We start from the raw sequence: 72,089 nt of genomic DNA on the forward strand, positions 1-72,089 counted from the left end.
TGATTTTGCCACAAAATTTGTGCAGTACCTATTTCTGTAGAACTTGAAGCGAAGGATGAAGAATCAACTTCTGAAAATTACTAGATCTGCTTGAGACATCCAAATCAAATCTCCACCAATCAACATCAAGATCAGGATGTTTTCAAACTTATATCAAAATTTCATATCAATCCAACGGCTAGATATGGAGTTATGATTTTTTCCACAAAGGTTGCACAGTACCTATTTCTGCAGAACATGAAGCAAATGATGAAGAATCAAATTCAAAAAGTAACTGGAAATGATTGAGATATCAAAATCAAATCTCCACCTATTCAATTCAAATCTAGGATGTTTTACAACCTCTCTCCAAATTTCAGATCAATCCAACGGATGGATTGGGAGATACAAATTTTTAAAATTTGTTGCACAGAACAAGTTTGAAAACATGATGAAGCGACTTCCGAAAACTACTGGGCATGATTGATTCGGTCAAATCAAATCTCTACCGTTCAGAATGAAGATCTAGATGTTTTAAAGCTATGGTTTAAATTTCAGATCAAGCCAACGGTTAGATTTTGAGATATTATTTTTCCACAAAATCCGCTCAGTGCTGGGAAAAAGTAGGCAGCGGCGCCGAACACTTTTTTTCACTCCTTGACTTCTCAACACATGCTCCATGAACTCAAATCAGATTCAAATCTTTGCCAACTATAAATAGAGGTCATCCAAGGTCATTTAGAGACATCCCAACTCATCTCTTCTCTCCTTTTCAAGCAATTTCTCACTATCAAAGTGTTTGTGTGATATATTTGAGAGTGTTTGAAAAAAAAATTAGTTTTTGAGTTGGTTGTGCTATTGTTGTAAACACTTGAGTGTGAAGCCAAGTGTGTTGTGCTATCGTTGTAAGCATTTGAGTGTGAAGCCAAGTGTTTGTGTTGAGGCTATCCTTGGAGCCCTTAAGGCCGAAAGTATCGAGTAGTATCGGCGCGGAGATCGTGTCAAGTTTTACGGCTATCCTTGGAGCCATCATGGCCAAGACCTTGAAGTGCTAGTGGATCCTTGGTTAATTGATCTTAACCAAGAAGGGGAGACGTAGACGATTTATCGTCGAACTTCCATAAACATATCCTATCTCATTTATCGCTTTATTTCTTTTACGCATTTATTTATCGTATTTATTTTTGATTGCTTTAAGTCTTCCGCTTGCGTATTTGCATAATCGCTTTAAATTGCTAAAGTTGCCAATAGAACCTAAATCCCCCCCCCCCCCCCCCATTAGGTTCTAACAGAAAGTAGCAGTACAGAAAGCTCAAGCAAAAAGGCCTTACCAATTGATCCTCCAAAACCAAAGCCACAGCCTGCTGCTCCTTCAATGTTTAGAAGGAAACGAAAGTACATTTGTCACTACTGTCGTAGACCTGGTCACATCAAAACATATTGTTTTAAGCTGCAGGAAGACTACAGATATAGATCTGCATCGAAGGTGTTGCCTAAGGTGTTTCCAACACCTCCCCAAAACATCTCCAGAAGCAGATCTTATGTAAGAAAGGTTTGGGTACCAAAAGCTGATATTCAATGTCATATGATTTATACTGCTTTGAGAACTAATATTTAAGGTGCATGGTACTTCGATAGCGGTAGCTCACGACATATGATAGGATCCAAAAATTTTCTCACTGATTATGTTGAACAGAAAAGTGGAAAAGTAACCTATGGTGGAGGTTCTAAGGGAAACATTGTTGGTAAGGAAACTCTGAATGTTGCTGGTTTGCCTAAGCTTTGCAATGTGCTTAATGTTGAAGGATTAACCGCAAATCTAATAAGCATAAGCCAACTTTGTGATGATAATTTGCATGTGCAATTTGATAAGAAATTATGTAAAGTTTTTGATGATTCAAATCTCTGTGTCATGACAGGTACTAGGTCATCCGACAACTGCTATCAACTCGGAGAAGAGATGACTTGTAGACACACAAAAGTTAATGAGTTTGATCTATGGCATCAAAAATTGGGTCATGCAAATTTCAAGACATTAAAGAACTTAAGTAAGTTAGATGCTGTGAGAGGTATGCCTAACTTAAAATCTGGTATTCCATTTTTTTGTGAAGCATGTCAGAAAGGGAAACAGACTAGGGTGTCACACGAGGTGTTGCCAACATCTATGACAACACTCTGCCTTGAGCTTTTACATATGGACTTGATCTGCTGGATGAAGTTAATGATCTGAAGTTAAGGATGAAGTTAATGATCTGCTGGATAATTCTGGAAATTTAGATGCTGTCAAAGGAGTGTTGCCAACACCCCCGACAACACCTCCTACAGAAAATCCAGAATCAAATGTGAAAGAGTGGGTGCCCGGTGAGCCAACTTGTGGCTAAGGGCTTTGATGACTCTATGTATAAACAATCTTTTGTTTAATATAATTTACACTTTTATAATGACGTTTACTTTATCTTTTATCATATTATTATGTTGTGACATACTATAAGATGTTTAGATGAAGACCTTGAATATACTATAGTGTATGTAAGATGTGGTGGCACATGGGGATGGCTATCATGAAACACATCTTATAGTCACTGTATATTCTAAACAGTTCCTAGTCGATTGAGCCGTCCGTTAATAAGGATAAGGATCGCTCGAGATTGAGACTAGCATTTGCGATGCCGAGTATCACGTTTCATTGGTATGGAACATAGAGATGTTCAAAGCATGCAAATGGATATTCATACGATGAATGATCGAACTACCCTATCCGGACTTTCCAAGTGGTTATCACTTATCGAGTGGATAAAGTCCGCGGTTTTGGTTGTACACCATTAGTCCTTACTACTTGAAACATCATTGAGACTCTATATGCTAGTACTGTACTTTGACTCGTTTACCGACTCTATTGGGGTCATCAGGTGTCGGGATTGGGTACAGTTACGACACATATAGGAGTCGATGCTTTGTTGTCAAGGATTCACCACATACTTGCTAGTGTGGATATCCTATGCAATCTGAGGAGATATTAGTGTGACGAATCTCTGGCCAGAGTACATGATGTGTTTTAAGAAATGGTTTCTTAGTAGCACATGCGATGTCACTATTTGATCTTCAAGATGCATTGCATAGTTATCGAATCTCGAACGACTCTCGATTTACCAATGGTTGTTGATTCGATCGGGATATATGGATGAACGGACCGTACTGTACGCTAACCAAAATCTATTGGTTCTTGCAGGCACTATCAGTGATACCTAGGGAATCATGAGGCGATGTTGCTATGCGCTCTTACCATGATTCGATGGGCAAGTCGGAAATTGTTGTTCCGAGTCACAAGGAGTTGTGAGCCCACGGCTAGCTGTATCCCTGAACCATTGAGGGTCACACAAGTAATGGATTTTTAATCCCCGTTGAGATAGTTAAATTTAAAGAGTTAAATTTAATGAACAAAGAAGTAGGACTTCTTATATCAGAGTAGAGGAGTAAGATTTCCTAAAATGACATAGGGATGGACATTTTTGGAAATCACTGAATTCGGATTCAGAAAATTTATCTTGACTTTAAAAAGTGCAGAAATGGTTTCTGTGCACATTGGTGAAATCGGTTTATCAATCTAAGTCACGATGAATTTTATATTAATTTCTGAACATGCGGGCTTTGCTTGTCAGACTTGAACTTATGACTAATGGGCCCTAAGCTGTTAGCAGCCCACATTATAAATAAGTTATTATAGTACAGAAATTACACAACAGAGGTCACAAAATATTTTTTGAAAACCCTAGTTTTTCCCTACTGTGGCCGCCGCCCCTCTCCCTCTCTGCTCGAAAATTCCAGCCTGTGAATTTTGAATTTGCAGTTTGGTTTAACGGATCAAATTCGTTAATTCTCTTCGTAGAAACTTCTGATAGATTTTTTAGTGCAATCTATCAGAGGGATTAAACTTCTGTTCGTGGACCTGATTGAAGAATTGTTCGTCCATCAGTTCCTGGGATATACAACAAGAGCAGAGTAATCTGTTGGTGTCCATAATCTCGATTCGAGATTGGAGGTAAAAATTTAAATTGTTATTTAATTTTTACACACACAATTTAGTCGTAAAGTTTTGATACCCATGATATGGAATCGTTCCATATAAAATTTTTTAAACTTCCGCTGCACCGGGTATCAATTCTGATTGATCTGATCATCGTTCTCCAACAGTGGTATCAGAGCCAGGTTGCTCAGATCAAGCGATTAAATTAATCGGTTGTACAAAAATTTTTAAGCCTCGGTTTTTGAAACAAAATAAATTTTTTTAAAGTAAAATTAAATTTTTCGACGGGCAAAACACGGGCAGCGATTGGATCGCTGCCCGGGGGGCAGCGATGGTCGCTGCGCAGGGCAGCGATCGTCGCTGCCCAAGGGGCAGCGACGGGCTGCCCGGCCCGAGCCCCTTTTGGGGCGCGGGCTGCACGGGATCGTCCCGGACGGCCCGGGAAAATTTATTTTTAATTTTTTAATTAAAATTTTAATATGTTAAAATTCTATTTTTGGTCCGATCGAAAATTGTTTTTGATTGGTCCACGAGGCGTCGGATCGAATTGTTCGAGTCCGAAAATTTTAAAATTGATTTTTGGATAAATTTGAATTTTTGGAAAATTTATAAATTTTATCCGTTAAATCAGATTTTATGAAATTAATTATTTTTGGTACAATTGATGATAAGATATGATCTTATGGAAATATTGAGTAAAATATGATTTTATGTATAAAATTGGATTTTATATGTAAAATATGATTTTATTTGATAAAAAGATAAAATATGATTTTGTATGTAAAATAACATTTTATATATGGAATATGATTTTATCCTTTTAATTTAAATTGCCATTGCATGTTATCCAATAAATTAATTTTGAATTAAATATTATTGGATAAGGATGATCGATTGCCATGACCAATTTTGTAGGTGTATGTTAGGAATTTACATTTGTTTTTATTGTTGTTGGATTTATTAATGGGCCTGGTTTATGGCCCAATATGAATTGTCATATGTAATAAAAGTGGGCCTGGTTTATGGCCCGTTCCCACCCCTTAAAATGTATCCCCTACTTGTCATAGTTATTTATTGTAAATACATTAGACTTAGTGGGAGATGAAGATTTGAAGATGGAGGTGGACCCAGCAGACAATAAAGACAGAAGAAATGTAAATTGGAAGCTCAATGTAATAGGATTGCATTGCATACCTGCATATTACCTAGGATTGGACTTAGACTCGTGATTGGCAACCACGGGTCGATTAGAAATGGAATCGATCATCCTATATAATATATGATATTATCGTTGTATGCATGTTTTAGACTAAATTGTATGAATCCCGCAAGCATACAAATTTTAAATGATGAGACAAATTTTCAAAATTAAAATCCCTCATTTTAAATATGATTTAAAATTGATATCAAGATAAATAAAGGAAATTTAAATATTGTTTAAATGTTCCTACCTTCCATCAACGATCAATGTATGAGATGCTACCCGCGGATACGGTCCGGCTCATATTATTGGGGGGCCCGTTCGTCGGAAAGCTGTACATTGGATCGACACATGTTGTAAGTTGGGTGGAACTCCCATGGGATCGGCTCATATTATTGGGGGATCCACATGACGACCGTCCATCACAACTTAATATTGATGGGTCATCTTGACATGTCACAATAAACGGCGTCATATTATTGGGCCCTTATTGGACATGAGGTAAAAACATGGAGGTTGCTTTGGAAGCAATTGGGCTCTACCTTTTGAAAATTATGGTTGGCTGATATTATTCGGGACCATAGTTTGTCAATTGGACTCCATGTTCCCACTAAGGAAAACAGTTTCCCGTTTTTCACTAGAGGGTAGTGAAATCGTTAAAATAGTGGGAGTGAGATTCATAAAATAAATTTCGCATATTTTATGTCTTAGTAAATTAATTAAACAATCACTGATAATTGTCTGTTTCTTTTCAGTATTTCATAAAGATGAATTCGCGCAATCCACTATTCTCTATTCTCGAACAAAATAAACTGACTGGCGCAAACTATACGGAATGGTTCCGTAAGTTGAAGATTGTCTTGACCTCGGATAAGATGCTCTACGTGTTAGAAAAATCTCATCCGAAGGAAGCACCAGCTGACATAAGTCCGGAAGAGTTGGCCAAACTTGATACATGGTGGGACCATGATATCAAGGCCAAATGCTATATGCAAGCCTCGATGTATGATGAACTCCAGAGGCGATTTGAGGACACCGTGAATGCTACTGACATTCACGTACAACTCAAGGAACTTTTTGGGGCTCAATCGAGAGCTGAAAGGTTCGCTACTGTAAAAGAGCTAATGACGTGTCGCATGCGTGAAGGGACTTCGGTCCGTGATCATGGGGTACGAGTGATTTGGCTCATACAGAAGTTGGTAACGCTTGATTTGGTGTTGGAGCATGAACTCAATGTGGACTTATTACTTCTCTCTCTTCCTTCTTCGTTTGACGGATTTGTGGTGAATTTCAATATGAACAAGATAGAGGCCTCCCTTGAAGAGATGGTCAATATGCTTGTAACATATGAAGCCATTTTAAAGAAGGATAAATCAGTTCTCTTGGTGGGCTCCTCTTCTTCAGCTAAGAAGGGGCCAAGTACAAAGGGTAAGAAACGTTCTGCCCCACCCAAGAAAACCGGACCCGAGAAGAAGAACAAGACAAAGGCTTCAAACATGGAAAAGTCCAAGGATGTTTGCCATCACTGCAAGAAACCCGGTCATTGGAAACGTAACTGCAAGGAATATCTAGAGCAGTTGCGAACTGCGAAGGGTATGTTCTATATTGAAATAAATGTTTCACTTAATGCTACTTCTTGGGTATTGGATACCAGATGTGGATCTCACATTTGCAATGATTTGCAGGTGATGACAAGAAGTCGCAAGCTTAGAATGGGTGAGACCCAGCCGAGGCTCGAAAATGGTTCTAGAGTTGAAGCCAAAGCTGTGGGAGACGTTTATTTAATTTTGCAGAACGATTTTAAGTTACTTTTGAGAGATGTTTTATTTGTTCCAGATTTGATTAAAAACATTATTTCTGTTTCTATGCTTGATAGAGATGGTTTTTCTTGCAATTTTGTGAATGGGATTTGCAATATTTACAAGAATGAATGTTTGATTGGAAATGGACAACTTGAAAACGATCTATATAACTTAAAATTAAAAGACGTTCCAATAAATTATGTAGATAAACCGGTAACAACGAACAAAAGGAAAATCGATAGTCAAAACCCGGCAAACCTTTGGCATGCTAGGCTAGGTCATATTTCCTCAAGGAGGATGAACAAGCTAGTGGGAGAGGGCATGTTTGATATGTCTGATATTAACTCTCTATCTACTTGTGAGTCCTGCCTGAAAGGAAAAATGACTAAATCTCCTTTCAAGAGGAAATCTGAGCGTAGTCAAAATCTGTTGGATTTGATCCATACAGATGTTTGTGGTCCATTTAGAATTGGTACTCAATTTGGCCACACCTACTTCATTACCTTTACTGATGATTATTCTAGGTATGAGTATTTATATTTAATGAAATATAAGTCTGAAGCGTTTGAAAAGTTCAAAGAATTCAAGGCTGAAGTAGAAAACAAGCTAGGTAAAAGTATTAAAGCACTTCGATCGGATCGAGGTGGAGAATACTTAAGTACCGAGTTTTTGGACTATCTGAAAGAGAATGGGATTCTCTCTCAGTGGACTCCTCCTATGACACCTCAGCTGAATGGTGTATCGGAGCGTCGTAATCGAACTTTGTTGGACATGGTTCGATCCATGATGAGCTTCACTGAGCTTCCACCTTCTTTTTGGGGCTACGCGCTTGAAACGGTGGTGTTGTTGTTGAACAACGTCCACACCAAAGCAGTGGACAAAACACCATACGAGTTATGGAATGGCAAAGCTCCTAAGTATTCGTACTTGAGGATTTGGGGATGTCCTGCTTACGTGAAGCAGACAGTGGGAGATAAGTTGGATAGTCGATCCAGCTTATGTTATTTTGTAGGGTATCCGAAGAATTCAATCGGATATTATTTCTATTATCCTGCTGAAACAAAGGTGTTTGTTTCTAGGAATGCCACCTTCTTGGAGAAGGAGTTCTTATTGGATAAGAAAGGCGAGATGATGGAACTCGAAGAAGTTCGAGAAGAACCCGAAATACAAAATAATGATCCTACACCTCAGGAACCATTGATGGACACGCCTATACCTAGAAGATCCGAGAGGACTTCTAGACCTCATATTCGATATGGTCTTCTTCTTGAAGGGGATCAAGATGAACCCGACGTTGGATGTGATCCAAGAAACTTCAAGGAAGCAATTTCTGATGCGGATTCAAATTTATGGCTTGAATCTATGCAGTCGGAAATAGATTCGATGCATACAAACCAAGTTTGGTCTTTAGTAGATCCTCCCGATGGAATTGTTCCAATAGGGTGTAAATGGATCTACAAGAGAAAGCTTGGGCCTGATGGTAAGGTATTGACCTACAAGGCACGATTGGTGGCGAAAGGTTATACTCAAAGACAAGGAGTTGACTATGATGAAACCTTTTCACCAGTTGCAATGTTCAAGTCCATAAGAATCCTTATTGCCATAGCTTCTTGGTATGACTATGAGATATGGCAAATGGATGTGAAGACTGCATTTCTTAATGGAAACATTAAGGAAGAGATCTATATGACGTAGCCTGAGGGATACACATCCATGGGAAGCGAGCATAAGGTATGCAAGCTTCAGAGATCGATCTATGGTCTCAAACAAGCATCAAGAAGTTGGAACCAGAAATTTGATGAAACAATAAAGGATTTTGGTTTCATCAAGAACCCGGAGGAACCGTGCGTGTACAAGAAAGTAGTTAAGAATGCTGTGACATTCTTAGTACTTTATGTTGATGACATCCTACTCATTGGGAATGATGTAGGGATGTTGCAGTCAACAAAGATATGGTTATCAGGTAGATTCTCGATGAAGGATTTGGGTGAGGCATCCTATATTCTAGGGATACAGATCTATAGAGATAGATCTAAGAGAATGATAGGACTTACTCAAGCTACTTACATCGAAACCATATTGAAAAGGTTTTCAATGGATGGGTCCAAGAAAGGACATCTACCTATGTATCATGGAGTTTCTCTATCCAAGTCCATGTGTCCCAAGACTGATGAAGAGATAGAGAAAATGACACATGTATCATATGCGTCAGCCATAGGTAGTATCATGTATGGGATGATATCTACCAGACCGGATGTAGCATTTCCTCTGAGTGTCACGAGCAGATATCAAGACAATCCCGGTCAAATGCATTGGAAAGCCGTGAAGGACATTCTTAAGTACTTACGAAGAACTAAGAATATGTTCATGGTATATGGAGGAAGAGAACTGAAATTGGAAGGCTATACCGACTCTAGCTTCCAAAGTGGCGTGGATGACTCGAAGTCAACCTCTGGATTTGTGTTCATGCTCAATGGCGGTGCTGTCTCTTGGAAGAGTTCCAAGCAGGACACCACAGCGGATTCCACCACTGAGGCAGAATACATTGCGGCATCAGCTGCTGCTAAAGAGGCCGTTTGGATGAGGAATTTCGTCCAAGAGTTGGGCGTTATTCCTGAAGTTGTTGGTCCAGTCCCGGTGTACTGTGACAACACGGGTGCCGTTGCTCAGGCAAAGGAACCAAGGTCTCATCAAAGATCCAAACACGTACTGAGGAAATACCACATCATCCGGGAGATCGTGGAAAGAGGAGACATCACTGTCGAGAGAGTGGCCTCTGTAGACAATATCGCTGATCCACTTACTAAGCCCTTGCCAGGACCATTATTTGACAAACATCGCGAAGCAATGGGACTGCGTAGTATGACTAGTTGGCTTTAGGGCAAGTGGGAGATTGAAAGAGTGGGTGCCCGGTGAGCCAACTTGTGGCTAAGGGATTTGATGACTCTATGTATAAACAATCTTTTGTTTAATATAATTTACACTTTTATAATGGCGTTTACTTTATCTTTTATCATATTATTATGTTGTGACATACTATAAGATGTTTAGATGAAGACCTTGAATATACTATAGTGTATGTAAGATGTGGTGGCACATGGGGATGGCTATCATGAAACACATCTTATAGTCACTGTATATTCTAAACAGTTCCTAGTCGATTGAGCCGTCCGTTAATAAGGATAAGGATCGCTCGAGATTGAGACTAGCATTTGCGATGCCGAGTACCACGTTTCATTGGTATGGAACATAGAGATGTTCAAAGCATGCAAATGGATATTCATACGATGAATGATCGAACTACCCTATCCGGACTTTCCAAGTGGTTATCACTTATCGAGTGGATAAAGTCCGCGGTTTTGGTTGTACACCATTAGTCCTTACTACTTGAAACATCATTGAGACTCTATATGCTAGTACTGTACTTTGACTCGTTTACCGACTCTATTGGGGTCATCAGGTGTCGGGATTGGGTACAGTTACGACACATATATCAGTCGATGCTTTGTTGTCAAGGATTCACCACATACTTGCTAGTGTGGATATCCTATGCAATCTGAGGAGATATTAGTGTGACGAATCTCTGGCCAGAGTACATGATGTGTTTTAAGAAATGGTTTCTTAGTAGCACATGCGATGTCACTATTTGATCTTCAAGATGCATTGCATAGTTATCGAATCTCGAATGACTCTCGATTTACCAATGGTTGTTGATTCGATCAGGATATATGGATGAAGGGACCGTACTGTACGCTAACCAAAATCTATTGGTTCTTGCAGGCACTATCAGTGATACCTAGGGAATCATGGGGCGATGTTGCTAGGCGCTCTTACCATGATTCGATGGGCAAGTCGGAAATTGTTGTTCCGAGTCACAAGGAGTTGTGAGCCCACGGCTAGCTGTATCCCTGAACCATTGAGGGTCACACAAGTAATGGATTTTTAATCCCCGTTGAGATAGTTAAATTTAAAGAGTTAAATTTAATGAACAAAGAATTAGGACTTCTTATATCAGAGTAGAGGAGTAAGATTTCCTAAAATGACATAGGGATGGACATTTTTGGAAATCACTGAATTCGGATTCAGAAAATTTATCTTGACTTTAAAAGGTGCAGAAATGGTTTCTGTGCACATTGGTGAAATCGTTTTATCAATCTGAGTCACGATGAATTTTATATTAATTTCTGAACATGCGGGCTTTGCTTGTCAGGCTTGAACTTATGACTAATGGGCCCTAAGCTGTTAGCAGCCCACATTATAAATAATTTATTGCAGTACAGAAATTATGTAAGAGTGGGTGCCCAGTGAGCCAACTGTGTGGCTATGGGCTTTGATGACTCTTTGTATAAACAATCTTTTGTTTAATATTATTTACACTTTTATGGCAATGACTTTATATTACTTCATATTGTTATATTGTGATATACTATTGTTGTTTTGATAAAGACCTTGAATATACTATAGTGTATGTAAGATGTGGTAGAACATGGAGATGTCTATCATGAAATACATCTTATAGTCACTGTATATTCTAAAAACCGTTCCTAGTCGATTGAGCCGTCCGATAATAAGGATAAGGATCGCTCGAGTTTGAGACTAGCATTTGCGATGCGGAGTACCACGTTTCATTGGTAGGGAACATGGAGATGTTCGAAGCATGCAAATGGATATTCATAGGATGAATAATCGAACTACCCTATCCGGACTTTCCAAGTGGTTATCACTTATCGAGTGGATAAAGTCCGCGGTTTTGGTTGTACACCATTAGTCCTTACGACTTGAAACATCATGGAGACTCTATATGCTAGTGCTGTGCTTTGACTCGTTTACCGACTCTATGGGGGTCATCAGGTGTCGAGATTGGGTACAGTTACGACACATATAGGAGTCAATGCATTGTTGTCAAGGATTCACCACATACTTGCGAGTGTGGATATCCTATGCGATCTGAGGAGATATTAGTGTGACAAATCTCTGGCCAGAGTACTTGATGTGATTTAAGAAATGGTTTCTTAGTAGCACATGCGATGTCACTAATTTGATCTTCAAGATGTATTGCATAGTTATCGAATCTTGAGCGACTCTCGATATACCAATGGTTGTTGATTCGATCGGGATATATGGATGAAGGGACCGTACTGTACGTTAACCAAAATCTACTGGTTCTTGTAGGCACTATCAGTGATACCTAGGGAATCATGGGGCGATGTTGCTAGGCGCTTTACCATGATTCGTTGGGCAAGTCGGAAAGTGTTGTTCCGAGTCACAAGGAGTTGTGAGCCCACGGCTAGCTGTATCCCTGAACCATTGAGGGTCACACAGTGTAATGGAGTTTTAATCCCCGATGAGATAGTTAAATTTAAAGAGTTAAATTTAATGAACTAAGGAGTTGGACTTCTTAAATAAGAGTAAGGGAGTAGGATTTCCTAAAATGACATAGGGATGGACATTTTTGGAAACCACTGAATTCGGATTCAGGAAAATTTATTTTGACTTTAAAACGTGCAGAAATGGTTTCTGTGCACATTGGTGAAATCGTTTCATCAATCGGAGTCACGATGAATTTTATATTAATTTCTGAACGAGCGGGCTTTGCTTGTCGGGCCCCAGCTTATGACTAATGGGCCCTAAGGTGTTAGTGGCCTGCATTATAAATAAGTTATTTCAGTACAGAAATTAAACACAACAGGTCATAATTTTTGAGACAGGATTTTCGAAACCCTAGCCCCTCTCAAAAACGTTTTCGGCCGAACCCTCCCCCTCTGCCTGAGAAAATTCCGGTCTGTGATTTTGAATCGCAGTAAGGAATAACGAATCAAATTCGTGTATTCTCTTCGCAGAAAACTTCTGATAGATTTTCTAGTGCAATCTATCAGAGGGATTAAACCTCTGTTCGTGGACCTGATTGAAGGCGTTCATCGGTTCCAGGGAGAGACAACAAGAGCAGAATTGTTCTGTTGGTGTCCATTAATCTCGTTGCGAGATTTGAGGTAAAATTTATTTAATTGTTATTTAAATTTTACACACACGTAATTCAATTGATGAACGGTTGATACCCATACCATGGAAACGTTCCATGAAAAATTTTTAAACTTCCGCTGCACCGGGTATCAATCGTGATTGATCTGGGAACTCGCCAGTTTTCCAACAGTGGTATCAGAGCCAGGTTGCTCAGATCAATCGATTGAATTAATCAATTGTACAAAATTTTTGAGTCTCGGTTTTTGAAACAAAATAAATATTTTAAATAAAAACAATTTTTTTCGGGGCAAAACCCGGGCAGCGATTGGATCGCTGCCCGGTGGGGAAGCAATTGTTGCTGCCCCGGGCGGCGCACGGCGCCGCCCAAAGGGGGCGCACGGCGCCGCCCAGGGCAGCGCTGTGCGCTGCCCAGGGCAGCGCTGGGCGCTGCGCAGGGCAGCGCTCGGCGCTGCCCAGGGGCGGCGCTCGGCGCCGCCCAGCGCAGCGCTGGGCGCTGCGCAGGGCGGTGCTCGGCGCCGCCCAGGGCGGCGCTCGGCGCCACCCAGGGGCGGCGCCAGGCGCTGCCCTAAGGGGGCAGCCGGGCTGCCCCCGGCCCGCGCCCGGGTGCGGGCCGGCCCGGGAGTGTCCCGGGCGGCCCGCGGGAAAAATTATTTTTATTAATTTTAATATTTAAAATTTTATTTTTGGTCCGGTCAAAAATTGTTTTTGATTGGTTCACGAGATTTCGGATCGAATTGTTCGAGTCCGTAAATTTTAAAATTGATTTTGGATAAATTTGAATTTTTGGAAAATTTTAATATTTTATCCGTAAATTGAATTTTGAAATCAATTATTTTGGTACAATTGATGATAAGATATGATCTTATGATATATTAGATAAAATATGATTTTATTTGTAAAATTGGATTTTATAGATAAAATATGATTTTATTTGATATGGAGATAAAATATGATTTTATATGTGAAATGTGATTTTATATATAAAATATGATTTTATCTTGTTTAAATTTGAATTGCCACAGCATGTTATCCAATAAATTAATTTTGAATTAAATGTTATTGGATAAGGATGATCGATTGCCATGACCAATTTTGTAGGTGTATGTTAGAAATTTACATTTTGTCTTTATTGTTGTTGGTTTTATTAATGGGCCTGGTTTATGGCCCGATATGAATGTCATATGTAATAAAAGTGGCTTGGTTTATAGCCCGTTCCCACCCCCTAAAAATGTATCCCCTACTTGTCATTGTTATTTATTGTAAATACATTAGATTTAGTGGGAGATCAAGATTTGAAGATGGTGGGCCCAGCAGACAATGAAGACTGAAGAAATGTAAATTGGAAGCATATGTAATAGGATTGCATTTGCATACTGCATATTACCTAGGATTGGACTAAGACCCGTGATTGGCAACCACGGGTCAATTAGAAATGGAATCGATCATCCTATATAATATGTGATATTATGATTGTATGCATGTTTAGACATAAATTGCGTGAATCCGGCAATGCATGCAATAAATTAAATATGATGAGACAAATATTTTTATAAATAAAATCCCTCATTTTAAATATGATTTAAAATTTATATCAAGATAAATAAAGGAAATTTAAATATTGTTTAAATGTTCCTACCTTCCATCAACGGTCAATGTATGTGATGCTACCCGCGGATACGGTCCGGTTCATATTATTGGGGGGGCCCGTCCGTCGGAAAGCTGTACATTGGATCGACAAATGTTGTAAGTTGGGTGGAACTCCCATGGGATCGGCTCATATTATTGGGGGATCCACATGGCGACCGTCCATCACAACTTAATATTGATGGGTCATCTTGACATGTCACTTTAAACGGCGTCATATTATTGGGCCCTTATTGGACATGAGGTAAATACATGGGGGTTGCTTTGGAAGCAATTGGGCTCTACCTTTTGAGAATTATGGTTGGCTGATATTATTCGGGACCATAAGTTTGTCAATTGGACTCCATGTTCTCACTAAGGAAAAAGTTTCCCGTTTTCACTAGAGGGTGGTGAAATCGTTAAAATAGTGGGAGTGAGATTCATAAAATTAAATTCGCCTATTTTATGTCTTAGTAAATTGTTAAACAATCATTGATATATGTCTATTTTTCCTTTTCAGTATTTCATACAATGAATTCGCGAAATCCTTTATTCTCGATCCTCGAACAAAACAAGCTGACTGGCGCCAACTATACGGAATGGTTCCGGAAGTTGAAGATTGTCTTAACTTCGGAGAAAATGCTCTACGTGTTAGAGAAAGCACCTCCGAAGGAAGCACCAGCTGACATAAGTCCGGAGGAATTGGCCAAACTTGATGCATGGTGTGACCATGACATCAAGACCAAATGCTATATGCAAGCCTCGATGTCTGATGAACTCCAGAGGCGATTTGAGGACACGGTGAATGCTGCTGACATTCACACGCAACTCAAGGAACTTTTTGGGGCTCAGTCGAGGGCTGAAAGGTTCTCTACTGTTAAGGAGTTGATGACGTGCCGCATGCGTGAAGGGACTTCGGTCCGTGATCATGGGGTACGAGTGATTTGGCTCATACAGAAGTTAGCGACCCTTGATTTGGTATTGGAGCATGAACTCAATGTGGACTTGCTGCTTCTATCTCTTCCTTCTTCATTTGATGGATTCGTGATAAATTTTAATATGAACAAGATAGAGGCCACCCTTGAAGAGATGGTCAATATGCTCGTTACATATGAATCCACACTTAAGAAGGATAAGCCAGCTTTCTTGGTGGGCTCCTCATCTTCTGCTAAGAAAGGGCCAAGTATGAAGGGCAAGAAACGTTCTGCCCCACCCAAGAAAGTGGAACCCGAGAAGAAGCAAAAGACAAAGGCTTCAAACAATGGAAAATCCAAGGATGTTTGCCATTACTGCAAGAAGCCGGGTCATTGGAAGCGCAACTGCAAGGAGTATCTTGAGCAGTTAGGAACTGCAAAGGGTATGTTCTATATCGAAATAAACATGTCACTTAATACAACTTCTTGGGTATTGGATACCGGATGTGGATCTCACATTTGCAATGATTTGCAGGTGATGACAAGAAGTCGCAGGCTTAGAATGGGTGAGACCCAGCTGAGGCTCGGGAATGGTTCCAGAGTTGAAGCTACGGCCATTGGAGATGTTTGTTTGATTTTGCAGAATGGTTTTAAATTATTGTTGAAAGATGTTTTATTTGTGCCAGATTTAATTAAAAACATTATTTCTATTTCTATGCTTGATAGAGATGGTTATTCTTGTAATTTTGTGAATGGGATTTGCAATATTTACAAGAATGAATGTTTAATTGGAAATGGACAACTTGAAAACGATCTATACAATTTAAAACTAAAAGACGTTCCAGTGAATTGTATTGACAAACCGGCGACAACAAACAAAAGGAAAATCGATAGTCAAAACCCGGCAAACCTTTGGCACGCTAGACTAGGTCATATTTCCTCAAGGAGGATGAACAAGCTAGTGGGAGAGGGCATGTTTGATATGTCTGATATTAACTCTCTACCTACTTGTGAATCCTGCCTAAAAGGGAAAATGACTAAATCTCCTTTTAAGGGGAAGCCTGAGCGTAGTCAAAATCTGTTGGATTTGATCCATACAGATGTTTGTGGTCCATTTAGAGTAGGGACTCAACATGGCCACACCTACTTCATTACCTTTACTGATGATTATTCTAGGTATGGGTATTCATATTTAATGAAATATAAGTCTGAAGCATTTGAAAAGTTCAAAGAATTCAAGGCTGAAGTAGAAAACAAGCTAGGTAAAAGTATTAAAGCACTTCGATCGGATCGAGGTGGAGAATACTTGAGTACCGAGTTTTTGGACTATCTAAAAGAGAATGGGATTCTCTCTCAGTGGACTCCTCCTATGACACCACAGCTTAATGGTGTATCGGAGCGTCGTAATCGAACTTTGTTGGACATGGTTCGATCCATGATGAGCTTCACTGAGCTTCCACCTTCGTTTTGGGGCTATGCGCTTGAAACGGCGGTATTGTTGTTGAACAACGTCCACACTAAAGCAGTGGACAAAACACCATACGAGTTATGGAATGGCAAAGCTCCTAAGTATTCGTACTTGAGGATTTGGGGATGTCCTGCTTACGTGAAGCGGACAGTGGGAGATAAGTTGGATAGTCGATCCAGCTTATGTTATTTTGTAGGGTATCCGAAGAATTCAATCGGATATTATTTCTATTATCCTGCTGAAACAAAGGTGTTTGTTTCTAGGAATGCCACCTTCTTGGAGAAGGAGTTCTTATTGGATAAGAAAGGCGAGATGATGGAACTCGAAGAAGTTCGAGAAGAACCCGAAATACAAAATAACGATCCTACACCTCAGGAACCATTGCTGGACACGCCTGCACCTAGAAGATCCGAAAGGACTTCTAGACCTCCAGTTCGATATGGTCTTCTTCTTGAAGGGGATCAAGATGAACCCGACATTGGATGTGATCCAAGAAACTTCAAGGAAGCAATTTCTGATGCGGATTTGAATTTATGGCTTGAAGCTATGCAGTCAGAATTGGATTCGATGCATACAAACCAAGTTTGGTCTTTAGTAGATCCTCCCGATGGAATTGTTCCGATAGGGTTCAAATGGATCTACAAAAGAAAGCTTGGGCCTGATGGTAAGGTATTGACCTACAAGGCGCGATTGGTGGCTAAAGGTTATACTCAAAGGCAAGGAGTTGACTATGACGAAACCTTTTCACCAGTTGCAATGTTCAAGTCCATAAGAATCCTAATTGCCATAGCTGCATGGTATGACTATGAGATATGGCAAATGGATGTGAAGACTGCTTTTCTTAATGGAGACATTAAGGAGGAAATCTATATGAAGCAGCCTGAGGGGTACACATCCATGGGAAGCGAGCATAAGGTATGCAAGCTTCAGAGATCAATTTATGGTCTAAAACAAGCATCAAGAAGTTGGAACCAGAAATTTGATGAAACAATAAAAGATTTTGGTTTCATCAAGAACCCGGAGGAACCTTGCGTGTACAAGAAAGTAGTTAAGGATGCGGTGACATTCTTAGTACTTTATGTTGATGACATCCTACTCATTGGGAATGATGTAGGGATGTTGCAGTCAACAAAGATATGGTTATCAGGTAGATTTTCGATGAAGGATTTGGGTGAGGCATCCTACATTCTTGGGATACAGATCTATAGGGATAGATCTAAGAGAATGATAGGACTCACTCAATCAACCTACATCGATACCATATTGAAACGGTTTTCAATGGATGGGTCCAAGAGAGGACATCTACCCATGTGTCATGGAGTTTCTCTATCCAAGTCTATGTGTCCCAAGACTGATGCAGAGATAGAGAATATGACACATGTACCATATGCGTCAGCTATAGGTAGTATCATGTATGGGATGATATCTACCAGACCGGATGTAGCATTTGCTCTGAGTGTCACGAGCAGATATCAGTCTAATCCTGGTCAGATGCATTGGAAAGCCGTGAAGGACATTCTTAAGTACTTGCGAAGGACTAAGAATATGTTCATGGTTTATGGAGGACGAGAACTCAAACTGGAAGGCTATACCGACTCTAGCTTCCAAAGTGATGTGGATGACTCGAAGTCAACCTCTGGATTTGTGTTCATGCTCAATGGTGGTGCTGTCTCTTGGAAGAGTTCCAAGCAGGACACCACAGCGGATTCCACCACTGAGGCTGAATACATTGCAGCATCAGCTGCTGCTAAAGAGGCCGTTTGGATGAGGAATTTCGTCCAAGAGTTGGGCGTCATTCCTGAATTTGTTGGTCCAGTCCCGGTGTACTGCGACAACACGGGTGCCGTTGCTCAAGCAAAGGAACCAAGGTCTCATCAAAGATCCAAACACGTACTGAGGAAATACCACATAATCCGGGAGATTGTGGAAAGAGGAGACATCATTGTCGAACGAGTGGCCTCTGCAGACAATATCGCTGATCCGCTTACTAAGCCCTTGCCAGGACCATTGTTTGACAAACATCGCGAAGCAATGGGTCTACGTAGTATGACTAGTTGGCTATAGGGCAAGTGGGAGATTGTAAGAGTGGGTGCCCAGTGAGCCAACTGTGTGGCTATGGGCTTTGATGACTCTTTGTATAAACAATCTTTTGTTTAATATTATTTACACTTTTATGGCAATGACTTTATATTACTTCATATTGTTATATTGTGATATACTATTGTTGTTTTGATAAAGACCTTGAATATACTATAGTGTATGTAAGATGTGGTAGAACATGGAGATGTCTATCATGAAATACATCTTATAGTCACTGTATATTCTAAAAACCGTTCCTAGTCGATTGAGCCGTCCGATAATAGGATAAGGATCGCTCGAGTTTGAGACTAGCATTTGCGATGCGGAGTACCACGTTTCATTGGTAGGGAACATGGAGATGTTCGAAGCATGCAAATGGATATTCATAGGATGAATAATCGAACTACCCTATCCGGACTTTCCAAGTGGTTATCACTTATCGAGTGGATAAAGTCCGCGGTTTTGGTTGTACACCATTAGTCCTTACGACTTGAAACATCATGGAGACTCTATATGCTAGTGCTGTGCTTTGACTCGTTTACCGACTCTATGGGGGTCATCAGGTGTCGAGATTGGGTACAGTTACGACACATATAGGAGTCAATGCATTGTTGTCAAGGATTCACCACATACTTGCGAGTGTGGATATCCTATGCGATCTGAGGAGATATTAGTGTGACAAATCTCTGGCCAGAGTACTTGATGTGATTTAAGAAATGGTTTCTTAGTAGCACATGCGATGTCACTAATTTGATCTTCAAGATGTATTGCATAGTTATCGAATCTTGAGCGACTCTCGATATACCAATGGTTGTTGATTCGATCGGGATATATGGATGAAGGGACCGTACTGTACGTTAACCAAAATCTACTGGTTCTTGTAGGCACTATCAGTGATACCTAGGGAATCATGGGGCGATGTTGCTAGGCGCTTTACCATGATTCGTTGGGCAAGTCGGAAAGTGTTGTTCCGAGTCACAAGGAGTTGTGAGCCCACGGCTAGCTGTATCCCTGAACCATTGAGGGTCACACAGTGTAATGGAGTTTTAATCCCCGATGAGATAGTTAAATTTAAAGAGTTAAATTTAATGAACTAAGGAGTTGGACTTCTTAAATAAGAGTAAGGGAGTAGGATTTCCTAAAATGACATAGGGATGGACATTTTTGGAAACCACTGAATTCGGATTCAGGAAAATTTATTTTGACTTTAAAACGTGCAGAAATGGTTTCTGTGCACATTGGTGAAATCGTTTCATCAATCGGAGTCACGATGAATTTTATATTAATTTCTGAACGAGCGGGCTTTGCTTGTCGGGCCCCAGCTTATGACTAATGGGCCCTAAGGTGTTAGTGGCCTGCATTATAAATAAGTTATTTCAGTACAGAAATTAAACACAACAGGTCATAATTTTTGAGACAGGATTTTCGAAACCCTAGCCCCTCTCAAAAACGTTTTCGGCCGAACCCTCCCCCTCTGCCCGAGAAAATTCCGGTCTGTGATTTTGAATCGCAGTAAGGAATAACGAATCAAATTAGTGTATTCTCTTCGCAGAAAACTTCTGATAGATTTTCTAGTGCAATCTATCAGAGGGATTAAACCTCTGTTCGTGGACCTGATTGAAGGCGTTCATCGGTTCCAGGGAGAGACAACAAGAGCAGAATTGTTCTGTTGGTGTCCATTAATCTCGTTGCGAGATTTGAGGTAAAATTTATTTAATTGTTATTTAAATTTTACACACACGTAATTCAATTGATGAACGGTTGATACCCATACCATGGAAACGTTCCATGAAAAATTTTTAAACTTCCGCTGCACCGGGTATCAATCGTGATTGATCTGGGAACTCGCCAGTTTTCCAACAAATTACACAACAGAGGTCACAAAATATTTTTCGAAAACCCTAGTTTTTCCCTACTGTGGCCGCCGCCCCTCTCCCTCTCTGCTCGAAAATTCCAGCCTGTGAATTTTGAATTTGCAGTCTGGTTTAATGGATCAAATTCGTTAATTCTCTTCGTAGAAACTTCTGATAGATTTTCTAGTGCAATCTATCAGAGGGATTAAACTTCTGTTCGTGGACCTGATTGAAGAATTGTTCTTCCATCATCAGTTCATGGGATATACAACAAGAGCAGAGTAATCTGTTGGTGTCCATAATCTCGATTCGAGATTGGAGGTAAAAATTTAAATTGTTATTTAATTTTTACACACACAATTTAATCGTAAAGTTTTGATACCCATGATATGGAATCGTTCCATATAAAATTTTTTAAACTTCCGCTGCACCGGGTATCAATTCTGATTGATCTAATCACCGTTCTCCAACAAAATGTTGAAAAGCCCACTGATGAGAATACTGATGAGAACAGTGAGGTAAACGAAGCTGGAAAGAATGTTCCAAGCAGAACTCAGAAGAATCACCTTACCTCACAGGTCATTGGAGATGTGCATGGAGACTTGCAAACTCGAAGGAAAGAGAAAGTGGATTATCGAAAGATGGCAGGTATGTTGTGCATGAGTTCTACATATTCTCAGGTAAGATTCTCTTGTTTCATGTCAAAAATTGAACCCAAAAAGGTTGAAGAGGCTTTAAAAGATGAATTTTGGGTCAATGCTATGCATGAAGAGTTAGAACAATTTGTTAGGAATGATGTTTGGTACTTGGTACCGTGTCCTGCTCATGGTAATGTCATAGGAACTAAATGGATTTTCAAGAATAAAACTGATGATTCGGGAAAAATCATTAGAAATAAAGCTAGGTTGGTAGCTCAAGGGTATACAGAGGTTGAAAGGGTGGATTTCGATGAAACATTTGCTCCTGTAGCCCGTATTGAGTCTGCCCGCCTTTTGCTTGCAATTTCGTGTAACATGAGAATGGAACTTTTTCAAATGGATGTAAAAAGTGCCTTTTTGAATGAGATCCTAAATGAAAAAGTTTTTGTGAAACAACCTAAAGGGTTTGAGGATCCAAATCATCTTGATTATGTGTATAAGTTAAAAAAGGCATTGTATGGATTGAAGCAAGCACCACGTGCATGGTATGGAAGACTAACTGAGTACTTGCTCAATATTGGCTTCAAAAGAGGTGAAGTTGATAAGACTTTGTTTGTGCAAAAGTCTCAAGGTAATATCTTAATTTGCCAGATTTATGTGGATGACATAATTTTTTGTGCTTCAAATGATAAACTTGTTGATGATTTTGTGAAGTGCATGTCTTCTACATTTGATATGAGCATGGTTGGTGAGTTAACATATTTCTTAGGCTTGCAAGTGAAACAAATGCATGATGGTATATTTTTGTGTCAAAACAAGTATGCTAAAAATCTTGTGAAGAAGTTTCTGAATGACAACACTAAACACATGCGCACACCTATCGGGTCAAATGAAAAATTGTCTAGGGAGGATGTTGCCGAAGGTGTTGACAACACCCTCTACAGAAGCATGATTGGTAGTATTTTGTATTTAAGTGCTACTAGACCTGATATCATGTATAGTGTTTGTTTGTGTGCTAGATACCAGTCTAACGCAAAAATTACTCACTTGAAGGCCGTAAAATGTATACTGAAATATGTGGCTGGAACTTTGAATTTGGGTTTGTGGTATACTAAAGAAACCTATTCAAATTTGGTAGGTTTTAGTGATGCTGATTGGGCTGGGGATTTAGATGAGAGAAAGAGCACTTCGGGAGGATGTTTCTACTTGGGAAATAACTTAGTGTCATGGTATAGTAAGAAACAAAACTGTGTCTCACTGTCTACTGCCGAGCCTGAGTATGTTGCTGTTGGTAGTTGTTGTTCACAACTTCTTTGGATGAATCAAATGCTAAATGATTATGGTGTTAAGAGTGATACTCCTATTGTGTACTATGATAATTCTAGTGCCATTGATATATCCAAAAATCTAGTACAACACTCTCGAACCAAACACATTGACATTAGACATCACTTCATTCGAGATTTGGTCGAGAAAAGCATGATCTTAATTGAGTTTGTTGGAACTAATAACCAATTAGCTGATATATTCACAAAAGCTTTGGATTTCGAGAGATTTTCCAGTCTAAGGAAGTCTCTCAGTATGTGTGCATTATAGACTGAACCAAGATGTTGTCAGGAGTGTTGCCAACACCCTATGACAACACCTTTTCATGCATGTGCATTTTTAGGATTTTAGGCATATTGCATTCATGCATTCATTCTGTTTTGTGATGTGTTGGATACTTTGTAACCATTGACTAGTTTTCACTCAGGATTCTTTGCAAAATATTTTACAGTTTATTTTGGATAAATTGAAGAAGAATTCTGACTAAGTCACGAAGTAGTGAAGGGATGTTCGTGTATTCCATGATCTTGTCCCAAATGAAAAGTGACTTTGCAAAATCAGAATATTAAAAGAACAAGAATGATTAAGCTTGAATTGAATCAATCATCAAATTTGATTGATAACCAGAAGAAAATGGAAAAAGCTACCTAAAGGGGTCCATTTGAAGATCGTTCCTTTAGTATGCAGGCTACCACTTCTGCAAAAATAATGAATTGGATATAATAATTTTTTCTGAATCCTGAAGTGTTTCTGGGAGATGTTGCCAACATCGTGGATAACACCTCATTTGTCAACATATATTTGGGCATATAATTGAATTTTATTTTTATGTCACACTCTGTTTTAGACATAATTAGGACATGTGTGGGGACCTCAGGTTGCTAAACTCATCTTAGGGCAATTAACGATTAATAAACAATTAATCATGTATTTAAAAAAAATACTCAAACCAAATTTTTTTTATTTTTTTTAAAATATTGCACCTCGCTCGATCGGTAAAATCCTACCGATCGAGCGGGCAAGGGATCTCATCCCTCGGGTCTGAGCAAATCTTGGCCTCGCTCGATCGGTCAAATCTTACCGATCGAGCGAGCAAGAAAAATAAAGTTTCTGTTCAAGAAAAACAAGCCTCGCTCGATCGGTCAAATCCTACCGATCGAGCGGCCTCTCAACCCAGAAAAATAGCAGAATTTTGTTTTGCTGTCAAAGCATGAATATTCAATCCAAATCACCTCCACTCAATACAAAACATGGTTGAATATATTAAGGAACATGCATATAATGATAGTACCAAACATCAAGCATAAATCCATGCCTTTATTACATCAAACTAATAGTATCAAAGGCATTAAAACCATACACTACATAAAGTGTACTTCAAGTTATCAATCCTCTACAAGTTTGACGCTTGTTCAACTATCATACATCACCTAAAACCCAAGTCCTCACTTGATAATTCTCATTCCCAAGCTATCAATGTCGTCGTTGACTAGCTCTTGCCCCCTCTATTGCCATGCACACATACAAAACAAAGCAACAGCCAGATAAAATCCGGTGAGAAATCATTCCCAGTATAATCGACATATATAAAGCGTTAAATAAATCATATCGACTCTATTCATAATCGACTCAACAATAGAGTAAATAACGCATATATCGATTAAGAATTGATTCATATAATGTCGTTCATCAAGATTCGTAAACGATCTTGACATGGATATCCATCTATCGTAATCATTCCGGATTCAAAAATAAGGTCACCCTCCGACCTTGGCATAGAATCAATTCAATATCATCTCATATTATAATCATATAGACTCAAATCAAAGATCCACTACCTGGGATGGATTGAAAAAATCATACAAAAATCAAAACGATAAACAAGTATGTGGTTTAGGCGGGACAACTCAAGAAGCATCATTCTTGAGTATCAAATCCCTGACTTGCGATGTCATCTTATACCTTCCTATTTCTCGGTTCTGAATACTTCAAATCTGAAATATAACATCAAAACATTCATATCAAACTTTGTTCAAGTCTGTCATATCAAAATAGAATCAAAACGATCAATAGATCATCAATCATTCTCATTTCAAACCTCAACTTCTTCTTATTCGATTCAACTCGGAGTCTGGAGTCGTTAGCCTTCAAAACTCAACTGAAACTGAAGAATAAAAATTCTATAACATCAATAACATCTAAAAAAAGATCTCAGCTTAGTCATAGGCTATCAAAACGGTCTCAAAACACGAATCAACGGCGTAGCGATTGAAAATCGGTAACCGACGAAATATCGAATTCCATAATAATCTCATATCACTTCCAACACAAGAGATATATCAGCAAATCATCATAATAAACTTCATACCAGCAACTATAAACATTGATTACAAGCTGGAGATCATTTACGAGTTCATACAACCATAAATCTTCAATCCGATTTCGAATATACAAGCGATAAAATTCCAAGAACATGATAAAAGCATAAAATCTGTTCTATGCTCATAAACTGATTTAGAAATCTATTAGAAACAACATAATACTTACACAAGATCGAAACCCTCGTCGCAAGGATTCCAGAACACTTTTCGGAATCAAAATCGGATAACCGGATTAAAAGATACGACGATTGGAAAATCAAACTTTCAAATGAAAATGGAAGATCTCGGTTTCTCTGTTCAATTTTCTGAATTTGTATAAGACATACACGTTTCCAGCTGAGTATTACATTAAAAATCAGATAAATTCAGCCAATATTGCAATTTAGCCCCTCAATTCTTCAATATTTGCAATTCAGTCCTCGGCCCTTATTTGAATTCAATTTCAATCCTAAATAATTTAAGAATATTAGAATTTAAATCAAAACTCTAAATTTTCCCAAATTAAATATACTCGGATTAAAATTAAATAATCTCGGATTAAATTAAATAATCATGGATTAAATTAAATAATCTCGGGCCTTACATTTCTCCCCCACTAAGACATGAGTTCGTCCTCGAATTCATAAGCAGTATAGATATGCATTCTGTATACTAATAAGAACAAAGAATAACAGAAAACTGAATAAGAACTCACATCAGTGGAATAAGTAAGGAAATCTCTGTCTCATGTCTTCTTCAACTTCCCATGCCGCTTCTTCAACTCCGTGCCGACTCCATTGAATCTTCACCAATGGAATGGTCTTCGTTCGGTGTTGCTTTTCTTTTCTATCAAGAATCTGATTCGGTTTCTCGAAATAACTCAAAGTGTCATCGAGTTCAGCTTCATCAACGTGAATAATATGTGATACATCAGGCTGATACTTCCTCAACATCGAAACATGAAAAACATCATGAATAAGGTACAAGGATGGAGGAAGAGCGAGTCGATAAGCAAGAATGCCTATCTTCTCGAGAATCTCATACGGCCCAATAAATTGCAGAGATAACTTTCCTTGCTTGCCAAATTGTATAGTACCCCTGAAAGGCAAAAATTTCAAGAATACTCTATCTTTTTGTTCAAAAGATAACGGCCGTCGTCGAACATTCGCATATCTAGTCTGTCTGTGCTGCGCTATTCTCAATCTCTGCTGAATCAACTTCACCTTCTCAGTCATATGTCTGTTCATATCCGGTCCCAACTCAGGCACCTCTGACACATCATCCCAATATATTGGCGATCGACACTTTTTCCCATACAACGCTTCAAATGGAGCCATCTCTATACTCGTATGATAACTTTTGTTATAAGAGAATTCCACAAGTGGTATAGAATCCTGCCATGTAACACCAAAATCAAGTATCACCGCTCTAAGCATATCCTCGAGAGTCTAAATGGTTCGTTCAGATTGTCCATCAGTTTGAGGATGATAAGCAGTACTCAAATGTAAGCGCGTACCTAGAGCTTCCTGTAAGCTATGCCAAAAGTGTGAAGTAAATCTAGGATCTCGATCAGATACAATCGACTTTGGCACACCGTGTAGTCTTACCACTTCTCGAATATATAGATCTGTCATTTGATTACGACGATAAGTCATTCGATAAGGAATAAAGCACGCAGATTTCGTCAATCTGTCTATGATCACCCAAATAGCATCGCAACCTCTGGATGATCGTGGCAATTTCATCACAAAGTCCATGGAAATATGGTCTCATTTCCATTCAGGAATAGAGAGACTCTGTAATAAGCCACCTGGTTTCTTCCTCTCAGCCTTCACCTGTTGGAAATTCAGACATTTTGATACAAATTCAGTTACATCAGACTTCATTTGTTTCCACCAGTACTGATTCTTCAAATCGTTATACATTTTTCTGCCTTCAGGATGAATACTAAATCGACTACAATGGGATTCTGTCAAAATATTCTCTCTCAAATCTGAAAGATCGGGAACAACAACTCGATTATTCACATACAGAATATCATCATTATTAACCTTGTACTCAGACTGATGTCCTGATCTGATTATTTCAATCGACTTCTGTACACTCAAATCAGATTTTTGTGCTTTTTTGATTCGAATCAACAACTCAGGCTCAAAACTGATAGCACAAATTCTCATCGGTCTTCTATATGTCTCAAATATATATCCAGAAATACAGCAATCTTCAATCAAATTAGATACACCTATAGTAGATAAGGATAAGGCACATACCTTCCTACTTAGGGCATCAGCTGCTGCATTTGACTTTCCTGGATAATATTTGATTTCACAGTCGAAATCCTTCAGTAAATCGAGCCATCTTCGTTGTCTCATATTCAGTTCAGATTGTGAAAACAGATGCTTCAGACTTTTGTGATCAGAAAAGATTTTGAATTTTTCACCATACAGATAATGTCGCCAGATTTTTAATGCAAAGACGATAGCTGCCAATTCAAGATCATGAATTGGATATCTGACTTCATGTGGTTTCAGTTGTCGAGAAGCATAAACGACAACATGTCCTTTCTGCATCAAAATACATCCCAAACCTCGGTGAGAAGCATCACAATAAACAACAAAATCACCAGTACCTGAAGGGATTGTCAAAATTGGTGCTATAGTCAACCTCTTCTTCAGCTCAAGAAAACTGGTTTCACATGCTTCGGACCATACAAACGGTGCATTCTTTTGTGTAAGCTGTGTAATAGGCTTTGCAATAGACGAGAAGTCTCGGATAAATCGACGATAATATCCTGCCAAACCCATAAAACTTCGAATTTGCAGCACAGATGTCGGTCTCTGCCAACTAATCACAGCTTCAACTTTTCTTGGATCAACTGCAATACCATCTCCTGATATAATATGACCCAAAAAAACCACTTGTTTCAACCAAAACTCACATTTGGATAGCTTAGCATACAGTTTTTCTTCTCTCAACGTCTTCAAAACTGTTCTCAAGTGATTAGCATGATCACACAAATTCTTAGAGTATATCAAAATATCATCGATAAATATGATCACGAAATCATCTAGATACTTTTGAAATACTCTATTCATCAATCCCATAAATACTGCTGGTGCATTCGTTAGACCAAAAGGCATGACTATAAATTCGTAATGACCATACCTGGTTCTAAATGCAGTCTTAGGGATATCTTCATCTCTTACCCTCAATTGATGATAGCCAGATCATAAATCAATCTTCGAATATACTGACGAACCCTGCAATTGATCAAATAAATCATCGATACGAGGTAAAGGATAGCGATTCTTTACCATTTCTTTATTCAATTGCCGGTAGTCAATACATAGTCTCATCGATCCGTCTTTCTTTCTAACAAACAAAACCGGAGCTCCCCAGGGCGAAACACTCGGTCTGATATATCCCTTGGCCAACAATTCTTCAAGTTGGTCCTTCAACTCTTTCAACTATATCGGTGTCATACGATAAGGTGATTTCAATATCGGCCGTGTACCTGGCATCAAATCAATGCTGAAATCTACCTCTCAAAGGCAATCCCGAAATCTCGTCAAGGAAAACATCAGCGAATACACTAACCACTGGCAAGTCAGCCAATTTCGGGCTAGTCTTCAGTATATCGACTGCATAAATAAGAAATCCCTCTGCCCCTTTCTTTAATAAATCAGTTATAAAAAGAACAGATATCAAAGGAATTCTGGCTCGTGATCCCTTACCGTAGAATTTCCATTCATCAGCCATATCAGGTCTGAATCTTACAATTTTCTGAAAACAGTCAACTATAGCTCTATACTTGGTTAACATATCAATACCAATTATACAATCAAAATCAGACAAACCGAGTACAACACAATCAACCTCAATCTCATGACCCTCAGACTGTAATATAGAATTTTGTACAGACTTCACTGATATGATACCTCTTCCCAACGGAGATGAAATAGATACTACAGTAGCTAAAGGTTCAACAGGAAACTCGTGTAATGCAACAAATTGCTCAAAAATAAATGTGTGTGATGCACCAGTATCAAATAAGACATAGGCAGGATAACCATAAAGGAAACAGTTACCTGCAATCACATCATCTGGTGCAGCTTGTGCTTGCTCTTCAGTCAGTGCAAACACTCGAGCTTGTTGCCTCTGTTGCTGGCTCCCAGCTTGATTTCCTCCAGTACGGCTCTGTGCTGATGGCTGAGGTTGGAATGAATGCACTGAGGATGCTTGCCTCTCTGGCTATGTCACTGTTCAAGATCCACTTGCACCCTGTGCACCCCCAAAACCTCGCTGTGGGCATACTCTCGCAAAATGACCCGGTTGTTGGCAAATGTGACAACTGCCAAACACTCATTTGCATTGCTCATTGGTATGAAGTCCCCCACACTTGGAACAGTAAACATCAAAAGTACCGGATTTCTGTCCACCTCTGAACTGTCTAGATCTACTTGAAATCGAAGAGCTACCACCTGGACGCTTAAACTGTTTGTTGCCTTTAAAGAAATTTTTCTTACCGCTACTACTACTACCTCCAGCATCAAATCGAGGTGGTGGTGGAATTTGTGGCTGCTCTTGCGGTTGTCTCATTGGCTGTGGTACAAACTGTGCTCCTCGTTGCCTCAGTATTCCTGCTTTATCCCCCTTTGCACGATTCAGAGCATCGGCAAAGGTATTCGGTCTTCCCAAATTAACAAGAGTGAACATATCGGGATTCAAGCCATTGATGAATTGATCGGCTTGAGCTTCATCACTAACAACAATATGTGGAGCAAACTTCAATAAGCTAGTAAACTTTGCAACATGTTCTTTGATATTTAACTGTCCCTGTTGCAAACTTTCAAACTCTGCTCCTTTGTACTTTCGATAAGAAACAGGAAAGAACCGTTGATAGAAAGCAGTTCGAAATAGTAACCAGGTAATAACAGTACCTTGATTTTCCAACGCTCTCTTCGTCGCTATCCACCAACTCTTTGCAAGGCCATGTATTGATGAATCACCAGTCTCACACGATGATCATCTGTATAGTCGAGGGATTCAAATAACTGCTCGATATCCTCAAGCCAATTCTCACAATCAACAGAAATTTCAGTTCCTTGCAACGTTGGTGGTTTGAATGACTGGAATCGTTTCAAAAGTTTCTCCATCGGATTAGCATCACCAAACACATCAGTAGAAGTACTACTCTGTCCATGTTCAGGTGCTGTCACTGGTATCTTTGCAGCATTAGTCTGCTCTGGCTGATTCATTGCCAAAGTCTGTTTAGTAGTCGGTGCTGGTCGGGGAGGCATATATGATAATCAAACAGATTAGTGTACAATTCATCATCACATCATAACACAATTCTGTTTCAGTCCCTCATCTGATAAGCACACAATGCCTTCTTAAGAGATCGATTTCTGATTCAATTGCAGTCTAACATGCTTCCAATCACATCAGATAAATAGATAGCATGCAATTCTTAAAGCTGTAAATCAATTCAGGTAATACACATGCTTCACGAATATATAAATCAGAATAAAAGACTCGATCTACCCCGCTCATCTATTCTCAGTCCGAGAAACTTAACGCTCTAATACCACCTGTTGTGGGGACCTCGGGTTGCTAATCTCATCTTAGGGCAATTAAAGATTAATAAACAATTAATCATGTATTTAAAAAAATACTCAAACCAAAATTTTTTTTTTAAAAATATTGCACCTCGCTCAATCGGTAAAATCCTACCGATCGAGCGGGCAAGGGATCTCATCCCTCGGGTCTGAGCAAATATTGTCCTCGCTCGATCGGTCAAATCTTAACGATTGAGCGAGCAAGAAAAATAAAGTTTTTGTTCAAGAAAAACAGGCCTCGCTCGACCGGTCAAATCCTGCCGATCGAGCGGCCTCTCAACCCAGAAAAACAGCAGAATTTTGTTTTGCAGTCAAAGCATGAATATTCAATCCAAATCACCTCCACTCAATACAAAACATGGTTGAATATATTAAGGAACATGCATATAATGATAGTACCAAACATCAAGCATAAATCCATATCTTTATTACATCAAACTAATAGTATCAAAGGCATTAAAACCATACACTACATAAAGTGTACTTCAAGTTATCAATCCTCTACAAGTTTGATGCTTGTTCAACTATAATACATCACCTAAAACCCGAGTCCTCACTTGATAATTCTCGTTCCCAAGCTATCAATGTCGTCGTTGACTAGCTCCTGCCCCCTCTGTTGCCATGCACACATACAAAACAAAGCAACAGTCGGATAAACTCCGATGAAAAATCATTCCCAGTATAATCGACATATATAAAGCGTTAAATAAATCATATCGACTCTATTCATAATCGACTCAACAATAGAGTAAATAACGCATATATCGATTAAGAATTGATTCATATAACGTCGTTTGCCATCAAGATTCGTAAACGATCTTGACATGAATATCCATCTATCGTAATCATTTCGGATTCGAAAATAAGGTCACCCTCCGACCTTGGAATAGAATCAATTCAATATCATCTCATATTATAATCATATAAACTCAAATCAAAGATCCACTACCTGGGATGGATTGACAACATCATACAAAAATCAAAACGATAAACAATTATGTGGTTTAGGCGGGACAACTCAAGAAGCATCATTCTTGAGTCTCAAATCCCTGACTTGCGATGTCGTCTTATACCTTCTTATTTCTCGGTTCTGAATACTTCAAATCTGAAATATAACATCAAAACATTCATATCAAACTTTGTTCAAGTCTGTCATATCAAAATCGAATCAAAACGATCAATAGATCATCAATCATTCTCATTTCAAACCTCAACTTCTTCTTATTCGATTCAACTCGGAGTCTGGAGTCGTTAGCCTTCAAACCTCAACTGAAACTGAAGAATAAAAATGCTATAACATCAATAACATCTAAACAAAGATCTCAGCTTAGTCATAGGCTATCAAAACGGTCTCAAAACATGAATCAACGGCGTAGCGATTAAAAATCGGTAACCGACGAAATATCGAATTCCATAATAATCTCATATCACTTCCAATGCAAGAGATATATCAGCAAATCATCATAATAAACTTCATACCAGAAACTATAAACATTGACTACAAACTGGAGATCATTACGAGTTCATACAACCATCAATCTTCAATCCGATTTCGAATATACAAGCGATAAAATTCCAAGAACATGATAAAAGCATAAAATCTGTTCTATGCTCATAAACTGATTTCGAAATATATTAGAAACAACATAATACTTACACAAGATCAAAGCCCTCGTCGCAAGGATTTCAGAACACTTTTCGGAATCAAAATCGGATAACCGGATCAAAAGATACGGCGATTGGAAAATCAAACTTTCAAATGAAAATGGAAGATCTCGGTTTCTCTGTTCAATTTTCTGAATTTGTATAAGACATACACGTTGCAAGCTACGTATTACATTAAAAATCAGATAACTTCAGACAATATTGCAATTTAGCCCCTCAATTCTTCAATATTTGCAATTCAGTCCTCGGCCCTTATTTGAATTCAATTTCAATCCTAAATAATTTAAGAATATTAGAATTTAAATCAAAACTCTAAATTTTCCCAAATTAAATATACTCGGATTAAAATTAAATAATCTTGGATTAAATTAAATAATCATGGATTAAATTAAATAATCCCGGGCCTTACAACATGCATATTTTTAGTTGTGAATATCATTGGCCGAAAGGTTATGAATTCTGATCAAACAAAATTTTTGATTTTTCCCCTATCCACTGAATTTTTGAATTTGAATGGGATTGGATTTTGTTTCAGTGGTGTTACAATCTGATGAGGAGTTAAATTTGGAAATATTGGGTGAAATATTTGGGCCTAGATTATCGGTGGAAATCAAGGAATTTATTGCTTAATTTAAATCGGATTTGTTACCGTTTTTGGAGAGTTACCGTTGAGGATTTTATTACCGTTAGGGACCTACTGAATCCAAGTTAGAATAGGAAAAGGTTTTGGGTATTATATCTGAGCTATTATCTGTTTATGAAAATATATTATTTCCTTGTTTTTCGTCCCATATCTCTTTATTCTCATTGCTCTCTGATTACTATTACCCTTGTTCCTTCGCGATCTTTCATACTCACATATTCAAATGACAGAAAAAGGTTTTGATCCTCAAGATATTCGATCGGAGATGGGCTACAAAGAGGATGCTGTGGAAGGTGTCACAGCACCTACGTCACCATACCCCGTGAGTGAACAAGCGTTGATTCCTGTTGCTGAGGAACCTGTGCCCCTGGACTCCATTGCTCCAGGAGAGCCTCGTAATGCCAATAATGTGGAAAATCTACCAGACATGGCTGTGTTGAATAAGGTGTTTCCATCGAAACCCTTCACCCGTCGTTCTAAGAGACAAGCTGGCTACAACCCAGATTACACTGCTTCGAAAAGATTCCGTGGGAAGGGTCAATCATCAAGACCATCTCTGATGGACTCTGAATTTACCTATGGGGATGAAAGCTCCGATGAAGACTTTAAGTTGGTACATTGGAAAAGGGGAAAGGCGAGTGCCATGGAACCCTCTGTTCCAACCATCCCCGTTCCGTTTGAATCTGAGGAAAAATCAAAGGGGAGTTCATCTTCTGATGATGAATCCACTGAATCAGATGCTGCTGCGTCTGCTACTGCTATTCAGAAAGAGGCTTCTGCATCCATTCCTGTTCGTGAGGAACCATCATCTACTGCTCCTCCTGTTCTGTTGGAAGATAAGGAGATGTCAATAGCCCAGTTCATGGCTAAGATGATGAAGTCTAAAAGCAAGAAACCTACTGATGCAGCTCCTGTTCAAGAATCCGAGGATGAACCTGATGAGGAGATGCTCAAGGAATTTGCTGATAATCGCCCACAACCTTCTGACAGTTCCAGCTCTGATTCGAGTGAAGGTTCAGATGCTGAGAAGGAATTGGAAGAAGAGTCAGTTTATGATGACTCTGATAAAGAAGAAGAAGAAGAAGAAGGTGCTGAGGAAGGTGTTGCCGACACCTTGGACAACACCTTGGGTGAAGAATACCGGGTAAACACGTCCGATTCCTCTACTTTTTATTCTAAGGAGATTGCTGACTGCTGGGACAAGTATGCTGATCAGGAGTTCTTGGAGGAACACAACATTGATGTTGAGAGCTATGGAGCTCAGAACATGATCAATTTTTTTGAGGTAAGGAATATACTTTCTACAGTTACTACTACTGGTCCTTACTGCAGAGAACTTGTGCGAGAGTTCTACTGCAATCTCACTGAAGCTGTGAAGGATCCAAGGTACATGAAGTATGGGAAAGTGTATGTGCGCAGATAGATTTTCTCTTTCAGTCCTGCTGTTATTAATGGTTTTCTCCAGACTCCTGCCTCTTATGATGCTGCTTTGCCTACCATGGATGAGATGACATCATTCATCACTGGAGGACATGTTACTATTTTCCCAGCTCATCCTAAGAAGTTGCAAGCTGCCAAGCTCACTTTATTATACTCTGTTCTCCACAAAACTGCTGTGAAGACCTGGACCCCTTCGGGGAACTCTACTGTGGTTACCAAGCATCAAGCCCCTATCTTGTATGCTATTGGCACTGAAATCGCATTCAACTATGGCCGACTTGTGTTTGACACAGTCATGGCCTTTGCAGATTGTGCTCAACCAACCCTGAAGTTGTCTTATCCATCCCTAATCTATTCTATGCTGCTGTCTCAAGAGATTGAGAAGGATGAAAATGAGCTACTTACTGAGCATGGGGAGTTGCTTAAGATTGCACCTGCATTACTCAAAGGAAATAGGAAGATAGACCTTCCTTGGTCTGAGTCAGATGTTGCCGCAGGTGTTGTGGCAGGTGTTGCCAACACCTCCTCTGCCACTGCTGTTTTTGTACCCCCATCTGCTGCTCCAAATATTGATCCAAACTTTATTCAAGCTCAACTGCTGCATGCTGAGCAGAAGATTACTCAAGCGAAGGTTGATCTCGCCTATTACGAAGGGATGAAGACTCACTATGAGTCCCTATTAAGTGGAGCTGGCCCTTTTGAACAAAAAGGGGGAGAAGGAAGTGAAGCAGAAGAAGAAGCTGATGGCTCATCTGAGAGCAATCAGTTTTAGTTTGTTTATTTTGGTTTTGCTAAGTATAGTTTAGATTTATTTCTGAGGTTTTGTGTTTTGTGCTCTGCTCCTAATCAAATTTATAAGTTCTTGTTTCTGGTTCTCCTTGCGCATATGTTTTCTGTTTTGAAGTGTTGTACCTAGATGTTGCCAACATCTCGTGACAACACCTCTACTTATACTTAGGGAAGAATCTATTCAGGGGGAGTTTTGATTAAGGGGGAGTTTAATTGAGCTGTTTGTAAATTAAATGTGTTTTGTCCAGAAAGGCAAAAAGGGGGAGATTGAAAGAAATATTTTATTCCTTAAAATCATCCTATTTTTAAAAAAATTTTATTTAAATATGTAGTAGCCCGTGCCCTAATTGAGTAATCAAAGGATTAATGCTAATTAATTGAATTAGGCATCGGACGGATCGGAAGCTCCGAAGGCACGATAGGAAGCTCCGAACAGGATCGGAAGCTCCGATGAGCGATCGGAGGCACCGATGTTATTACGTCAGACATGACGTGTGGTTGGATCGGAAGCTCCGATCAGGACCGGAGGCTCCGATCACCCCTATCCGGAATCAACAAGTGATATTTTGACACGTGGCAGATCAGGATCTTCGGAAGCTCCGATGGCAGGATCGGACGTTCCGATCGAGGTTCGGACGTTCCGATCAAGGATCGGAAGTTCCGATCGTTGTCTATAAATAGAAGGCCGAGACTTCACTTTCATTTGCCAATTCCGAGTTCTCCTTTCCTTTCTAGTCCTTTTGGAGCTGTTCTAGTCTTCTTAGGCTTGGTCCGGAGGTCGGAGAGGCATTCGGTAGTCGTAGCGGAGTTGTGCCCAAGTTCTGGAGGCATCGACATCAAAGGGCTAACGACGGACGAAGGTATAGCTTTTGCTTCCTATAAATATTTAGGAGTATGCAATAGCTTAGTTAAGGCTTTTAGAGCACTTTAATGATAGTAGTATCATTTGGCAGTGTAGAGCAGACTATAGGCGTGGACCTAGAGTTGGTAGAGCTTGCACTGTATTGAGGTACGAAAGTACTGTTCGAGATATCCTTACTGAGTATGCATGTATTATATGACTACATGATTTATATGCCATGATATTATGCTGCATTCATTTGCATCTTGCTGTATCTCCTTCGAGATGTCTGTTAGTAGGGTTGTACCCTATCCTGTTAGTGGATGGACTTCCATTGATTTGGGTCCGGCGTATCCACGGTTATCTCGGTATGGGAGCCACCTCCTGAAGCGACGGCACAACGTGCTACATACCAGGGCCCGGTCTGTCTCTGTTATCTGATCCTTGACCTCGAGTCTATAGGGAGTTCACTTTGCATGCATGTATACTCATACTCTCGCACTGAGCGTTTTATGCTCACGTCTCGTACTCTGTATTTTCTGGACACCCTATTCCATGGGGCAGGTTTGCGATTGGACGAGGAGGGTGGATCCAGGAGGGGCTAGTCTGTGGTTGGCCAGCTGGAGCTTCGTCTAGGCTTTATTACTGTTGTTTGGGTTTATACAGCTATTCGATTTGGTTGTATTATATTGGATAAATTACAGATTCCTTTACTTGGGATTGTATATTGTTATTGGATTCCGCAGTTTTATTCTGATATCTGTTTTATTAAGTTAATTGCATTCCTAAGTTCTGTTTAGTAGGTGATCCGGGTAAGGGTCACTACATTTATGGTATCAGAGCATGCAAAAGAATTCTTGGGATTTAGTCTCATCTTGAGGTATTTTTGTAGATGTCAAATCGTGACGACCAGAGTTCTCATGGCAGTGTTGGTGGGCGTTGGGGTGATGCCGACCGGGAGCCTCGTCAAGAACGGCGTCATCGTCACCATGACGACGAGCGTTTCACTGTGCGTCAATTCTTAGCTATGGGTCCTAAGCCCTTAGTTGGAGGTGAGTCTCCGGAGGATGCGGAGAACTGGTTAGACCGCATGGAGACGACTTTTCAGACTTTCCAATGCACCGATGAGCAGAAGGCGGAGACCCTTGGCTATCTTCTGGATGGGCGTGCGCGCAGGTGGTGGAGGTTTACTTCTGCACCTTTTGTTGCGGCGAGAGGAGTGGTCACCTGGGCCGAGTTTCGCACAGCTTTCCAAAAGCGGTATTTTCCTCCTGCACTCCGACAGTCAAAGGCAGGCGAGCTACTGAGTCTGCGACAGGGAGCCATGTCTATTGATGAGTATCAGCAGAGGTTCTTTGATCTGCTATCCTATTGCCCCGAGATTGCTGATAGCTCAGAGATGAAGTATAATCTGTTTTTTCAGGGCCTTAACCCTGAGATCCATGACCGTGTGGCGGTTGGCGACGACATGTCCTACGAGGGTTTGGTGAGCCGTTGTCATTAGGCAGAGGACAACATTCGGCGGAACAGGTCTTTCCCTCAGTCGAGGCCTGCTAGTTCTTTGTGTCCCCGTGCCCAAACTTTCAAGAAGTCTGGATCTTCTTCTTCCTCTGGTTCTGGAGGTATTGTCCGTTATGGAAAGAAGGACAAGTGTGATCACTGTGGGAAGAACCATCCATCCGACAAGTGCCGCAGAGCTTCTGGAGCTTGTTTCCGTTGTGGAGAGACTGGTCATATCCGGAGAGATTGTCCAATGTCTGGGGGAGGTGGTTCTGGTTCAGGATCGGGTTCTCAGGCTACCGTTCAGCAGAGGTCGCAGGGACAGTCTGCTGGGAGTTCTCATTTGAGGCCACGAGCTTCTGGCCAGGTGTTTGCCCTGAGACATGATCAGGCAGTGGAGGAGAATGAGAAAGTCATCGCAGGTACATTTATGCTTTATGGTATACCTTCTCTTGTACTTATTGACACTGGTGCATCTCATTCCTTCATTTCTGCACGTTTTGTTAAGAGGCATAAGTTACCATGCATTGCACTAGACGTAGTGATGTCTGTTTCTACTCCGACGGGCCAATCTGCTTTGGCTAAGCATCTAGTGATGGGTTGCCCTTTAGAGTTCGAAGGGAACGTTCTGTTGGCGAATCTCATGGTCCTGGCGATGGACGACTTTGATTGCATTCTGGGAATAGATGTGCTGACTACCTATCGAGCTTCAGCGGACTGCTATCAGAGATTAGTACGCTTTCATCCGAAAGGGAGTGAGAGTTGGTTTTTCTATGGTGAGGGAGCGCGACCCCCGATGCCTTTGGTATCAGCTTTGAGAGCCTGTCGAGCTCTAGAGTCTGGCGGGGAAGGCTACCTTATCTATGCAGTTGATTTGTCCGCTGAGAGTATTGGGATAGAGAGCATTCCTGTTGTGGATGAATTTCCAGATTTGTTTCCTGATGAGATTTCGGGTTTTCCTCCTGCTAGGGAAGTCGAGTTTGGCATAGAGTTGATGCCGGGTACTTCGCCTATTTCTAGAGCACCGTATCGTCTGGCTCCGTCAGAGATGCGTGAGTTAAAGAATCAGCTACAGGATCTTTTGGACAAGGGGTACATTCGTCCTAGTGTATGTCCTTGGGGAGCTCCTGTTCTCTTCGTAAAGAAGAAGGATGGGTCGATGCGGCTGTGCATTGACTATCGGCAGCTGAATCGAGTGACTGTGAAGAACAAGTATCCGTTGCCTCGTGTTGATGACTTGTTTGACCAGCTGCAGGGCACATCAATTTACTCCAAGATTGACTTGAGATCTGGGTATCATCAGTTGAGAGTCCGTGATCAGGACGTAGCCAAGACTGCATTCCGTACTCGCTATGGGCATTACGAGTTCCTAGTGATGCCATTTGGTTTGACTAATGCACCGGCTATATTCATGGATTTGATGAACCGTGTCTTCAGGGAGTACTTAGACAAGTTTGTCGTGGTCTTCATTGACGACATCTTGGTGTATTCGCGTAATACGGAAGAGCATGTTTCTCACTTGCGGTTGGTACTGCAGACTCTTCGAGATGAGCAATTGTACGCCAAGCTGAGCAAGTGTGAGTTTTGGATGGATAGAGTGGTCTTTCTTGGCCATATCATATCCAGGGAGGGGATTTCTGTTGATCCAAGCAAGATTGAAGTGGTACTTAATTGGTCGCGTCCGACGACAGTTGCTGAGATCCGTAGTTTTCTGGGTCTAGCAAGGTATTATCGTCGCTTCATTCTGAACTTCTCTCAGTTAGCTCGACCGTTGACGCAGCTTACCCGCAAGGGTGTGGATTTTGAGTGGTCCTCCGAGTGCGAGGAGAATTTCCGTGAGCTTCGACGGCGGTTGACTTCTGCGCCGGTGTTAGCATTACCGTCAGGATCTGGAGGGTATGTAGTTTACACGGATGCTTCTCTTCAGGGGTTAGGTTGTGTCCTGACTCAGAATGGGCATGTAATCGCATATGCTTCTAGACAGCTGAAGCTTCACGAGGACAACTACCCAGTCCATGATTTGGAGTTAGCAGCCATTGTGTTCGCTTTGAAGATCTGGCGTCATTATCTGTATGGTGAGAAATTTGAGATCTTCACCGACCATAAGAGTCTCAAGTATTTGTTCACTCAGGCAGAATTGAACATGAGACAGAGACGTTGGATGGACTTGCTTAAGGACTATGATTGCGAGATTAAGTACCATCTGGGAGCTGCTAATCTCACCGCTGATGCCTTGAGTCGCAAGGTGCGACTATCCGCACTTCAGACTTGTTCGATGTCTAGTGCGATCAGTGACTGTTGTACTTCAAGTTATACCTTCAAGCATAAGAAAGGTATGCAGAGTATCCAGATGTTTGCGATATTATCTGAGCCAGCTTTGTACTCGCGGATCCGAGATGCTCAGATGTCTGATTCAAAGACCCAGCGTTTAGCTCGTCTAGCTAACGAGGGTAGCTCGTCTGGATTTCATTATCAGTCAGATGGCTTTCTGTGTTTGTCTGGTAGGCTTGTGATTCCACAGGATGAAGAGTTGCGAGAGGAGATTTTATCTCAGGCACATCGCACTAAGTTGAGTATTCATCCTGGGAGCAACAAGATGTACAAGGATCTACGTACTCGTTTCTGGTGGAAGGGAATGAAACGCAGTGTTTATCAGTTTGTTTCGAGATGTTTGGTGTGTCAACAGGTCAAGGCAGAGCATCGACGACCTGGAGGATTGCTTCACAGTCTGCCTATTCCTGAATGGAAATGGGAGTTTATCACTATGGACTTTGTGACCCATTTGCCGGTATCCCCGAGGAACTGTGATGCTATCTGGGTTGTGGTGGACCGACTCACCAAGTCAGCGCATTTCATTGCCTATAGCCGAGAGTACTCTGTGGATCGCATGGCTCGGTTGTACATTCAGGAGATCGTTCGACTTCATGGAGTGCCTGTGAGCATTGTCAGCGATCGGGACCCCAGGTTTACTTCTAGATTCTGGGGGAGTGTTCAGCGTGCGATGGGTACTACTCTCAGTTTGAGTACAGCCTATCATCCGGAGACCGATGGTCAGTCAGAGCGCACTATCCGTACGTTAGAGGATATGCTTAGAGCGTGCGTCATGGATTTTGGTTCAGCCTAGCAGGAACATTTGCCGTTGATCGAGTTCGCTTACAACAACAGCTATCACACTAGTATTGGGATGGCACCTTTTGAAGCGTTGTATGGGCGACGTTGTCGTACTCCGCTCTTCTGGGAAGAAGTGGGGGAGAGACAGGCTGAAGGACCGGAGTTTATCCAGCAGGCGATAGACATTGTTGATCAGATCAAGAAACGGATTAAGACTGCACAGGATCGTCAGGCCAGTTATGCTAATATCAAGCGTAGGCCTTTGCAGTTCGAGGTCGGGAAGAAAGTGTTTCTGAGAGTGTCACCTTTCCGCAAGATTCTCAGATTTGGCCTTAAGGGCAAGTTGTCTCCCAGATTTATCGGTCCGTTTGAGATCTTGGAGAGTATTGGCGATTTGGCTTATCGACTAGCATTTCCACCGCATCTATCTAGCATTCACGACGTGTTCCACGTATCTCTGTTGCGACGGTATGTGGCGGATGAATCTCATATTCTGCAGCGGTCTGAGGTTCAGGTAGACAAGGATTTGACTTATGTTGAAAAACCTCTTCGTATCCTGGATTATAAGGATAAGGTTTTACGGAACAAAGTCATTCCTTTGGTTTTAATTCAGTGGCAGCGCCGAGGCACTGAGGAAGCCACTTGGGAGCTTGAGGACAGGATGCGTAAAGACCATCCTGGGTTGTTTTGATTTCATTCTTTAAGTTGTATTCAGTTGCAAACTCTGTAAACGATTTATGTGGTTCACCTAATATAGGATACGTCCACGGAGCTGCTGCAAATCTTTATTACCAGAGAAATATTACAAGTGTATACAAAACACTATATCTCTCCACACCCAAGCCTCGAGTATTACCGAGAAAATATTTCTCTAACTCACACAAGAGATCACCGAAAAAACAAATCTTTTTTTTCTCTCTTTATTTTCTTCTCTAATGTCAATAAAAAAGAGAAAAATGAGATACAATAACTGAAGAAGTATGACCCTATTTATAGCAAAATTTCTCATGCATTTTCTTCATTGAAACGATGTTGGAATTCCAATGTGGGCCTCAACTTGCCTAACAATTCTCCCACTTGAAAACTTGATTTCCATCATGGCTTCACACAATCAATGCAACAGCTCATGCCTCCTCGCTTATACTTGCAATCCAACTGAAGTCGAATATAACTTCAGTTTGTCAGTGGTCACCGCCTTTGTGAACATATCAGCTGGAATGTCTGATTTGTCTTTGTACAAAACTTGCTCATTGAAAATGACATCTCTGCTCCGAATGATCTTTCGATTTTTGTCATCCCAGAACCGATAACCAAAATCATTATCTTCATAACCAATAAAGAAACATTTCTTTGATTTCGGATCAAGTTTCGTTCTACTGACTGAATTGATGTGAACATATGAGAGACAACCAAACACTTTCAAGAACGAAAGGTTTACTCCTTTGCCGCTCCAGACCTCCTCTGATATTTTGCAATCAAGTGGTGCCGAAGGTCATCTGTTGATCAAATACACTGCAGTGTTAACTGCATCAGCCCAGAATGATTTCGGTAGTCCAGCGTGCAATCTCATGCTCCTGGCACGTTCATTCAGAGTTCTATTCATTCTTTCAGCCACACCATTCTGTTGAGATGTACCAGGAATGGTTTTCTCCATCTTGATCCCGTTTAGTGTACAATATTTCTTGAACTCAACATCTTCATATTCTCCACCATTGTCAGACCGTAAGCACTCCCGTTTAGTGTGACATAATATTGTGAGCCGCCAAGGGATGTCACAGGAGATGGTCCCCATACATCAGTATGAATCAACTCCAACTTTGCTGCTTTCGGTTCTCTACCGCCTTTCGAAAAGCTCACCCTTTTCTGTTTTCCAAGAACACAACTTTCACACAATTTGTGTTCGACAGTTTTTAACTCCGGTAGCTTCCCTTTTGATATCAGCGTCTTCATTCCCTTCTCACTCATATGTCCAAGTCTACAATGCCATAGAATTGAGTTGGCTCCAGCATCCACAACTGCTAACATGTCTCTGCAACTGGAAGTCATATAAAGAGTTCCAGTTTTTGTTCCTCTAGCAACAATCATGGCTCCTTTGCTCACTTTCCAAGTGCCATCACCAAAGGTCACTTTATGGCCTTTGTCATCGAGCTGTCCCACTGAGATCAGATTCCGGGTTAACTTTGGTACATGCCTCACTTTGTTGAGTTTCCAGATAGACCCGTTTGATATTTTCAAACTGATATCACCCATACCAGATATGTCCAAAGGTTTTCCATCTGCCAGGAAAACTTTTCCGTAATTACCAGCAATGTAATTACTGAATACCTCACGATCTCCGGTGGTATGAAATGAAGCTCCCAAATCCATAACCCAAGAATCAACCGGGCTTTCCATGGATAGTACTAAGGCATCATGTACATTCTCAGTAATAGCATTTGCATTATTCTTTGGTGATTTGCAGTCCTTTTTCATGTGACCAGTTTCACCACAGCTCCAGCACTTCAATTTCTTTTCAAAGGTATTTTTGTCTTTTCCAGTTCTTGATTTGGATCTGTCACGCCATCGGTTAGAACCTTTTCGCTGCTCCTGCCTCTGCCTCTATTCTCGAGATTAAGGGCAGATCTCGATGATGTCGCTTCTCCCGAATCCATCCTGCGAACTTCTTCACCAAGAATTCGATCTCTTACATCATTGAATTATAATTTTCCTTTTCTAGTAGAATTGCTAACCGCTGCCCGCATCGGCTCCCAAACATTTGGTAAAGACGCCAAAAGAATAAGTGCACGGATCTCATCATCAAACTTTATTTCCACCGATGTTAGCTGGGAAACAATCGTGTTGAATTCATTGATATGTGCTGCCACCGAAGCACCTTCCTCCATCTTTAAGTTAAATTTTTCATGAGGAACACTTTATTATTTGCTGATGGCTTCTCATGCATGTCCGACAAAATGGACATCATCTCCTCCGTGGTTTTTGCCTCCGCCACATTGTGTGCCATGTTCTTTGTTAGTGTCAATCGTATTACCCCTAACACCTGTCGATCAAGGAGCTCCCACTCATCATCCTTCATCTTTTCTGGCTTCACCCCGGATAGAGGTTGATGTAGCTTCTTGCTATACAGATAATATTTAATCTGTAACCGCCAGAACATGAAATTTGTACCGTCGAACTTATTGATTCCAGGTCCCGATCTTTTTTTCTTATTCTTTTGTGCTCGCTCGAGCGGCAGAAGTCTGCGCTCGAGCGAGAGACTTTCTATCCAAAACAATTTTTTCTTCACTTTCTTCCATCTTTTGCTCAAATTCTTCTCTTTTTTTCCTATATTAAATCACAAACTATGATTAGGAACTATAAAAACTAATTTAATCACTCAAAATTCTCTTAATCATACCAATTAACTCAAATAAATATAGAAAAATATCATCACATCAGCTTATGTCATCATCGAGGTTAGCAATATGACGTCATTTCTTACGTCATGGATTGGACATCGGACTCTCCGATGGAGTGATTGGACGCTTCGATGTGCTGGCAGGATGCGTGGCATGCATGGAAAGATCGGACAGTCCAATCTGTCTCTATAAATATGGGTTTGAGGAGCTCATTTCCTTGCTCATTTCTAACTTCTTCCTCTCCCATTCTAGCTCATTTTTAAGGGCTTTGGGGACTCTTATTTAAGAGTAGGAGTTGGCGAACAGTGTCCGGAGCAGTAGCGGAACTATTGCGGAGTAGTGTCCAAGTTGTGGGACAGTCACCATCAGCGGGCTGATGACGAACGTAGGTATAGCTTTGGCTTCCTAAAAATATTAGGGAGTATGTAATAGCTTAGTTAAGGCTTTTAGTGCATGTTTAGTGATGCATGGTTATTTTGCATTGTAGACTTATAGTTCGGGATGGTAGGCTTGGAACCTAGGTGGATGCTTCTAGGACTGCCTTAGTAAGATATGTAAGTACTGACTGAGATTGTCAGTGGGTATGCATGCTTATATGTTGCATTTATGTGCCATGATTGTATGTTTCTGTTATGATACACGTGCATACATCTTGACTTAGCTGATATTGTTGGCTTACCCAGTATAAGGGATTTGCTCAGCCCCATTGCATGTGTAGATGGGAACCATAGTTTTGGGACCCGGATATGTCCACGTTATATGGTATGGGAGCCACCTCCTGATGCAATGACCCAATGTTCTACATACCATGGCGCCTAGTCTGAGCAGGATATGATTCTCAGTATGATACCATGACATTAATTTGCATGCATCATGTTTGTATGTTTACCCGTACTAGCGTATTGAGCGTTAGCACTCACATCCAGTATTTTGTTGTTGTCTGGACACCCCATTCGACGGGGCAGGTGCAGGTACAGGTAGGACATCCAGAGACTCAGTGGAGTCAGTGATCAGGGTTATAAGACAACAGGTTTAGCTGTTAGGCTTATTTTGTTTGTCGAGGTTTATTAGATTGTGTTGTAAAGTATGAACTTGTTTAATCGGTTGTATTCTGCCGACCAGATTTTATTTAATCTTCCACAATTATATTTGATTTACTGTTATTGAATACTTTATTAGACACCAATCTATGATTAGTAGTGGATCCGGGTTGAGTCACTACATTTATTGGTATCAGAGCATGCAATAAGATTTTGGGACATAGTACTAAGATTTTTGGGTGATCAATGTAGAGAGATGATTGTGACTGAAGAGAGAGCAACAATTGACTTTGGAAAGACGAGATACGTAAAGGTTCTCGGGATCGTCATCGCTGAGGTTAATGATAGAGCTTCGCCTTATGAGGATTCCAGCCAAATCGGGCTGGGAGAGAAGAATGAGTTTTTCAATCTAGGTACTTCTGAAGATTTGTTAGAGCGAATGGATCAAGATGTGTACAAAGATTTAAATGTATTTGAATACTGTGTTAAGATTTTTTATAAACAGTATTTCAGTTGTAAGCAATTTAATCATTGTATTATTGATTCCAAGCTGTTGGAATTTCTTAGTGGTTGTAACTAAGGATTTGTAATAAGAATCATATTAAACCTGGTTCAGTGGTTTAAAAACTTTTCAGTATTGGGATATACAGATAATTCCAGTTATTGTTTTAGTTGATCAGTGTTCAACTATTGTGACTCATAGGTTTTTGAGTAATAAGATTTTAAGTACTTATCATGTGGTTAGTTCTAGGTGTTTTCCTAGGATGATTCAGTTAGTCGGTTGACTATGTTTTGTGCCAGGGATGAGGTAATTCATCAAGAGAATGGGAGTTGTTCTAGGCTATTTCTTTTAGAACAGTTGGCTGTTTTGACCTCTTTAGGTTGATGCCATGTGATGATGGGTTTTCATCAGGGTACCAAGTCAAGTGATACCGTTACTTGTGGACTGTGACCGAGACTATATGTGAGGAGGTGCGACCCTATGTAAGTGTTACTATGAGAGCCTTTCGTGCTTCGGAGGTTGCCTGGGATCCTTCGTGCTTCAGGAGCAGCTGTACAGGGGAGGCTCCTCAGTCTAGGGATTTGGCAATAGTCGCAGCGGGGTATGACCTTGGATAGATACCAGGTGTGGTATTGAAAGTTTAGTCAGCGTCTGGCTTTTTGGCAGAGATACTGTATTAGCACGTATCCAAAATTAATGATTAATGAGTACTTAATCATACGATCATGTTTAGATTAATTAAAACATGATTAAGGAAATTCCCAAGGGATTAATGGAGTTCGGAAATGAATCCAGGACACTCAAAAATGGTGGAAAAGGTTCGGGAGGATCGGACAACCCGAACTGAGTTCGGAGGATCCGAACGCAAACGGAGCCAAGGATCGGAAGCCCCAGGGAGTTCGGATGATCCAAAGTCCGATCGGACGATCCAAACTTGAGCAGGGACACATGTGTTTGTATCATCGGATGGCTGACGTCATGGATGACATAATATGGAGTTCGGACAATGCGAAGGGCGAGATTGGACCATCCGAACAGTGTATGGGACAGGTGTATGGTTGCATGCGATTGGTTGGATGCGTGGCGGATATTGAACGATCCGATGAGGCGACCGAACGGTCCGAAGCAGATCGGACGCTCCGAAGGCATGATTGGACACTCCGATCATGTTCTATAAATATGGGGTCCGAGCTCCTCATTTGTTCGAATTCCGAATTCCCCTCCTTCGCCCGCGTGGCTCTATTTTAGGGATTTGGGTACTCTTATTTTAGAGTTGGAGTAAGGAATATATATTAGCATAGTCAGACAGTGTCTGAAATAGTAGCGGAGCAGTGCTCATGTAGTAGAGCCGTGCTCGAGGCTGTGGAGCTGCAGCAGGGGTGTGCCCCTAGTTGTGGGATAGTCGCCATCAGCGGGCTGACGACGGACGCAGGTATAGCTATGGTCTCCTTAAATTATTTAGGAGTATGTAATAGCTTAGTTAAGGCTTTTAAAGCTTAATAGATGATGCATGGGTATTTGCATTGTAGAGTTGATGATAAACTTGGAACCTAGAGTTGGACTGCTAGGACTGCCTGTAGTAAGGTACGTAAGTACTGACTGAGATTGCCAGCGGATATGCATGCTTATATGTTGCATTTATGTGTTTGCATGTTATTGTTATTGATATATGACATGTACATATCATCTTGTGCCTGTACATCTGTATATCTTTTGAGATGAGCTAGTTAGGGTTGCTCAGCCCTATTTGGACGTTTGATATCGAGTACCCTTAGGTACTGGTACCTAGAGGACTCCGTGGTCCGTGTTCGAGATTCGGGAGTGAGTGGTCGCACATAGTGGTTAGCTACCCTGATGCGACGAGCTCATATTCCAGGTGCCAGTCTGAACAGTTTGTATACAGTCATCCCTGATATGGATACCCTGTCATTTGCATGCATCATATTTGTATGTTTATCCTTGCTTTCGTATTGATCTTAGAGCTCACGTCCAGTCTTTTCTGTGTATCTGGACACCCCATTCGACGGGGCAGGTTTAGGTGCAGGATTGAGCACCAAGAGCTTGGAGAGGCCAGTGACCCTTGGAGACAACAAGATTAGCTGTAGGTTTTATTTAAGTTATTCGATTGAGTTGTAAAATCGAATTTGTTTAACCGATTGTATTCCTCCGGTCTACTTGTATTTAAGTCTTCCGCAACAATTTATTTAATGGATGCTTAATTATGCTATTAAATCTGATTAGGTAGTGGATCCGAGTAGGGTCGCTACGTTTATGGTATCAGAGCTGCATGCAAGAGACTTGGGAGATAGTAATAAGACTCTTGGGTTATCCTTGTAGGATTGATTAGACCATGGAAGAGATAATGACGTGGCGATTAGGTTTCCCAAAGATTATCATTACCGGAAGAACTTTTGAAGGTTTGGTTTATGGGATTCCAGCAAGTGCGGACAGGAGCGATGGATCGTGTCCGAGCTTTTGAGACTTCTACTCATATGGATCCTAGCTTTGGATCGAGTACCGGATGCTAGAGGCAGTGGCAGAGGATTGGTGGGGACTTACTTGATGTTTGCATCTGTATAGTCATTACCATGATGACACTACTCGAAAGATTCTTTAGTCATAGTTGGAGAGATTGTCAGATAGACCTTCACCAGGGGATGCCTCAAGTGTCTAAGGCATGACTGGTTATGAACGTAAGGTCACTAAATTCATGCAGGACATGATGTTATCTGTATGCTTGTATCGATGCTTTCGGTAGGCACACGGGAAACTTCACGTTCAAAAGCTTGAAATAGTTACAAGAAGAACGCTGATGGTAGATCATGAGCAGAAGAGGTCGACTGACATGTACTGACGCAGAGCATAGCTGGTTAGCTATCACGTGTCATTTCTCCGGAGTTCTTCGCAGGAGTACATGTAGAGAGACTTGGACGAGAGTACGCTTGCATTGATGCATGTGTTGATTAGAAGCTTCATGCTCAAGATACGAATACTAGTACGATGATTTTAAATACAGTATTGTCGTAGTTGTAAATAGTATTTCAGTTGTAATGTGTAGTAGCCCAGTTCTATTTTACAAGATTAAGTGATTTTAAACATGTTAGAAGATGACATATAATTTTAAAAGTGTCAAAACATGTTTAAGGAGTCCTTATTTGGTAAAAAATAAGTGGAAAATCAGATCCGGAACGTCCGAAAATGGTAGGGTAAGTCCCGGGGGTCCAAAAATGAGTTCAGAAGGACCAAAACAGTTCGGAGCACCCGGAACAGTTCAGGCCCTCCGAACCACTTCGGGCCCTCCGAACCCAAGTTCGGACCGTCTGAACTCAGCAGAGACAGATGTCTTAAAGGCTCGGACAAATGGAAGTTCGGACCGTTCGAACCCCAGTTCGGATCGTCCGAACTCCGCCTATAAATAGGCCATCCGAGAGCCTCATTTTTCACACCAATTCAGTATTCTCTCTCGGCCTTTAGTGCTTTCTAGGGGTTTTGGGGTGTTTCCAGCCTTCCTAGGCTTGGTCCGGAGGTTGGCCAGGTGCTTCGGAGTTGCGACGGAGCGGTGCCCAAGTTCTGGGGCAGTCTTCATCAGCGGGCTGACGACGGACGCAGGTATAGCTCTGGCTCCTTATAGTAAATAGGGAGTATGCTATAGATTAGTTAAGGCTTTTAGAATAAGGTTATAATGCATGAGTATTTTGCATTGTAGTGCGGATTATAGGCTTGGACTTTAGAGCTGGTATAGCTTTCCTAGTAGAACTAAGGTACGTAAGTACAGACTAAGATAGCCAGCTAAATATACATGTTTATGTGTTGCATTATTATCTTTCATGATATGCATGATTTACTGTTCATGATTTGTATGCGGCATTTGCATACCATGTTGAGCCTGTTATCCTTTTGAGATAGCCAGTTGTTCTAGGGTCGCTCAGCCCTAGGGTTGTTGTTATTATACGATTGGGTACCGTGTGACACCCACTGGACCGACGGGGCAGCGTGTGCGGGTAACCCAGGACGGTGATAGTCCAAGATCGGGTTCAGTATGTGTGGCACCCACTGGATCTTCGGAGCAGCGTGCACATATTGGAGGCGCCTGTGTACTGAGCATGATTTTCCAGATATGATCCCAGTTACCCAGAGCATTCATAGTTCATGTTGCATGCATCATATAAACCTGTATATTCAATACTTTACGTACAGGGCGTTAGCGCTCACGTCCCTGCATTTATCTCGGACACCCCATTCGACGGGGCAGGTTTGCAGGTGGATCAGGAGCGAGAGATGTAGTTGGTCGGTGACCAGGGCTTGGTAGCAGGAGTCTTCAGAAGAGTTTTAGATTAAGATTTTATTCGGTATATTTGATTTGGTTGTATCATTATATCAAGATTTATTTATCTTGGAATTGTTTATCTTTAAGATTTTCCGCTGTTATTTCTCTGATTATGTTTAATTAAGTTAAATGCATGCTTAAGCTTCTGATTAGTAGGTGATCACGGCGTGGGTCACTACATAATGAATCATCAGAATCCGGTTGTATCATTTCAAGTTATTGGTTGTACATTTTGTTGTATTTTGAATACTGTATGTATTACATGATATTGTAATAAAGAAGTTGTACATAACTTGAAGTAATGATACATGTATTATTTATCCAGAAATTTGTGAATGACTGCGGTGATTTTCTAAGTTTGGCATAGCTCTAGTTGATCAGTGTTCAACTATTTTAACTCATGGGTTTTGAGTAAGTTAGCTGTAACTGATTGACATGGGGATAGTCTAGGTGTTTTCCTAGGATTGACCTAATTAGTCATTTGACTGGGTTAGTGCCAATGATGAGGTGATTCATCGGGAGGCATGGTGGTATGGTTTGGTTTGGAACTTTGGGCTTTGTTCTAGGTTGTTTCTTTGGAACGCTAGTCTGTTTGACCTTCGTAAGGTTGAGAATTGCGATGATGGGATTTCATCGGGATACCGGGTCGAGTATATGCCGAGAGTTGTGGACTATGACCATGACTAGACGTGATGGGGCGCAACCCTATGCCAGTGTTACTCTGGGAGTCTTTGTACTTTGGAGGTTGCCTGGGAACCTTCGTGTTTCAGGATCGGCGGTGGGAAGGCTTCTCAGTATAGTGTCTTGGTAACAGCTACGACGGGGTATGACCTTGGATTAGATGTCTGGTTAGGTATCAGTGGTTTAGATATCGTCTAACTGTCTTCAGAGACATTGGGAGGACCAATCTTGGAGGGATTTCCTTGACGAGTGTGTACTCTGAGCAGATAGTTTTAGTCTATGGGATACTGCTGGACTAGTGGATCTAGTCGGTGATTGGATTCTCTTGTGATAGGGGCTATCCAGGAGATGGATTTGTGAACTTCCTGGAACATTGACTCGGGTGTAATTATTTTCCAGCAATGATGGTTTCCTTCAGTAATGGATTATATCTGATGCTAAGGATTGTACATGACTATTCGAGGCGTGAGGGAAGCGTGACTTATGCCAGTGTACACTTGGTGGTGATTCCAGGTGGAACATCGTGGTAGGTTACCTCAGTTTTGATTTGTTGCAATCTTAGCGAGAGATATAATTATCAGGAGCATGTTCAACGTTAGTTTTTGGACTTATTTTGCGTCTTGGGTTTGGCAAGTCCTAATGATCATCTTGAATGAGAAGATAGATAGTGGATAGTATGTCTAGACGGGTGCAGGCTTGGCACTAGTGACTACTTGTAGCTATTGTCTGACTCTGTCAGAGATAGAGGATTGAATCAGGATTGATATCGTCAGGCAGAGCGAGAGCCACAGTAGATCGACTTGATCGATCAGATTATTCCAACTGGTGCGAAATTGGGATATAGTGAATTAGGAAGTACTTGGAATAGTACTAGAAGCATGGTATGCTTAGATGCAGCGACTCAAGTGCATTTAGAGAATTCTCTAGTCGTTAAGAATCTCCAGGAATGCGGGAATCGGGGCTTTTGGATTCTGCGGATCACGAAAGTGGTCATAGATTGGCTCTTGTGATCACAGTTTGTTGATAGCGTTGCTGAGATTACCATGGACGGGTTTTGATCTGAGCATTGCTTGGTGTTAGCAATAATTGATCCAGTTTACGGAAATAGGATTCAGTGATTGTCGATTTGTTCTTGAGGGACGATTCGACAAGTGCTTATGGATTTCAATGAGCATTTGCAGGTTAGCATTAGTTGCTTCATGGGATGAGACAACAGCTGAGACTTGTGTTTCTGAGTCTGGCGGGAGTGTTGTCGCTGATATCCCAGTGCGTTCTGATATGCTGTGTCATTGAGAGGTTGAGATAGCGGGATTGCCGCTAGTATTGATAGATTCTGCGTGGGATCAAGGTGAACCAGTTTTTTTATCCCAGTTAGTGAGTCAAGGATTTTCCGTTATCTAGGAAAGGATAACCGGAATCGTTTTCGTCGATACTATCTCTAGTGACAAGATAGAGGTAAGCGTTCGATATAGACTACTAATGCTGAGGATGGTGTTAGTCCATCTGAGAGTTTTAGTAGGATGGTAGTGTATTTTGAGGCGACGACCTCGAAGAGTGCATTAAGACAAGAAATTGTGTACAATGATTTGTTACAATAGGGGTTAGTAGACAGAGATTTTGTCATCTGTTTACTTAGTTGGTGTTCTTTGGGAACATTCGTCAGCATCAGGCAGGGTAAGTACTGAAGGTACGTGCTATGATGCCAGGAATTGTCAGGATTTGGTTGTTATCCATGGCAGGATAACTAAGAATAGATGCTATCTACGATAGCGATATTCGGATCAAGTTTGATCGCAATTAGTCTGAGGATTTCAGATGGTTAGAGTGGAATCTAGATAGATTGTTTAGCGCTCTACGATAACATCGAGGGACGTGATGTTGGTGTTAGACCAGTGAGATACAACGTGTTGTATCTTGTTTTCTCATTGGGCAGCGATGGAGTTCGTGCGTGTCTAGAGATAGCTGATGACTAGTTACGATCTTAGGAGAAGTGTCATCGCTAAGGTTTGTAGGCAGTGTGGCTGATACAGTCGGCAATTTGAATTGAATGTGTCGTGTCATTTGCGGTTAACGATGGATAACTGACGGTAGTAAGTAGTGTTACACAACTCTAGCGGAATTGCTGATAAGAAGGCAGTTATTTCCAGGATGATCGTTAAAGGCATGCGAGTTTGGAATCAGTGCGTAATTCTAAACCGAATATATGTTCTGATGTGGTTCAGTGATTGAACAGACCCTACAGGTTTAGCGAGGTATGGGGTTGTCGAAAGTTATTTGACCAGATGTTTTGAACCGGAAATATTGGTGAAATTGAAGAAGTGGTCTATATTATATTCTCGAGGTTTACTATAGATTTCGAAGACGAAATCTTTCAAAAGGGGGAGAATGTAGTAGCCCGTATCCAGAATTAATGATTAATGAGTACTTAATCGTACAATCATGTTTATATTAATTAAAACATGATTAAGGAAATTCCCAAGGGATTAAAGGAGTCCGGAAATGAATCCAGGACACTCAAAAATGGTGGGAAAGGTTCGGGAGGATCGGACAACCCGAACTGAGTTCGGAGGATCCGAACGCAAACGAAGCCAAGGATCGGAGGCCTCGGGGAGTTCGGACGATCCGAAGTCCGATCGGACAATCCGAACTTGAGAAGGGACACGTGTGTTTGTATCATCGGATGGCTGACATCATGGATGACGTAATATGGAGTTCGGACGATTCGAAGGGTGAGATTGGACCATCCGAACAGTGTATGGGACAAGTGTATGGTTGCATGCGATTGGTTGGATGCGTGGCGGAGATCGAACCATCCAATGAGGTGATTGGACGGTCCGAAGCAGATTGGACGCTCAGAAGGCATGATCGGACGCTCCGATCGTGTTCTATAAATATGGGGTCCGAGCTCCTCATTTGTGCGAATTCCGAATTCCCCTTCTTCGCCCACGTGGCTCTATTTTAGGGCTTTGGGTACTCTAATTTTAGATTTGGAGTAAGGAATATATATTAGCATATTCAGACAGTGTCTGACATAGTAGCGGAGCAGTGCTCGTCTAGTAGAGCCGTGCTCGAGGCTATGGAGCTGCAGCAGAGGTGTGCCCGTAGTTGCGGGATAGTCGCCATCAGCGGGCTGACGACGTACGCAGGTATAGCTATGGTCTCCTTAAATTATTTAGGAGTATGTAATAGCTTAGGTAAGGCTTTTAAAGCTTAATAGATGATTCATGGGTATTTGCATTGTAGAGTTCATGATAAGCTTGGAACCTAGAGTTGGACTGCTAGGACTGCCTGTAGTAAGTTACGTAAGTACTGACTGAGATTGCTAGCGGATATGCATGCTTATATGTTGCATTTATGTGTTTGCATGTTATTGTTATTGATATATGGCATGTACATATCATCTTGTGCATGTACATCTGTACATCTTTTGAGATGAGCTAGTTAGGGTTGCTCAGCCCTGTTTGGACGTTTGATATCGAGTACCCTTAGGTACTGGTACCTAGAGGACTCCGTGGTCCGTGTCCAAGATTCGGGAGTGAGTGGTCGCACACAGTGGTTAGCTACCCTGATGTGACGAGCTCATATTACAGGCGCCAATCTAAGCAGTTTGTATACAGTCATCCCTGATATGGATACCCTATCATTTGCATGCATCATATTTGTATGTTTATCCGTGCTTTCGTATTGAGCTTAGAGCTCACGTCCAGTATTTTCTGTGTATCTGGACACCCCATTCGACGGGGCAGGTTTAGGTGCAGGATTGAGCACCAGGAGCTTGAAGTGGCCAGTGACCCTTGGAGACAACAAAATTAGGTGTAGGTTTTATTTAAGTTATTCGATTGGGTTGTATAATCGAATTTGTTTAACCGGTTGTTGATGGGCATGTTTGTGTTGCATATTTTAATATCATTGTGTTGTTATTTTTCATGCGTTTATGTGTTTTAATTAAGCATTTTGTTCATATTTCCTACATCGTGTCTACATTACATTCTCCCATGTTTATTGTATAGGACGTAGCATTTTGTCGAGGAAAATATGGAAAAGCTATTGCGCGAGAATGAATTACGGAGCAGCAATGATCAGAAAATCATATTTAATTTTATAGAAGACTAAAGCCGATCTCGACCGTCCAGAATAAATTTCAAGATGTTTTAAAGCAGTTGTCCAAATTTCAGCTCAATCCAACGGCTAGATCTCCGGATATGAATTTTACAAAATCGCTGCTCGCTGGGAGAAAAGTTTCTCGCTCGATCCGCAACATCTTGCGGATCGAGCGGCCAAAAAAATATGAAAACAGTAGGTTCGGAAAAGTTGCTCGCTCGATCCGCAACATATTTCCAATCGAGCGAGACATGCTGTTTGGGAAAATATTTGTAATTTAGGAATTTTTATTATTAAGGACTCTAGCCTTAATTAAAAGATATATCTCGAATTTTAGAGTCTGATATTGATTGGGAAGAGAGAGGAGACCGAGAAGAGGCTCAAGAACCATCTTGGCGGCTAGGTTTTATCTTTCTTGTTCTTAGATTTTAATTCTTCTTGTTTTTATTCTTGGTTGAGGAAGACGAACCCTTGAATTTATTTATCTTGTGGGATTCAGATTTTCATTGTTTGATTTTTATCAAGTATCAAGAATTATTCTGAATTGATTGATATGCTTGTGTATGAGATTTTTAGATTGGCCATCTTAGGATTTCATTATACAGTCGAATGCTAAATTAGAATTCAAATCTGTAATTGTTTGAAACCTCTGATTTGCGAAGCAACTATGATTAATATTTTCTGCTGTTGAATTTGTTAAATCGTAGGAATAATAATTGACTAGGCTAAATTCATCCGCTTGTGTATGGGTTGTCTAGCTTTATCAGTTTTACTAGTTTGAATGCTACCGTGGATTTAAATCTGATCGCTGGTATTGGGTTAGTTTATGGGGTAAGGGTTAACATAGACTGCTGTTGTCTAGTTAACTAAAATTAAGGTGAAACAGAAATTAAATTTCCAATGATGAATATTCGATGTGAATTAATTATTTTTAGAGAATCGATGATCGAGTGATTGATTTCAAGGGTGTAGTCGACCGATACCAAGTCTCGTTATTTTATTGATTTTCTTATTTTAATTCTTGCATAGTAGTTAATTCTAAAACTCCAAAACCCCCTTTTATTTTAAAGAACACTTTCAAATTTACCTTTTCTCGTGGGAACGATCCCTACTCACGCTACTGCATTATTTGTTTATCTGATTGAGTCGGGTAATTTGGGCGTACGCGATAAGCGCTACCAAATTTTGGCGCCGTTGCCGGGGAAAGGCGTTTAATTTATTTGTGTTTTTGTTTTTGTTTCTTTGTTTTTTATTATTATTCCTCCTAGTGCTACTCTGTTTTGTTTGTGCGTGCAGGTGAATCTTCGGAATTAGAAGAATTTCCATACGACCCAGAGATAGAAAGAATTTTGCGTAGGCGAAGGAGGATTCTTGCGGTGTAATACTTTGAGATGTCAAATCTACAAGTATTCACAAGTTTTACCCAGCAACACGGAGAGCCTTTCTACGCAGCATGGAAGAGATTCAATGATTTAGCAACCCTCTTCCGATATCATGATTTTTCTAAATATTCTCTCCTTACATATTTTTTTGATGGTTTGGATGCAGTGACAAGAATATGGGTAATTGATGGAGATTTCACGGCCCGTATTTCAATATTTTGCCGAGATGATGATACCATGAGACACCTGTTGGATGATATGGCCGAGTTTGACTATTACTGGTATTCACACTCTCAATACCCGAATTTTACAGACCAACCATTTGAGCTTCAAAAGGAGGAGAGAAGTTGTTCGTAGTTGATCTTACATCCGCTAGAGGATATCATGAGCAAGTTTGTGGCATCGACTGTGGAAGCTATAGAAGATCTAAAAAAGTCTAGATGCGACCTTGCGGAGCACATAGAGAATCTCAAGAGATCAATTCCCCAGGGACACAGAGAACATGAAGTGAAGCAAGATACTCAAGCAGTGACCAACCCAATTTGGTTCGATGATGATTATTCAGAGATCCAGGATTGGGAGAGAGAATCAATTCCTACTGAAGATTTAGAGGTGTTTGAGTCTTCTCTTCTTGTTGAACATCAGCCGGAAGATGTACTGGAAGAAACAATGTATGATGGAGTACCAGTTTCGAAAGATTTTGGTTTCCAAGAGCCCGCAGAGATATTCTCTTCCCATGTTTACCAGCTACGGAGTGTTGTTGAGGTGACGAGCTTCATCTGTATATATCTGGCCAAGCTTGAAGGCTTATGGAACCAAGACCCATTTGTGGTGTCATATGACACTTATTTTGGGCATCAGCCGCTCTTTGAGCAGTGCTTCTGAGAGTCAAGCCGATGACTGAAAATCAAGCGCTGGCTGGGAGGCAACCCAGTGTCTTTTTCCTTTATTTCATTTTTTGTTTTTATTTTGTTTTGTTTTGTTTTTTTTTGTTTTATTTTCTTTGTTTTCAGGAGCCTAGCCGCCCCATCTGCAGACCAATTTTCAATATGAGTCTCCCATTATTCAGCCTAAGGCCAAAGAGGACGACAACGCCAACACTTGAACCAGGGGAGTTTTGTTTTAATTTTGCATCTCGTTATCATTTTGTTATTTGTGTTTGTGTCGTTAGTACTAGAGCATTGAGGGCAATGCTTTGGTTAAGTGTGGGGGAAGTTCATTCGATGGTTTGTCATTTTGTTTGCATTCGTTTGTTGAGTATATGCATATAGTTCGTTCCGTATCATTTGTTAGTTTGTTAGTGTTTGTCGTGTTACATGAGTAGGATGATGATTGTTAGCCTATGATGAGATAGTTGAAAAATGATGATTTTTGAAAAAAATTTAACTCTTGATCAGATTTGAGAAACCGTAGGTTGTTTGTTGAATATTCTTAAACACGCATGTTTAACCAGTGAAGTGTAGCGATGTATTAGATATTGTGGATGTCTGTTGGACCATTGCACGACAATAGGTGTTTGTGGAACTTGATAGTGTTTGAATCTTGATGATTTCTTTGATATGGCATAAACGATCTTGGGCGCACCTAGAAAAAAAAAAAATTTACAACTCCATCCGGGCCTGAAAATAATTGAAATCCTAATCCTAAAAGATCAAATTCAAGGCTAAATATGCGGATAAAATGGGGTTGATGCTCCATCCGGGCTATAGACGAGGGGATTGAAATTCTAATCCTGTCTTAGTTATAGCTAAGTATGCGGGTAATTATTGGGGCTAAAGCAATACCGGGTGCAAAATCCGGATGTGCGTAATTATTCTCAAGGCAGTTGTGTTGTGTTGAAGGATTGTTGGGAGGAGAGTTCTTGATGGTGAGGCTTGCACTGAATTGTTATAGGTCGGCGAACAGTCTTGAAACTTTGTTCTTTTGAAGTTGCATGTAATTGGGGTAACATGGCACACACACACGTTCGCATTCGACTGAAGGTGCATCATTGATGATTGAGAGTCGCTATGAACTTATTTTTAGATGAAAGTGGTTTTTTTTTCTGAGGCTATGATATGAGTGATTCGTCCTTACTTATGTGTTTGTTGTTGTTTCATTTTGTTTTTGCATGACTTGCTCGAGGGCGAGCAAGGATTAAGTGTGGGGGTATTTGATGGGCATATTTGTGTTGCATATTTTAATATCATTGTGTTGTTATTTTGCATGAGTTTATGTGTTTTAATTAAGCATTGTGTTCATATTTCCTACATCGTGTCTACATTGCATTCTCCCATGTTTATTGTATAGGACGTAGCGTTTTGTCAAGGAAAATATGGAAAAGCTATTGCGCGAGAATGAATTACGGAGCAGCAATGATCAAAAAATCATATTTAATTTTATAAAGACCAAAGCCGATCTCCACCGTCCAGAATAAAGTTCAAGATGTTTTAAAGCAGCTGTCCAAATTTCAGCTCAATCCGACGGCTAGATCTCCGAATATGAATTTTACAAAATCGCTGCTCGCTGGGAGAAAAGTTGCTCGCTCGATCCGCAACATCTTGCGGATCGAGCGGCCAAAAAAATATGAAAACAGTAGGTTCGGAAAAGTTGCTCGCTCGATCCGCAACATATTGCCGATCGAGCGAGACATGCTGTTCGGGAAAATATTTGTAATTTATGAATTGTTATTATTAAGGACTCTAGCCTTAATTAAAAGATATGTCTCGAATTTTAGAGTCAGATATTGATTGGGATGAGAGAGGAGACGGAGAAGAGGCTCAAGAACCATCTTGGCGGCTAGGTTTTATCTTTCTTGTTCTTAGATTTTAATTCTTCTTGTTTTTATTCTTGGTTGAGGAAGACGAACCCTTGAATTTATTTATCTTGTGAGATTCAGATTTTCATTGTTTGATTTTTATCAAGTATCACGAATTATTCTGAATTGATTGATATGCTTGTGTATGAGATTTTTAGATTGGCCATCTTAGGATTTCATTATACAGTCGAATGCTAAATTAGAATTCAAATCCGTAATTGTTTGAAACCTCTGATTTGTGAAGCAACTATGATTAATATTTTCTGCTGTTGAATTTGTTAAATCGTAGGAATAATAATTTACTAGGCTAAATTTATCCGCTTGTGTATGAGTTGTCTAGCTTTATCAGTTTTACTAGTTTGAATGCTACCGTGGATTTAAATCTGATCGCTGGTATTGGGTTAGTTTATGGGGTAAGGGTTAACTTAGACTGCTGTTGTCTAGTTAACTAAAATTAAGGTGAAACAGGAATTAAATTTCCAATGATGAATATTCGATGTGAATTAATTATTTTTAGAGAATCGATGATCGAGTGAATGATTTCAAAGGTGTATCGACCGATACCAAGTCTCGTTATTTTATTGATTTTCTTATTTTAATTCTTGCATAGTAGTTAATTCTAAAACTCCAAAACCCCCTTTTATTTTAAAGAACACTTTTAAATTTACCTTTTCTCGTGGGAATGATCCCTACTCACGCTACTGCATTATTTGTTTATCTGATTGAGTCGGGTAATTTGGGCGTACGCGATAAGCACTACCAGTTGTATTCCGCCGGTCTACTTGTATTTAAGTCTTCCGCAGCAATTTATTTAATGCATGCTTAATTATGCTCTTAACTTTGATTAGGTAGTGGATCCGGGTAGGGTCGCTATAAATACAGGTTTTGGTTTCCTGCTATCAGAATTAGTCTCGGGAGAGATTTTCCTTGACGAGTGTTCGTGTTGAGCAGATAGGTTTTGGCCTACGATTCAAATATTGTGCTAGACAAATAGATCTAGTAGGTAGACAGATTTCTACCGGTGATTATTCGGGGTATCGCCTGATTTAATCAGAGATACAGTTGAGATTCCTTGTGATAGGATTGATCCAGGCTATCGGATCGTAAACTATTTTGGGACTGTGACCCGAATAGGGGTATTGCTCAGTGATGATAGACTTCATCAGTAGGAAATTATATCAGGTGTTGAGGTCTGTACTGGATTATTCGAGATGGGAGGGAAAAGCATGACCTACGTCAGTTTTATTTGGAAGGTTGTTCCAGATAGGCTATCTGGTGAGGCTACCCCAGTCTTGATGTGTTGAGCAATCTTAGCAAGGGATATAACTAACATAAGCTTGTTCAGCGATAGTTGGAATCTTTTGGATTTATTATTGTACTGGCTTAGTTATCTTGGTTTCCATCATTGGATGGATAAAGATAGTTGACTATAGATCGAGGCTGGTGCAGGATTGGTACCGGTGACTACCTTTAGCTGTTGTCTGACACTGCCAAGAGATAAGTATTGAATCAGGTGTGATTCTTGTAATTCCAAGTGTTGGGATTAGCAGACTAATGGCAGCGAGATCAACGACATTGATCGAGCCATGTAAATTTTTCAGTGATCAGTGATTGGCGAGTGACTGCCTAATTTTGGTTGATCATGTCCGACTAAGTGTGAGCCACAATAGATCAACGTGGTCAATAATTCTAATCCAATCAGTGTTGACTTGAGATGTAATGAATCGAGAGGTACTAGAGACAGTACGATGAGCCGATGTTCTTAGGAGTTTGGTCCTTGGTAATACGAATTAGTAAAGAAATTTAGGTGCATTCAGGAATCTCGAGTCTCCTGGGGATCTCCAAGAATGCCGGAAATGGAACTTTTGGATTTATGTTGATCACGGGGAGTGGTTGCAATTTGATTCATGTGGTCATTGCTAGTCTGATAGCTTGGTTAAGGCTATCAGTGGTAAGAACAGACGCTGGGATTTAGTAACATTTCAGGATAGTACTTCTTGTTAGGAAGGGACATACTTGATCTGAGCATTGCTTGGTATTAGCAATGGATGACTTAGTTTGTGGAGATGGGGTTAAATGGTTGTTCCATGTTGTGGGTAAACGATAGTTTTCGGGAATGTTTATCCAAATACTTTGATTGGATGATTCCAATAATATTCTCGGGAGTTGGTCCTCGAGTGGTGATGCGACGAGTGTTGTCGATTTCGATGAGCATTAGCAGACTAACATCAGTTGTTTGGTCGTGGGAAGAGACAACAGGTGAGACCTAGTTTTCGGGGTCTGATGGGAATGTTGTCATTGATCTTCCAGTGTGTTTCTGATGTGTTGTGCCTTCGATCGGGATCGATCTAGAAGTTAGCTGGATTGCCGAAAGCATTGAGGAATTCTTGTAGGATTGAGGAACCAGTTTTGTTCATCCTATTAGTGACCCAAGTTGACAAGGGTTTGTTGTTGTTATACATGATTGGATAACCGTTGTTGTGAGTTCAGATGTTATCTCGAGTGACGAAACAGAGGTGATCATTCGATACAGACTACTAATGTTGAGAATGACGTTAGTCCATTGAAGTGTTCGGCATGATGGTAGTGTATTTCGGAGATGTCGATCTGAGACTTTTGTAAGATCAAGGATTGTGGACAACGATGTTGTCGCAATTTGATTTAGTCAACAAAGAGTTGCCCTCTGTTTTCATAGTTGATACCATATTTAGGGACATAATTTAGCATCAAATGGGATAAGTACGAAGGATACGCATTCTGACGCTAGGGAATTTTAGAACTTGTGGTTATCCGTGATAGGATGACCAGTGGAAATCGCTTGGAATGCTATCTTCGATAGCGAGATTCAGATCAAGATGGATTGTAATCAGCCTGAGTATTTTTCAAGATTGTAATCATACCACTTGAGGTTTTATATGAGTTTTTCAAATACAAAGGATAGAGTGCATAGATTTCGTCGCGTTGCGAGTAAGTGGCAGGGCTTTGGCCATTTCTTTTTGCAAAGGCTATTCGGTTTGATAGCTAGGACTTCGTCCTTAGAAAGGTAGATTAGCTCAGATGTGTACTCTGAGAAAGTATCTCTAGTAATTGACACTATGATTAGAATTGTAAGACGATTGGTTAACACTTGTGGTAACATCGGGGATACGATGTTAGTGTTAGACTAGTTGGGATACGAAGTGTTTGTATTTTGTCATCTCGAATGTTAGAGGAAGAGATTGTGAACATCTAAAGACAGTAGATGACTAGTTACAGTCTTAGCAGAAGTGACGTCGCTAAGATCTGCAGTTAGCATAGTTGATTCAGTCAGAGTTGGTATTCGGTAAGTAGTCAGGATACTACAGTAATCTCGTGATATTAAGGTTAGATATCAGAGTGATTGAGTTAATAGTCAGTTAGTAGCTATTACGACTCAGACGGTGATTGAGATTGCATAATTTGATCGAACAATGAGTTCGAGATAGACTCCTGTGTGAGATGATAAGAGTTCAAATGATCATGCAGAGTCAGTAGGACGACTCGTGGATTACATGGTATCAAGGATAAGTATCAGTCAGGAGGCGTGACTAGTTCATGTTAGAGTAATACTGATTTTGCGACTAGGAAGGAGGATTCTTCTATCCACTTGTCGTGCATGGAAATTTTTGAGGAAATTGTCCGAAGATGATATTGTGCCATTTGCAATGGACAGTGAATTTCTGACGGTAGTCAGTGGTGTTTTCGCAGTTGCAGCGGGATTTTGGATGATAAGGCATTTGTCTGAAGGTAGAATTCAAAGTGAGTTTGATTTCGTTATGTTCTCGGATTACCCTAGATTTTGAGGACGAAATATTTTAAGAGGGGGAGAATGTAGTAGCCCGTATCCAAAATGAAGTGATTACGTCGTTAATCACAATTTAATTAAGTTAAATAGGATTAAAGGATTTCCTAAATGGCTTCAAGAGGTGTAAAATGAACTAAGAACAATCTAAAATGACCCGGAAGGTCACAAGAGATCGGACACTCCGGACCAGGAACGGACCATCCGAAGTGATCGGACGTTCCGAAGCAAGAAATGACGCTTCGATCTGGCTAGGGCTTATGTCATTATTGAGGTCAGCAAGATGATGTCATTGCTTACATCATGGATTGGACATCAGACTCTCCGATGGAGTGATCGGACACTCCGATGTGCTGGCAGGATGCATGGCATGCATGCAACGATCGGACGCTCCGATGGGCAGATCGGATGGTCCGATCTGTGTCTATAAATATGGGTTCGAGGAGCTCATTTCCTTGCTCATTTCCAACTTCTTCCTCTCCCATTCTAGCTCATTTTATGGGCTTTGGGGGCTCTTATTTAAGAGTAGGAGTTGGCGGACAATGTCCGAAGTAGTAGCGAAACTATTGCGAAGTAGTGCCCAAGTTGTGGGACAGTCACCATCAGCGAGCTGACGACGGACGAAGGTATAGCTTTGGCTTCCTAAAAATATTAGGGAGTATGTAATAGCTTAGTTAAGGCTTTTAGAGCATGTTTAGTGATGCATGGTTATTTTGCATTGTAGACTTATAGTTCGGGATGGTAGGCTTGGAACCTAGATGAATGCTTCTAGGACTGCCTTAGTAAGGTACGTAAGTACTGACTGAGATTTTCAGCGGGTATGCATGCTTATATGTTGCTTTTATGTGCCATGATTTTATTTTTCTGTTATGATACACGTGCATACATCTTGACTTAGTCGGTATTGTTGCCTTACCTAGTATAGGGGATTTGCTCAGCCCCATTGCATGTGTGGATGAGAACCATAGTTTTGGGACCCGGATATGTCCATGGTATATGGTATGAGAGCCACCTCCTGATGCGACGGCTCAGCATGCTACATATCATGGCGCCTAGTCTGAGCAGGATATGATTCTCAGTATGATACTCCGACATTCATTTGCATGCATCATGTTTGTATGTTTACCCGTACTAGCGTATTGAGCGTTAGCGCTCACGTCCAGTATTTTGTTGTTGTCTGGACACCCCATTCGATGGTGCAGGTGCAGGTGCAGGTGCAGGTAAGACATCCAGAGACTCAGTGGAGTCAGTGATCAAGGAATTAAGAGACATCAGGTTTAGCTATTAGGCTTATTTTGTTTATCGAGGTTTATTCGATTGGGTTGTAAAGTATGAACTTGTTTAACCAGTTGTATTCTACCGCCAGCTTTTATTTAAGCATCCGCAATTATATTTGATTTACTGTAATTGCATGCTTTATTAAGAACCAATCTCTGATTAGTAGTGGATCCGGGTTGGGTCACTACACGTGCCATGCACGGACCTTGGTCCAGGGTCTGGACCGTGTAGCGGTCCAACCCGGATCCACTACTAATCAGAGATTAAAGCTTAATTAAGCATGAAATTAACACTAATAAGAGAAAAAGCTGCGGAAATTAAATAAATATTGGACCGCCGGAATACAACCGGTTAAATAAATCAAATATACAACTCAATCGAATAAATCTTAATAACAATAGAACCTACAGCTAATCATGATGTCCTCTCTGGTCACCAACTACTCCAAGTCACTGGGCGCACTACTTGCAACTGCCCCGTCAAATGGGGTGTCCAGACATACAGAAAACACTGGATGTGAGCGACTATGCTCAATACGGAAGCAATGATATATAAACATATATGTAGCATGTAAATGGATTTAAAACCCTGGAAAAACAGTATTCTCAGGGGGGGCAATGAATATACAGTACCTTGCTGGATAGCTAGTCCGCGGGGTACTCGAATACTCTCCTATCACCGTAGCGTCAGTCTCCATTGTCGCGGCGTCTACCAGTGATAGAAAAAAACCATACGGGGCTGAGCTTCCCCTCTTGACCCACATCTCAGGAGATGTTGTCGGATATAAATCATGCATGTGCTAAAGCAGTAAAAACATGGTATAAACAAAACACATAAAAATGCAACATATAAGATCATATATCATGCTGGCCATATCAGTCAACACTTACGTACCTTACTAAGACAGTCCTAGAAGCATCCATCTAGGTTCCAAGCCTACCATCTAGTACTACAAGTCTACAATGCAAAATACTCATGCATCACTAAACATGATCTAAAAGCTTTAACTAAGCTAATAGATACTCTCTAATAATTTTAGGAGTCCAAAGCTATACCTGCGTCCGTCGTCAGCCCACTGATAGCGATAGCCCCAAAACTTAGGCACAGCTCCACTACTATTCCCGTAGCGCTCCGCCACTCCCGGTGACCGGCTAATTCGGTGTGAATAAATTCTACTGGCAAGCGTACCAGGTCAAGTAATATTAAAGTGATTAAAATCAGATATCGTACCCACATGGACTGTATAATTATGAATACCAGAATATGATTATTTCTACTTAATCTAGACTAATCAAAAAGAGTGATTTCAGAATTTAACTAAGAAACTAAATTGAAATTAAATTTTAATTCAATAAAACGAAGCAGAAATTAAATGTTGAATTCAATTTGGGAAAAGCTCGATCAAGGACACACAAAGGTACCAGACAAATTATGTAACAAGTCGTCGATTCAAGACTCAAATTTAATTTTAATTCACGGAAATTCTCCTATCTTGTTCAAATGACTATTTATAGAACAATCAAACCTATTCAAATATTGACGGATTAATCTTTTGTAATCTAATCAAATTTGAATGCATGACGAACTGTGAAAATTCATTTTACACCCAAACCACATAATGAAACCGAATTCTATTTCTAGTCAGTTTTACAATATGTTGATTATCGAAGTGATCAAAATCGAAACCTCCTCTGTCGACTTGGAATCAATTAACATGCAAGAAAATAACTGGACAAGAAATTCACAAGACAAATATAAATTCGATAATCAATAAAATAAAACCAACTCTGAAAATCTCAAATAAACAAACAAGTTTTCTACATAAATTTGTCTAGCCCAATCACGTGGCGTTGATCGAAAAAGAAAAACTACTCAAAGTTTAACATAATTCACAATCAAAGTTTTTAATCATGAATTGAAAATAAAAATAAAAGAAAAGAATTAAATCTTATCCCAAGCAGTAGCCGTCTTGTGCGTCTTCTCTTTCTCGAAAATCTGGAACCCTTCAAAAATATTAAAATCCTCTATTTATAGTATCCCGGATCCCATACCAATTAATTTCTTTTTCAACCTAGGATTCTCGAATAACTCTGACGGCGGAACACGCGCGCGCGCCTGATAGGATCCTCGCGCGCGCGCAAGTCTTCAAAACAGAATCCTTGGACTCCTCTCGCGTGCACGCGAGATAAGAACTCGCCCGCGCGCGCCCTAAATACAACGTTGCTGGAATTTCCTTGTGCGCTCGCGCGAGATGTTGGTCCGCCCGCGCGCGTCTTGAATCTCGTGTTACTAGAACTTGCTATGGTGAACGCGCGAGATGGGAACTCGCCCATGCGCGAGTATTTATCTCAGTTTTCTTCTAAAAGCTCCATTAACCTACAAAAATCAACAAGGAGAGTAAAATGCACACACAATAAATAAAATACCAATAAAACACATGAAGCAAAATAAATGCATGCAAAATACCATAAAAATGACACAAAATAATGCATACACAATGCACTTATCAACACCCCATACTTAAACCTTGCTCGCCCTCGAGCAAGACATGCAAAAACAATATGCACACAAAAACATAAGTAAGGACGATTCATGAGAGTGCACAGCCTCCGAAAAGTTCAATCACAAAACAAAATCACACACGCTCTCAACTTTTCATAATACACATTCGGTTTAACATGAAAGCGTGTGTGAACTTTCATTCCAGTTTGATACAACTTAGACCGAATTCGTTTCAAAATTGCTTAGTGACCTATGACAAATCAGTGCAAGTTTCATTCTTCAAGTGCTCATTCCTTCCAATGACCTCTAGACAAAACCCACCTCCCTTGAGATAATGAATTACACACCTCCGGATTTTACACCCGATATTGCTTTAGCCCCAATAATTACCCGCTGACTTAGCTATAACTGGCTAGGATAAAAAAAAATTTCTTTTCTAATCCCCTCGTCTATATCCCGGATGGAGCATCAACCACATTTAATCCGCATACTTAGCCATGAATTTAATCTTTTAGGACTTCAGTCCTTTCAAGGCTCGGATGGAGTTGTAAAAAAGTTTTTTTTTTCTAGGTGCGCCAAAGATCATAAGTGTAAACTAGAGTCTCATCAAAAGTCATAGAACACAATCAAGATCCACAAACCACCTATTGCCGTGCAATTGTCAAACAGACAGAAACTTCATCAAATCTTTCGTTACAGTCCACTAGTCTAACATGAGTGCTTAAAATTATTCACGGTTCAACCTACAGTTTCTCATGTCAAGTCAAGAGCATTTTCAAAAATCCAATTTTTTCAAATAAACTTCATCATCATTGGCTATTATGTCTCATCCTACTCATGCAAGACAAAACAAACAACAAAACATAATGATATGCATGATTACGAACTATATGCAATGAACTAAACCAAATGAATGCAAAACACAATGATCAACGAACAATGAAATAATCTAGTCTACCCCCCTCCATACCTATCCAAAGCGTTGCCCTCAATGCTCTAGAAACAAAGAAAAGAATGCAAGAAAAAACACACAAATGCAAGACGAACAAAAACACAATGAAAACAAAAATAACACTCCCCTGGTTTATGCTTCATCCTCTTCCTTCTTAACAGTATCAGTTGGGATGGCAGCAACATAATGGGTATATCGGCAGGCATAACAAACTGGCATGGGAAAGAAACAAAAATCAAATAAAGATAAAAATAAAAAAAACGCAAAAAGAAACTAAAAAACAAAATAAAGAACACTAGGTTGCCTCCCAGCTAGCGCTAAATTTATAGTCTATAGCCCGACTATATTCCTCTCTTGAGTGGCGACAGTCAAGGTGGCTTATGCACCGTCTTGGAAAAATTCAGCCCAGTCCTGTAACTGCACGCTTCACCTCTATAGAAATTTTTCAAGGGACCTTTGCCGTCAGAGAGCTGAACCTGCTGGCATTCCCCAAAATCATGAATCACATCAATGAAATTGACAGCAGAGCAATATTTTAAAATTGGGCTATCGCTACCAACTTAAACAAATTAAACACAACTTGCTCATCATTCACTCTCAACACTAACTCTCCTTTTTCCACATCAATTAAGGCCCTACTAGCAGCAAGAAACGGACGCCCTAGAATTAGTGGAACCTCATAATCCTCATCCATATCAAGAATAACAAAATCAACTGGATAAATAAAGTGATCTATCTTGACTAGGACATTCTCCACTATCCCTCTCGGATATTTAATAGATCCATCAGGAAATTTGAGAGAGATAAAGACAGGTTCAATATTTTCTATACCTAATTTTTGAGCAAGTGAATAAGGCATTAAATTTATGCTCGATCCTAAATCACACAGAACATTCTTCAATGATAAATTTACAATTTGGCAAGGTATAGAAAAACTCCTTGGATCTTGAGATTTTGGTGGGAGCCTATTCTGCAGCACTGCCGAGCACTCCTCATTCATTGTTGCTTGCGCCAAATCATTCAGCTTCTTTTTATTCTTCAGCAAGTCCTTCAGAAATTTAGCATAGTTCGGCATCTGAGCTAAAGCGTCTGCAAAAGGTATATTAACATGTAGTTTCTTGAAAATTTCAAGAAACTTTTTTAATTGATAATCAAATAACAGTTGCTTAGCTCTATGAGGAAAAGGTAAAGTAGAAATATCAACATCTTTATTAACTTCTAATTTTGAAGTCTTACCTTTCTTACCTGCCGTGGAGGAATTTTCAGCATGCATATCCTCCTTGGAATTTGAATTTTTTGGCCCCTCCATCATCTTCTCTTCGTCCCTCTGCTGCTCCTCAGACTGTGCTTGAGTCACGACCATGATAGCATTCACGCCTCTGGGGTTTGTTTCCGTGTTACTTGGTAAAGCTCTAGCAGGGAGATTTGACAATTGGGTTTCTATCTGACCCATCTGAGTCTCCAACTTCTTCAGCATAGCCTCTTGATTCTGTACCCGAGCCTTAGTACCAGCTACGTACTTCATCATTATCTCCTCAAAGCTCGGCTTCTGCAGCTCTTGCTTAGGTTGATTCTGCCAGTTCTGATTATAGTTGTTGTTGTAAGAGTTGTATGGTTGTCGTCCTTGATTTCCTGCAAAATTAGCTGCCTTCACCTCAAACAACTGTCGTTCCTTTGGCTTATGTCCCTGTATTTGATTAACTGGAGCTGTTTTCATAAGTGCCATTTGGTGTGTCAGAGCGTCGATCTTAGCATTCATGGCCATTAAAGCATCAACCTCTAGAACTCCAGTCTTCTTCTCCTTCTTCACATCCGGCCACCCAATGTTACTCTCTGCCATATTACCTATGATCTCCCATGCTTTTGTCGGCGTCTTCCTGAATAAGCATCCATTAGCAGCAGCGTCTAGCATAGATCGAATAGACTGATCAGCCCCATTATAGAATGTCTGAGTCTGCTTGCACTGAGTAAGATTATGTTGAGGACACATCCTCAACATCTTCTTAAATCGGGTCCAAGCCGCATGAAGAGATTCCCCCTCCTTATGTCTGAATGAGATAATGTCGGATAATAGTTTTGCTATCTTAGTGGGAGGGAAATACTTGTTCAGAAAAGTCTGAAATAGTTGGTTCCATGTAGTAATAGAACCAGCAGGCAGATCATCTAACAACTCCGTATCTTCGCCTTGTAGAGAGAATGGGAATAACCGCAGTCGCACTGCATCAGATGTTACCCCCATTAACCTTGAATGTGTCGCAGATTGACAAAAAATGCTCCAAATGAGCGTAGGGGTCTTCCACAGATGTGCCCCGAAATCTTGCTTGCAGTTGGATCAGCTGAATAGTAGAGGGTTTCAGCTCAAAATTGTTTGCCTCAACAGCGGGGCAAACTATGCTAGATCCATAACCTTAAACTGGCGGTCTAATCATATCCCATATAGTACGGTTGTCCGCCATCTCTTCTTCTGACTCTGAATCGAGTTCCAGATTAATATCTCTCCTAGCTCTCCGAATCCTGCTAAGTGTGCGTTCTATCTCCAAATCAAGTGGTAGGAGACTTTTGAACAGTTGAGATCAGTGCATAAACAAGCAGATAGTACCTGAAAATCACCAAGAAAAGAAGAAAATTTCAGAATTTAATAAAATAAATAATGTCTAATCTCAAGTGAAATAAAAATTATGATATCAAACAGTTCCCGACAACGGAGCCAAAAACTTGACCGACTAATTCAGTGTGAATAAATTTTACTTGCAAGCGTACCAGGTCAAGTAATAGTAAAGTGATTAAAATCAGATATCGTACCCACAAGGACTGTATAATTATGAATACCAGAATATGATTATTTCTACTTAATATAGACTAATCAAAAAGAGTGATTTCAGAATTTAACTAAGAAACTAAATTGCAATTAAATTTTAATTCAATAAAAACACAGCAGAAATTAATGGTTGAATTCAATTTGGGAAAAGATCGATCAATGACACACATAGGTACCAGAAAAATTATGTAACAAGTCGTCGATTCAAGACTCAGATTTAATTTTAATTCACGAGAATTCTCCTATCTTGTTCAAAGAACTATTTCTAGAATAATCAAACCTATTCAAATATTGACGGATTAATCTTTCCTAATTCTAATCAAATTTGAATGCACGACGAAGTGTGAAAATTTAGTTTACACTCAAACCGCATAATGAAACCGAATTCTATTTCTAGTCAGCTTTACAATATGTTGATTATCAAATTGATCAAAATCGAAACCTCATCTTTCGACTTGGAATCAATTAACATGCAAGCAAATAACTGGCAAGGAAATTCACAAGACAAATATAAATTCGATAATCAATAAATAAAACCAATGGACGTGGTGCATCAGCAGCACTCGAGCTAGCGCGACCGCCCTGTGGAAAATCCTTTGCTTGCTTCTCCTTATTCTTATCTACAAGAGCTTTATCAACTGCTTGTCGCGGCTGGAACCACTCCTCATCTGCTCAAACTTGAACTCCCGGTTGAATACAAAGCTCCGATATGATGGTGGGGAAGAAGAGGCCCACAGATGAATTATAAATCGATCGTATGATCTCACTATGAATAACCCGACCAACATTGATCGGCCATCTCAAATCCAATGCGTAAAGGAGAAGGGCGCTCGCCATGTTCACGCCGCTTGTATGGAATATAGGCATCAACCGCTTCGAAGTAAACGCGAACCAAGTCGATGGCTCCACCAAAAGAAATCGCTCCGGAAAATGTAGATAGGTGTACAGGTCATGCCAAGACGCCCCTTCAAAACACAACTGCTCAAGAATTTCATTATAATCGGGGTCTACCTTCAAAGACTTATACAAACTATCATCGACGACCGGAGTTTGAAGCAAGGCATTAATTGAATTTTCATCAAAAGATACAATCTTTCCCCGCACATACGCTTTTCCATCCTCATGTTCAGCGACATTTGCATAAAATTCACGAACTAAGGGCACAATGGCCGCCTTAGGTTGTTGACAAAAATAGTCCCGATTCCTATGTCCAATATCTATCTCCACTCCACTATCTCGATGTGTTAACTCGACACCCCTTTCAGGAATAGGAGTACGATTGAGTTTAGCGCGATCATACCTCTCTTTTGCCGCGGCGTTTACGAATTTGTCGGCGAGTCCCGATGAAGAAGAAGAGGCCGAAGCACGTTGAGATGATGAGGCACCATCAACACGTGCACGTTTGGGCGCCATTGAGAATTGATAATTTAATTCCGGCAAGAAGAATGACAAGCGGCGAACGGTGGTTCTTGGCCAAATTGAAGCACAATGGCTGGCTTGTGGACAGCGGAAGCAACTGATATGGTGAAGTGGCGGTGAAGTGACTGAGAAAAGTGGCAAGAACAGAGAAACAGGTGGAGGTGAGAGGAAGCTACGAATGGTGATGATGCAGCAAAACTGAGTACGGCCTCGGATGGT

The sequence above is a fragment of the Henckelia pumila genome, chromosome 4, assembly GCF_033568475.1.
Source record: "Henckelia pumila isolate YLH828 chromosome 4, ASM3356847v2, whole genome shotgun sequence".
Taxonomy (NCBI): domain Eukaryota; kingdom Viridiplantae; phylum Streptophyta; class Magnoliopsida; order Lamiales; family Gesneriaceae; genus Henckelia; species Henckelia pumila.